Below are 63,902 nucleotides of genomic sequence, written 5' to 3'. Positions count from 1 at the left end.
TGCTAGAGTTTCTTGTTACCATAAACAACTATAAAATGAGTATACGGCAAGTAAATGAGTTTGAAATGACTCAGCATCATAATGGATAAGATATTCTGTTCAAGTTTCATTTGTCATTTTAATAATTAATTCGCGTTAGAAACATATTTTTGGGAAATATTTTTGGAAGAAGGAGAAAATTTTAGACTTTGGATCCTCTTTTTCCTTTGTTTTTTCTCCTTCACACAAAACAATCGTGAGATAAAAGAGAATGAATAAAAAAATATAAATTAAAGAAATGGTATGCAATATAAAAGATAGATAAAGAGAAATTAATGAAGAAGAGAGTTGAAGAAAAAGAGAGAAAGAGAGGGTCAAATCCAGTATTTTATAATATCAATTAGAATATTTTTTTAATTTATTTTCTATTTTTTGTTTATCTTAGTTTAATAATATTTTTTTAATATATGTGAGTTTGTTTGAATATCGTGTATATCTTTTGTTTAGTTTTTAAAAAGAGTCAAAAGCAATTTTAGAAATGGTTCTAAAATTGATTCTAGAATGAGGTGTTTGATTTTTTTAAAGTAAAATTGATTCTGACTTTATAATAGATTCTAATTGAAGCTACAATTTGAAGGTTTTAAGTTTAAATGTGATTTTTAAACTTAAATTTGTTTTAAACTCATTTTTACATATATGTATTCAAACAACTCACTTTATATAAATATATTAAAATATAAATCACTTTACATCCAACTCACTTTTAATTAGGATTAATTTAAAAAAATCAATTCATTAAGAATCAATTATCATAATAGTAGAACCAAAATACACTATTAACATGTTTAATTTGACTTTTGAAATAGTCAAAAACAATTCTAAAAATGTAGAATTGATTTTTTGAGTGACTTTGAAATGTTTGATTCATTTAAAGTATAATTGATTTTGTCCTTACAATTGATTCTACGTTTTTTTTCTCTTGCATAAACAAATTTAACTCATATCATTTAACAATCGATATTCAATACAAGAAGGAATCAAATTAACAATACTACGCCTAGTCTAAGAATTGATCGTTTTTGCTAACATATGAGTGTCGCGGGTCAAAAAAATCATCGCCACGAATTTGTATCGAACAGAGTCGCCACCAAATTTTATTTATTCCAATGGGAAAGGGAAAATATTGATAAAACCCACAAATGAAATGAAATGGACAAAGATGGTCTTCGCAACCAAATTTGGGTTCGGGAGTCGGTTAAGCAAGGGGAAGGTATTAGCACCCCTTGCCTCCATCGTACTCGATGGGACCCATTTAGTCGTTTCGCAATCGAGTGTTAGCTTAAGTCTATGTTTATTTAATCAAGAGAAAGAACATGTTTTTTTTTCTGGTTTTTAATTGTGGAGGAAAAAGATAAGATTTTTTATTATTATGCTCGCCAAGACATTTGTGTCTTGTGCCTACGTATTCCCAATGGGGAAAGTCAGAGCAATCGTAGTTCGGGAGAACTATGAGATTATTGATTGATTTTAGGATGGATGTTTAGTGAACAGTTTGAGCATAGGTGTTCACCTAGCGCGTTATTCACCTTGTTAAAAGAGGATATCGACAGACGTTTAGTAAAGTATTTGAGCAAGGTGTTCACCTAGCACATCCTTTAACCAAGGTATTCAACAGGAGCGAGTCCCATTGTCACTTGTTGTCCAAGTTTGCATTAATGTATTTTGATTCAAGGGATCAAGGTATTCAAGAGGTGTTCACCCCTCGTCACTTGATCTCTTGGTTTGAAAAAAAAGAACTTTTAATTCTTGATTCAAAGGATCGAAGGTATTCAAGAGGTGTTCACCCCTTGTCACTTAATCACTTTGATTTAATTTAGAAAGAATTTTTAATGTTTAATTCAAAGGATCGAAGGTATTCAAGAGGTGTTCACCCCTTGTCACTTAATCACTTTGATTTAATTAAGAAAGAAATTTTAATGTTTGATTCAAAGGATCGAAGGTATTCAAGGGGTGTTCACCCCTTGTCACTTAATCACTTTAATTAAGAAAGAACTTTTAATGTTTGATTCAAAGGATCGAAGGTATTCAAGAGATGTTCACCCCTTGTCACTTAATCACTTTGATTTAATTAAGAAAGAATTTTTTATATTTGATTCAAAGGATCAAAGGTATTCAAGAGGTGTTCACCCCTTGTCACTTAATCACTTTGATTTAATTAAGAAAGAATTTTTTATATTTGATTCAAAGGATCAAAGGTATTCAAGAGGTGTTCACCCCTTGTCACTTAATCACTTTGATTTAATTAAGAAAGAATTTTTTTATGTTAAGAACTTGACGTTGGATCAAGCGGCTTAGGGTTTATGAAATGGGTCTAATCGCACTTGGGCAGAAAAGACAATTTTTGAAATGAAACTCGTTCTTAGGAGAGATTTGCACTTGGGCAAAAATGAAATAAAGAGTTTAAATTGTTTTTTGAAGTTTTTATGATAATGTTTGAAGTGGCCTCGACATTGGATCGAGAAGTTTTATTTGAATGAAAATGTTTGTGAAAATAGATTATTATTGTGGTAGAGCTTAATTAATCAATTAAAATATATTTAGTTAATTAATTAAATTAATCGAAGATCAACTAACATCATTAATTAATTAACGATATAGTAGAAGTTTAATTAAAACAATTAATTAATTAACCAAAGAATAAAGTGATGTAGGTTTTTTATGTAGAAAAACAAGTTATTGGGCCAGAAGGAGGGTGTAATAACTAAAATGGAGAGTAAAGCCCATGAAAGGAGGCTGCAAAACAAATGAAGAAATATATGTACTGGGCCGAATCGGGTCAGTGGACCCGGACCCTCTTTCAAAAAAACGGGTTGAAAGAACCCTAGACACAAAAGCTCCTTTTCACATGGTACATTCCTCATCTCTTTCAGTTACGATAATGCAAAAACAAGAAAAGAACGCTCTCTCAGTCTCGCTATCGTTCATGTTCTTACGCAAACAATCGCGACAACAACCTCACTGATCTCTCGATCTCTCTTTCGGCTCTCTCGCTGATTTCTCTCAATCGCTATTCGTTATGTTCAAACATCAACCAAACAAAAATCACGACAATATAGAATCAAACCCGCAGAATAAATACCCTTATCCCTTTCAGAACCCTAAATGCCCCCAAAGTATATGCTCAGAGATTTACATGGTGATTACAAGTTAGAGTTACAAGTATAAACTAACAAATGAATAAAGGGAAAGAAAACAGGGCGAATTCGAATAAAGGTCTACCTCAAGGTAAACACGTTCTTCCTTTCTCTTCTCCGATTCCGCTCCGTCTCTTTCTGCTTCCGCTACTTCAGTTTGTTTTGATTGTACTGAGCTATGATTTGATTCGTTGCGTGTGATTCTGTTGTTGTGTGTCTCTGTGAGTGTGAATATGGTGAGGTTGTTCAGGTTAATTCGGTGAATGTGAGGGTGTTGAGTTTATGTTGCGGTTGTGGTGAGTTGATGGGTAACTATGGTGGATTCGAGTGGTTTTGAAGGTGGAGTGTTTGATTGAATGTTTTGGTTTTGGTTATGAGGGTGTTTGAGGGAAATTTCTGTAGAAGTTGGGTAAGAAAATTGTTGGTCGCCCCCTTTCTGTGTGAATGGATGGCTGTTTATATAGAGGGGAGATTAGGGTTTTGATGAGAATTTTGGGGGGAAAATTGGGATCAATTTGAACAAATCTGATGCTCTGTTTGTTATGCTTTTCTTGATGCAGGTTTGTTTTGGTTATTTGAGTGTAAAGTTTGGACTGGTTTGGTCAGCATTTTTACAGGTTTTGGACAAGGCTTTGGCATAGTGTAGCAGGGTGGTGAAGAGGTGGAGCAGAACAACTCTTTTTTTTGTTGTTTTGTACAGGTTGGTGGTGGTGATGCCCTGCGGTTCAGGAAGAAACAACAACAACAACAACTTCTCTTTTTTTTGGTTGTTGTTTGTCTTAATAGGCCAATGGTTGGACTTATTTTCCTTTTTTTGTAACGGACCTCATGGACTTTGTAGCAATGCTATAAAAAGAATTTAGTGCATATAATACAATATGAATCTTATAATTTCTATTTTAATTTTAATCTAAATTGATAATAACTAAATAATAATTTAATTATTTAATCAATCTAAATAAAATTTCAAAAGGAAAAATGCCAGATTTAATTTATTAATAGGTGAATAGAAATGCAAATGATAAAATTGAACTCAAGATGAAAAATTTAATGAAAATATGCAAAACTTAAAATGATTTACTAATTGGAATGATGAGAAACTAATTGCAAATTTCATGCTGATTTGAAATGTAATGTGCGGAGTCGAAACTTATTTTGGATGTAGACGAATCGATCGATGCTAATGCAAAAGAATCAGATGAAAAAGTTTATGTCAAAATTTAGGGTGTGACAATGAGCAACCAAATTCCTTTGGCGCTTAATAAACTTAATCTCAAAGTTAGAAAAATGAAGTAACAAACTCTTCTTAATAGACAAAACGATTTAACTAAATTCATAACTACCATTATAATTAGAATGAATAGCTTGAAGAACCTTTTGAGAATTACTTTCGAAAATCACATTATTGAGCTGCATTCCGATAGTTGTTTGTATTGCCTCCTTTAAAGCCATGATTTCTACTTCTATGATAGAGAGAATACTAAAGACTTAAACTATCCCAACAATAATAAAACTACCAAAATGATCTCTAATACACCAGCTCCTATTTGTTGTTCCCTTTTGATTATGGAACCCTGCATCAACATTACATTTCACCCACCCCTTCACTCGATAGCATATAAGTTGTTTGAAGATTTTGGGCATACTTTCTATCATTTTTATCTTGAAATGTATACCAATCTTGTCAATTATAATAAGCTTGCATACCCAACTTTATTCTCTCATCCTCCCCGTCGTCCTCCTATCATTAACCCAGATCACAAAATCCTTGATCATGCTATGCATGCATGCTTTGTGCGGATGTATGTCAATACCAGTGTTAATGCATGGTATGTTTTGGGTCAATGCGTGATATGCATAAAATGATGCATGCGTTATGGGTTAATGGATGATTTGATTGGTAGATGAGAATTATACCTTACAATTGATTCTACATAAAATTAAAATTTATAATTTCTGACTTAAAAATATAAATATAATATTAAAATTTGTTATTCAATCACTTTTACATAAATATATTTATATACAAATTAATTATGATAAATTTAATTTTATTAAATTAAATTCTATCAATTTTAATTATGTCAAAATTAATTTTATTTGTAGTAAATCCAAACGCACACTATACGGATCAGGTTGATGTGCATAAGGTATATCCTTATGCACAGTACATAAGTCTCGTACGAGTAATATTTAAATTGTTTCGAGTAACATTTTAGTTAGAAACGAGTAATAATATCATAATCCATGAATAATATATGCATTATTTGTACACACCTATTAATTATGAGTAATTATTAATTGTGAGTAATGAATACACTATTCTGAGTAATATTTACACAATTCTGAGTAATATCTAATTTTAACTAAAGTGCTTTGAAGTTCTTCTACACCCTAGAAAATCTTTGCAAATGCTTGAGATTATTTGGAGCCCTCCCCCCTCAGGATGGATTAAGGTGAATGTGGATGGGCTGGCCAGAGGATCTCCCCAGTTGGTTGCTTGTGGTGGTATTTTTCGTGATGAGGCGACCTCGCATATGGGAAGTTATTGTGATTTCATGGGAGAAAGAGATTCTGCTATGGCTGAGCTGGTTGCAGCCATGGTTGCTATTGAAAAGGCTAAAGATTTGGATTTTAAAAAGTTGTGGATAAAGACCGACTACTTACTTGTTGTTAAAGCTTTCTCAAATTCGTGCTTGGTTCCTTGAAAGATTTGATCTTGTTGGCTTCGTTACATTGCTTATACTCGTTCGATTGAGTTTTTGATATCACATGTTTATAGGGCAACCAAATTTTGTGCGGATCTCCTTGTGAACTTAGGTTTATACATGGGTAGATTTTGTTGGTTTCAGTTTGTGCATTCTGTATCTGTGCGGGATTACCTTTTAGACAAGATTGGTACCCCTAGACTTAGACTCTGCTCCTAAGGAGTCTTGGCTTGGGCCCCACTTGTGTAACTTGTTTTCCTTTTTATTTATGATATTTTCGGTTTAAAAAAAAGTGTAATATATTCATTATTCTGACTAATATTTATACTAGTTGAGTAATCTGTATATTATTTTGAATAATAAATATAATACTTTGAGTAATATAAATAATATTTGAATATTTATGCACTGTGTATAAGAATATATCTTATGTACAAGACATCCCCACACTATACTATAATAATTGAATAATAATTAATAAATATATAATAAGATAGGACAAGAATGTTGAGCTTTTTAAGTTTCCACGTCACTTAATTGGAAGCTTTCAACGAGGACACATAGATGAAAAGCAAATAAGTGCATCGGATAAGTATAAAAGCAAAAAAAGAAAAGAATGAAGGATCCGAATTTTGGACGAACACGAACTACAAATCACAAATAGTAATTTCTCTTCACCTTCATTCTTTAACTCATTCTAACAACTTTTCATTTTATTTTATTTTTAACACTCTCTTCTCTCTCTCTTCTCTCTCTTTCATCTATATATCTATCTCTAATATAAGCTTCGCTTTTAGGATTTGAGTATTTTGGAATTGAAAATGGAGTCTGGGAAACTGATCGGATTCGTTGGATTGGATGAAATTGGATTACAGATCGCGTCATCGCTTCTTCGCCATGGTTACGCTGTTCAAGCTTTCGAGGTTTCTTCTTCTTTCTCTATACGCTCTTTCTAATTGCAAATCAGAATATATTTTCATTCCCAGTTTTTATTCATTTCATTTTGTTAAATTGATTTAAAATTACAAATGCAGCAACTTGCTTTTCTTTTATACTTCTGCTCTCAATAATTTTTACGTTATTTGACTGTGTTAGATATCAAACGTGTTAGATATCTAAAGATCTTTAATGCAAAAACGGTCTCGACAAAACGCGATGAGAAGATACCAATATCGATACTAAAAATTGTGATTAATTCATACTACAACGATAATTACGATCAAAGTCAATGTTGCGACATTTGTATCCACGGAGCACTGTCAGAAAAACTTTTATTGAATTTAATTGTTAAGTGAATCACTGCTGTTAATTTATTAGAAGTTTTTAATTTTTATTTTAATTTTTTAAAAAATAATATATATTTTTTTAATAATTGATAAATAAATTGATAATTAGTGAGTACAGCCGTATCGATCGCGATCGTTAGGTAATGAACATTCACGATATACACGGAAAATCTTTTGTTTTGTGATATCACTATTTTATTTTTTTAATAATACTTGGTTAAAAAAAAACTTGGTTAAATTTTTTTTTTTTTTTAATTTTTTTTTTTGAAATAAAGACTTTTGATTAATTTCAAAAAATCGGTAATTACAAAGGATCAAAACTAAATAATCAAAAAGACTAGCAAAACAAAGGATCAAAACTATCATCCTTCAATCGTAAGGATAACTATGTATTTCCTCAATTTCCTATTATTCCAACCTCTATAAACTATATACCGCCAAATTTTTTTATTTTATTTTTAATAATTGATAAATAAAATGATTAATTTATTTGCATAGTGTGTAATTTTGTTTACATGCCATACGATGATACGAATGACGCTTTTCCACATCATTTGATAAAATATCTCTAGTCATATGTTTTTACGTAGTTTATTTAATTTTATGATTATTTTGAATTATTTTTATTAAATTAATGTGACTATATATATCAAATTCAAAGTAGCAAAGACTTATCACTAGTTATTATCAGAGGTGTTCATGGGTTGGGTAAACCCAATAAACTCAGTAAAACCCACCCAAATCGATCCAAAAAAGTGGGTTGGGTCGTGTTATTGGGTGAATATGGTTTTCAAAAATGAAAACTCATTCAAAATAATTGGGTTACGGATAAACCCACACCCAACCCATAAAACCCATGAGTTATTGAGTGACTATATTTTTTTTTTTTTTTTTTTTTGTAATTTGACAAGTGATGACTTTGATGTTTTTAGTTTTGCTTGTTTCAATTTCAAATTTTTGAACATCTTTTATTAGTAAGTAATGATTTTAACTTATTTAGGATGCCACATTTTGATTATTTTGATGCCAATTCTAATAAATTGCAAGTATTTTATGCAATTCTAAGTTTTACTGTAATGTAACTTTGCTTTTTACAAATATATGTTTATGCTAAATTTCATTATACATTTTGACATTTGATGTTTAAAAAAACAACAATAATATATTAAACTATTCATTAAGAAAAAATGTAATATATCATTAATAATTATATAAGGAAAAATATTATTGGGTAACCCATTACCCAACCCAATCCAACCCACACATTTGTGGTTTTACCCAAACCAACCCAATGGTATTGTGGGTGATTATTTTTCCTCACCCAAACCAGTGTACCATGTACGGGTTGAGTTATGGTTTTGGCTAAATTCAACCCAAACCAACCCATGAACACCCCTAGTTATTATGAAACAACATATTTGAATTATAAGTTAATTAAATAAAATTTAATAAATTTATTATATGTTATTTTTATTTTGAATTTAATTGAAATACTTAATGAGTATAAAATATTTGATTTTTATTTTAAATTTTTTTAATGTAATACAATTGAATGTTCATGATGCATGTAAAATCTTTTATATTGACTGTGTGTATCAATTACACTATTTTATTTTGAGAAAAAAGGGTATACACTGACACAGTGTAAAATAATTTTATATTGTCAATCAATTACTACTACGTTAAATGTCAAATTACACTGTTATTTTTATTTTTAAAAAAGTCACGTGACATAGCTTATTGATGAATTTCAATTAGATGAAAATTTAGAATTATTTTACAATCAGTGCAGTATCTTTAACTTCTTTTTTTTTTTTAATTCTTTTAATATTAATTTAAATTTTTTAACATTTTTCCATTTTGAAATAAATAATATAATATGTTGAAAATTTTAAAAAATGGTAATTAAGGGGAGCGTAAATAATTTTCTTTCTAAAATATCAATAATAAAAAAAATATAGTTCGCAATCACATCTCAGATGACAAAAGACCAAAAATATATTTAATTAAATATTACAGAGCATATTCGAAAATGCAATACACTCTTTTCACATTAAGTGTGAATTTTGCTACTAAACTCTGGAACATAATCAAAGTAGAAAAGTTTAGGTAACTTCATGGCATACATAATGCGTGTTCAATTTAAACTTCATAAAAATATGCGTAACTTCATTGCTTTTATCATGTACTATTATTTCCATATTTTATGTATACCATTAAATTGAAAATTCAATAAAAAAAAATCATAAATCATAATATCATATTTATAAGCTCAAAAATTGACATACACACACTGGGGCTCACACATCCAACTTGATAATAATTTTTGAGATGCTACTTCAAGAAGTTTAGCAAAGTAGTTTATAGAATTTTATTTGTTCTCTCCATTTTGATTTTTTATTTTAGTTTATTTATTCTTCATCCATTTTGATTACTTGAAATAAATTTCAAAAGAACTGGATAATGCTTGAAATATTCTTTATCCTTTCTTAATAGTTTCCCTAAATATCTGGGCACAGTCTCTTAACTGAAATAAATTTTTCTGTAGATAAGTGATCCCATCATAAAAGAACTTGTAAAGATTGGAGGAATTAAATGTGCAAGCCCTTCAGAAGCAGGGAAAGGTAATTGTTATATCAGCTATATTGTTTAACTTTTTCATAGAACAAAGTTATGTTTGACAACCTTTGTCCTGGTTCGTTGCATTAGGCCATTTAAATTGAGTTAAAAAAAGTTGTAAAATAAGATATTATCCATATTTAATAACTTAGGTGCTTTTAAAATCAAATGCTGGATATGAACTTGAACTACATAAATATCATTTGAGGGATCAGAAGAGCTTGCGTAATTTGTAAGCCAACATTTTTCTAACGTAGAAGGAATCTTTGTTTTATGCGCGACCATGACATAACTGCTAAAATGTATTTTGATTTTGCAAAATGAATCCTATAGAAAGCTTGTCTCTCAAGTCTCAAGTTCTATTGAGCTACAAAGCTAAGACAAAGAATACAAACTTTTGAAATGTTTGGCAGGTTGGAAATTACTATATGAAAGAAAAGATAACCAAGTTTTGAACTTTTTACGGGCGGAACATCTGTTTTTGAAACAATCTGCTTTGCCATATTTCATGTATCTTGCAGCTCAGACTTTTATTACTTAGCGTATGTTTGGAAACCAGTTGAAATACCGCTGCCGCACGTTCAGTGTTGTTTTCACCATGATTTTGAAAAGCTACTAAGTGTAGCTTCTGGTCACCGTGGCCTCAAACGTGATTTTTCACCGTGAAAAAAAAAAATTCCAAACATAGGCTTAATCTGACTTTGCATCTAATAAACATCTTCTGGAGTGGAGATATAAATTTTTTCGATTAACTATTGCTGTTATTATTGGGGTTGTCATCATCTCCAAAAACAAATAGAATATTGTTTTGTCATTATCACCAATCAATAATGCATATTTTTTTCTCACTTGCAGGGGTAGCAGCTTTAGTTGTCCTTATATCTCACACAGATCAGATTCATGATCTGATTTTCGGGGACGAGGGTGCTTTAAAAGGTTTATATGGAGCCTTGTGACTTTAGACATTATTTATTTTTAAGGATCTTGATTCATTTAAAAAAAAAATCATTTTTTGAATATGCAGGTCTAAACCCAGATACAGTTCTTATTATTTGTTCAACCATACTACCATCAGCTCTCCATAAACTGGAGAAAGATTTGCAAGGTAACATGCGCCTTCTATGTTTTTTGGCTAATTAAAATGCTTGGTTCTTTGTAAAAGGAGTTCCTAACAAGTGATGCTTATTCCTCTGCATTCAGAATGCATAATTAGCCCTTTGATCATTTTAGCAGCTCTCATGTTAGTTGAATATTTGAGGATATGGTATGAAGCTATTGGAATTTTTTGGGTCAATGACTCAATGTGATACATCTGTTAATACTGCTTTATGTTTCTTACTGCTTAAGTCAAACAACATCAAGGTCTACAACTGAAAGCCCAAATTTTCAGGGCCTGCTTTAGAGTAATCTTAGGCTGAAAATAGGAAAAGAGGGAATAGTTAGTTTCAAAGAGAGCCTATGATGAAGGTGGGTTACTTCTCAAAAGTAACCATGTTTGTTTATCCTGTAGAATTTCAGAAGATTGCCTATGTTGTTGATGCATATGCCTCTTATGGGAGGTCTGATGCATTGAAGGGAAAAGTCACTGTAAGTTATTGTCTTATATTTATTATATGTTGCAAGTCTTTTCAACTAAAAATAAAGTCCTTGATTTTGATCAATTACTTAATCATCCTATCTTGCATCGGTTATTGCTGCTTGTACTACTTAGATTGTATCATCTGGAAGATCAGATGCCATTGCAAAAGTACGGCCTCTTCTTTCAGGTAAAGTTTTGAGACCTGTTTGGATATACAATAGACAAATATGATATGCCATAAAAATAAGTATCTTTTTTCCCCATCACACTAGTTAATATTTACTTTTTTATTGACAGCAATGTGTGAAAAGCTGTTCACATTTGAGGGTGAAATTGGTGGTGGCAGGTGCACATTCCTTCCTGCCCTTGCTAAGCCTAATTTTTTCATTATGTAAAATCTTTGAATGCCCCAGTTCTGTATATCCAAGCCTTGCAGATCCCCCCGCCCGTAAAACAAAAATTGCAAAATAACATGCCTCATGATTTACTTGGATAGTAATCCTACGATACTACAAAAGAAGTTAACAGTTTACTATATTGTGTTCTATTCGGTGTTTTTAGTTTAAAAATATTTACTACTCTTTTTCATTGCAGTAAGGCTAAAATGGTCTCTGTGATGCTGGAAGGAATTCATTTCATTGCTTCTGTGGAGGCTCTTTCTCTTGGTGTAAAAGCTGGAATTCATCCATGGATAATCTCTGATATAATTTCTAACGCCGCTGGAAATTCATGGTACGTGTTTAGTCAATATGATACTGCTAACTTTACATTAAACAAATTCTTGCATATAGTCGTACGGAATTACAATTGTTGATGTTGTATACTATATTTATTTAAAAAAAATTGTTTATTAGAAACAAGTTTTTTCAAGGCAGGGTGAGTGACTGAAAAATATTGAAAAAGGGGACTTTCCGTTATGACAAATATTGTTTGATGTCTATAAACTAAAATATTCTGGTTTCGGCACAAATAGAGTGCTGATTATTAAAACATGCCATGTACAACTTTGTTCAAATATTCTCTAATTGTAACCCCTCTCAATTATCGGAAGGTGGTGATATTTCATTTATTTTGCAGGGTATTCAAGAATAACGTTCCACTTTTGTTAAAGGGAGAGGTTAAGCATCAAATTCTTAACACTTTGATTAAGGAATTGGTAAGATATTTAGAATCAGAGAAGTAACTCACTTTTGAATTTCTTATTACGTTCCACTTTTGAATTTCTATTCCGCGGTAATGAAATCTCTTATTACTTTTTAGTTGGAAAAGAGTCACATTATTGTATTAATTTGGGTCTTGTTTTCAAAATTAGTGTTATGTTTATTTTACAGCAGCATTTCTTGTTGTTGTCATTCTTTTCTAAACATTTCTCGTCGGTAACTGAATTTGCTTTTATTCCAGGAAACAATTTTGGATATGGCTAAGTCACTTACTTTTCCACTTCCACTTTTGGCGACAACTCACCAGCAACTTATTCATGGTATGAAATCTAGTAAACTATGTAGTACGCATTTGCTGTCAAGTTTACGAAAAACAACCCATCTGCAGCAGACATAGTTTAGCAAATTCATTTTTTCAGGGATTTCACATATTTCTTCTGAGGATAATGGTGACACAACATTAATTAAGGTTAATTTCATATTCATCATTTTGAGTATTTCAATCAGAAGTTACTGTTTTTTGAGGCTATAGTGTCTTTTCTTTACTGTTAGAAATAAAGTAAATCGAAACATTATGTGCTGATTTTTTCTTTTATATTATCATGTAATTATTGTAATCCTAATTCTTTGTGATTGTATTTATAATATCATTCGTGTGCTCTTAACACATGATTTCATCCTAAGACTTTTGTTTCTCTTATCTTTCAAAAATTAACATAATTTTTCTTCTATTCATTATCATGACAGATTTGGGACAACGTTTATGGAGTGAAAGTTTCAGATGCGGCAAATGAAGAAGCATATAGCCCTGAGAAGCTTGCATCTGAAGTCATTACTTCTTCCAAAAGTGGGACTCGGGTTGGTTTTATTGGTCTTGGAGCAATGGGATTTGGCATGGCAACTCATTTGGTCAGATCAAACTTCAGTGTTTACGGTTATGATGTAATTTCTCTCTTTGGGATCTTAATCTCTATTGCATTAATTAAGTTTTAAATTTTCTGTAAAAGTTGATAATGGTGTCATAATAGTGAGTTGGTAACTGTATCCATCAATGATGCAAACTTTTGTCCACTTTACCAATAGCATTGGTATTTAAAAAGAAATTTCCCGTTGGAATGAATACTATAAGTATCTTTTCAAATCCTTATTTTTATTTTTGCTTTTAGGTGTATGAACCAACTCGAATCAGATTTTCAGATGCTGGTGGCTTTATTGGAAATTCTCCCGCGGAAGTCAGTAAAGGTAAATTGATACATACCATACTATGTAGTATATACCCAAAAAAATTTGTTGTTACATATAGACCTAGAAATGATCTGGTAATGTAATGAATAATAAGAATAAAAGTGACTTTTCTTTCTTGTGCAAGACTACAAAGGCCTGAAATATTGGCCCTGACACTAGGAATTGTTTTTCAACCGTATAGCATGTAAATATGAATGAAGTCAAACTTTACCATATTTTGTTCTAAGTGCATGATGTTTTCTGTAGTGGGCACTATTAACAAAATACTCATTCTGTGATGAATTTCAAAACTGATGATTTGGTGAGAAGTTCTTAACTCTTGATATGCTAGTTCACTAGTCATATTGTTGCTGACGATACCAGTTGTTATTCTTCTGGTTATGTAGAGTTTACTAAGAGAAACTTTATAGCATCCATCAATCAAGTGACTTATTGAGAGCTTCAATAAATCAATCTATCTAATAGTTTATTATCATTTCATTGTGTGCTAATGTTACCACAAAAAGTAGGCCGGTGAACTATTCAATTATTTACTCATTTGTTGCTCATAGGTCATAACTTTGATTTTTGTATCATTTTCGTAGTTGGTGTTTCTTAAACTGAGAGTACAGCTGTACGGATTAGTACAGCCTGTTTTAATTGGATTCTAATTATTTTTTGCATCAAAAGTATTCTCCAGGGTTCTTGTACTATATGTTCTTGGTTTTGTATTTGTCCATTTCGTGTATTATAGTTATTAGGGTGATATTCTCAATTAGTTTTTAATATTATTGATAGAATTACAAGCTCTTCCGCTAAAAAATTGAAACAAGCATATTCTGCATTTCATATAATGAAGAAACAGATCGGGAATATTATAAAATGCTAGTAAAACTTAAATGGTTTAGCTATTAGAACCAAGATCTTCTATGTAAGCTGTTAGAGTGCAGATTGATCTTTGGTGGTAATTAGCTTTGTGCATGATCACAAAACAAATGAGTTGCCTTTGACAAATATTGATCCCGTTTATTTCCTTTTGCTAAATGGTATTTTTCATGTAAATGAATTTGCTAGATTTCTACAAATAAAAATATCTCTATCACATTTCAAGTCCTCTACATCAATCCATTATTCGTATATTATTGCTTCCAGATGTTGATGTTCTCATTATCATGGTCGCAAATGAAGTTCAAGCAGAGAGTGTTTTGTATGGAGAAAATGGTGCTATTTCAGGTGTGCATATGTATCTTAATTGCCCTTATTATTATTATTATTATTATTATTATTATTATTATTATTATTATTATTATTATTATTATTATTATTATTATTTATTATTATTATTATTATTATTATTATTATTATTATTATTATTATTAATCCTTTTAACTGTACTTGATCCTTCTTTCTGCACTATGTAGTTCTTCCTTCGGGTGCATCTATCATTCTCTCTTCTACAGTTTCTCCGGCATACGTGAGTCAGCTAGAACGTAGATTGCAAAGTATGTTACTACTCCTTCCTTTGTGATGATTATCTAATGTGTATTATGATTCTGAAGTAATTTTTTCATTTCCATTTTTATGCAAGAGAAAATTGAATTTTGGGTTTGTCAACTCCCAAATGTTATAACGGGCTTGAGTTTTTATGATTATTTTTACGCGACAAGCAAGTAGAAGAAAAACTAAATTTAAAATTTTATTAGCCTAGTTGTAAATTGTTTGAATATATAATAATAAAGTAGGAGGCAAAACTAGTATAATTCAATAATCGGTTTAAGGTTTCTGGCCAAGTATGAGGCATGAAGGCATGCTATGTTTTTGAAAATCTTCAAGATTAATCTTAGCTTCAGCTTTATAGGTGTCGTGCAAAATGGATAAGTATACCATCCTGCCAGCTTGTATTTTCAATTAACAACAAGTGTGAAGTGTCCCTCGCACTTGCAAATACCCTGAAGAACCGTGCAAGTTAAAATTGGACAGAAATAGACTGTTTTCAGTTATTATCCCAGTGACACTGAAGTTTTTACTGTTACAAATCGTTGATTAAAATTTCTGGACATTGAACACTCCTTATCTCTGAAACGAGGTTTATTGTAGCTATATACAGTGTCTATATCTTGATTTGATGTACTTGGCTAGAAGTTTAATGGTGATGCTTAAAGCTTTTAGGGAAATTTCTCTATGTTTGTTTTCTCCCCATCAAATATATATCAAATTCTTAAAAAGATGTGTGATAATACTAGTCTAAATGTGCAGAATCCTCTTCTATTTTAGGACCATGTTTTTATGATCGAATAGAAAAAATTGCTTGTATAAATGTTTGTAGATGATTATTTTTTGTGAGTTTAATTACTGTGCCCTGACAATTCAACATGATATAGTAGATACATAAATGCAATTTGTGGATTTTTTTTATTTGAACCTTAGTCATGGACCATGGTTGCCTGTATGATATTCACAAGGAATATAATTTCTTTATCCTGACTGCTTTTCAGAGGTCATTTTATAGCATGTTTTTATTCCTTCAATGAAGAAATTAGTTGTCTAATTATTAATTTTTAACATGAAAATAACACAGATGGAGGAAAAAGTTTAAAGTTGGTGGATGCCCCTGTTTCTGGTGGTGTTCAGAGGGCATCATTGGGAACACTTACGGTATTAAATACATCTTTGGTTTTTAGTTAAATTGCTCTTTTGATTTTGTGGACTGAGCCACTGAAGTCATGTATATTTCTCAGATAATGGCTTCAGGGACTAATGAAGCTCTCACAAGTGTCGGTAATGTCTTAGGAGGTAAGAAGTACTTAGCATAGAAGTATATAATGTTAATACAGTATCTGGGTTAACAGATTTCTGAAATAGTTTTCTGGCTAATTCACTTTGATTCTTTTTAACCAGCCTTGAGCGAAAAGCTTTATATTATCAAAGGTGTTTGTGGTTCTGGAAGGTATTGTTCAATTTTATAAGTCAATCGTTCTTTATCCATTTTAGATTTTTAGTCCTATGTCGCATACTAGTGCTACTTTCTATATGCATGAAACATGTAATTCAATGCCGAATCTGTTAGAAGGTGACAGTAAAGTTGAGTTCAAACTAATGTATAACATCATTTTGGTCTATTTTGTTCTCCAGTGGTATAAAGATGGTTAACCAATTGCTAGCTGGAGTTCATATTGCATCAGCTGCTGAGGCAATGGCATTTGCAGCAAGATTGGGTTTGAATACCAGATTATTGTTTGATTTTATTACAACTAGTGGGGGAACATCCTGGTATGTCTCTTCCATGAAGTGATCACTTTCTCCTCCCTTCTCTTCCCCTGGCCAAATACGAAAAATTAGGAACAAAATCAAAGTCATTCAAATATTTTCATAACCATCTTTCGAGGTCATGAGTGTGTTCATGGCTTCTCTTCCATACTCTGCTAATGGCTATTTCAAAGGATAGTCACTGATCACCGTTTATTTCCAACTCTTAATTTGGAGGACTTCTTATACCTCTCCCCAGTTGTCTAACCCCCCACCACCAGCCCCAAACAACTGTTATAGATATGAATAGAAAGTGTTACTGTTATGCTTAAGAGATGTCTCCTGTTTCAGGATGTTTGAAAATCGCGTTCCACACATGCTAGATAATGATTACACACCTTATTCAGCACTTGATATCTTCGTGAAGGATATGGTAAGAAAGAGTCTATTTTTCTCTCTATGTTTAGTAGGGTCACTGGGAGACACATGATATGAATAACATTTTAAGATTTCTTTATTGAATATCTTTTCACATTCAGGGAATCGTTACTCGTGAATCCGCTTCCTTAAAAGTTCCACTTCAACTATCAACTATAGTTCACCAACTGTATTTGTCAGGTGCTGAATATTACTTATGATTTTATGACGTGTTTTTCACTTCAATTTGGTTGTTCCGATTTCAAATTTTGTTTGTTAATTTTTTAATAAAGCATAATCCTTCGGGGCAGGGGATAGGAAGCCTTATTTCAAATCACATTAAACTAAAGGAAGAAAAAGAAGAGGATTGAGATGAACTTGTCCATATGATGGATGAAGGGTGATGCATTTAGGATCTATTTATCCATGCTCTTATTTAAAATGAACCTCATCCTTTTATATGGAGTGGCATTGAGATACTGCAGAATACGACACCTGTCTATATACATCCTAGTTAGTTAGTTTCCATCTAAGGATCAATCACATTTTCTTTGAGAAATGAAAATGCCTTGTTTTGAGTGGATTCACTTCAACCTCTAGGAAATACTTGAATTTCCCAAAGACTTTCATCTCAAGTTCTGGCGCTAACTTCTTCGTGAGCATGCATTTACCTCTCAATCGGATCATCTCCTTTGATAATAGATGAGTGACATATACAAAAGTACAATTAGTTTACCTCCTGTGTAGTTTACCTCCTCTAATATGGATGACTTCTGCTAGTAAATAAGAAAAAAAAAAAAAAAGAAGGAAATACAATGTATGCTAATAGTTATAGATACAATATTACTTACAACAATAATCAAACTATTGATTCCTACCTTGCAGGTGCATCTCAATATGCTTAAGGATACATCTATTCTGATATATACATACTAAGCCAATTGGAAAAGGCTATTCGTAACGGCTGAATTGTTTCAATAAGATCTTAAGTTTGAATGCTCATTATTTGGTAACCAAACAGAAAACATGTAAAAGTAAAAGTCAGTTACATAGTTTTTAGAAGAAAACAACTACAGAAGTATTTTTCCATAAGTTGCGGTCGGTATCAAATAGCAAATTCTTAATGTCCTATTGTGAATCTCGTCTAAATAGTTTTCAACAAATAATGCAAATTAGAAAGAAAAAAAAAAGAGGCGAAAATGACTGTTAGAAATTGTAAGTACTTGCTCAAACTTGTAACATTGTTGTATAGGTTCTGCTGCTGGCTGGGGAAGAAAAGATGATGCTGGTGTGGTCAAGGTATGAGCATCTAATGACAATTGCACATTTACATTGCTAATAATTACATAATATGCGCCTATGACAATAATTGCACATTTACAGCAGTACTTAATGTTCTTTTCCTTCTCCTTTGACCCCCCACCTAAAAGCAAATCATCGGCAATGACAACATCACAATCATTAGATATAGTTGTGTTTATTCTTCAGCCATTAAAATGCTAAGAAGATTTTGTTAAGAGAATATTAAACATTAGGTAAGAAAACACCTTGATTAGAATAATCAGAAGGCTGTGTTAACTTTTTATACAGTTTTATGAGACACTTACTGGTGTTAGAGTTGAAGGGAAACTTGAGTCTCCCAGGAAAGATGCTGTGTTGAATTCTCTTCCACCTGAGTGGCCTCAAGATCATGTTCTTGACATTCAAAAATTAAAAGAAAGCAATTCAAAGATTTTGGTCGTTCTGGATGATGATCCAACAGGAACACAAACTGTTCATGATATTGAAGTATTAACAGAATGGTAAGTGTTGTTCAGTTTGTTTTGTCATTTCTCAGTGCTTGGCAGGATTCATTCTACTTTTAATATTATAATACTGTCTCAAACCAAACTGCCAAAACCACCACTATTTTTATATGAGCTAATTTTAGTCATTTTTTATAATTAGTGATAGTTTAATCATGATATTTGAACGAAATGCAAGATGGTCTTTTAGAAGTATTAGAATTAGAGTTTGGCCTAACTCAGCCATACAAAATTAGAATTAGAGTTTAGGTTCTATGTCTAACAAATGTGGGACTTGAGATTTTCTCATTACTGTGCAGGACTGTTGATTCACTGACTGATCAGTTTAGAAGACGTCCAAAATGTTTTTTCATTTTGACAAATTCTAGGGCGCTGAGTTCTGACAAGGTAAAGAGCTTAGTCAACATGTACCAATAAATCCATAACTTTTATTTAGGTATTAAATACAAAAGCTATATGCTCATCTGTTCTCAATTATGGGCACAGGTAAAAATTTAGAATACTATAAAAACAAAAATAGACCACATATTTATGGGTTACAAAGCATAATACCGTATTCTATTGTTTCCCTATAACTGGAAAAGCATGCTATTAGAAGTACAACTAAAAAGTGTTTGTATCTTCACTTCAATATTGACATGTAAGGTTTGAGCTGAACAATGTCTTTAGCTGTAATAGTTGCAGCACTGAGGTATCTCGGTTCTATCCAATAAAAGTACTAAGCTACCTGAGCCATGCAATAGTTGCAGTACTGAGGTACATAGGGGCCATCGGATAAACATACCTCTAAATCTATGTAAGCTATGTGATAGTTGCATTGCAGCACTTATGCATCTAAATGACATAGCATCAAATTCTTCAAAAAAAACCTGATGCATGGGCCGTTCTCCAAACCAGAGTCAAGCTATTAGATATTTCAATAATAAGTAATCGTGAGTGTTATGAAATTCATAATAACTTGCATTTAATCTTTGACAGGCCACTATATTGATAAAGGAGATTTGCAAAAATCTAGACACTGCAGCAAAATCAGTTAACAACATTGATTTTACGGTGGTTTTGAGGGGAGATTCAACTTTGCGCGGTCATTTTCCAGAGGCAAGGATGACATGTTTTAGCTCAGTAGTTATTGTAAACTATGATAATGAGAATTATGCTTCAATTTGGAAAATGACACGGCTGTTGTTTACAGGAACCAGATGCTGTTACTTCAGTATTGGGTGAAATGGATGCATGGATTATTTGTCCATTTTTCCTTCAGGGAGGCCGTTACACTATTAACGATACACATTTTGTTGCTGATTCCGAACTGTATGTCTTTCCATTCATAACTAAGTATAGGGATTATAAATAAATTGATACAAAGTTATAATCCAACTTAATTTTTCCCGCAGGCTTATTCCTGCAGGGGAAACAGAGTTTGCCAAAGATGCTTCCTTTGGCTACAAATCTTCTAACCTACGTGATGTAAAAGTTTTTGTCCCTCTCATTTATTTGATCTATGTAATTTATATTTTCTTATTAATGTTTAGGAAAATAATAGTTTGAGTTTTTTAATCCAAATATAGTGGGTAGAGGAGAAGACAAATGGGCGCATACTTGCAAGTAGCGTTGTATCTATTTCTATCCATCTTTTGAGGAATGGGGGGCCAGATGCAGTTTGTCAGCATCTAAGCAATTTGAAGAAGGTATGCAAAATTAGAAATATATCTGATTTCCTTTAATTTCTAAGAACACGTTGATTTGTTTTTTTGCCTAAGCAAGATATTATGTTTAAATAGAGAGGTATTCAATTCACTTACTGAGATTAGTATATTGTATTAAGCAGGGGTCAGTATGCATAGTTAATGCAGCCAGTGAAAGAGACATGACTGTATTTGCACTTGGAATGATCAAGGTAATACTTCTTTCGCCTCCTATGTGTTTTCCCCCCCTTTCTGCGTGTTTTGTTACTGATGAAAATGTTCTTCTATTGTTCTGTCTTGTTAACAGGCAGAGTTGTTAGGGAAACGTTTCTTGTGTCGCACTGCTGCTAGCTTTGTATCTGCCTGCATTGGAATCATCTCTAAGCCTCCGGTGTTGCCAAAGGATATAGGAATATCTAGAGAAAGGAATGGAGGTTTGATAATTGTGGGATCTTATGTTCCAAAAACGACAAAGCAGGTGAAAAATTAAATCAAGTTATTGATATCAAATTTCCCAAGCAAGCCCATTTTCTCATTTTTTTTTCTCATGCTTATGATCCCAGGTTGAGCAGCTTAAATTACAGTGTGGTCAGTTCTTAAGAAATATCGAGGTGAGCGATACCCTAATTTTCTTTTCATCATTTGTTGTTAATTTAAATCCTCTCATGTAAGGAACTATAATGAAAATCTGTTTAGTGGAAGCATTCATTTTTATGTTTAGTACACTCTTTCTTTTTAAATTTTATATGCTGGTCTAGTTAAGATTTTTTTTTTTGTAATAGGTTTCTGTTGAAAAACTTGCCATGGGGTCTATTGAGGAGAGGGAGGATGAAATCAGTAGAGCAGCTGAATTAGCGGATGTATATCTTAAATCTCATAAAGACACACTGATAATGACCAGCCGAAATCTCATAACTGGGAAATGTTTGTCTCCATTTTTTTTAAATTTCTTCTTTCCACTTCTTTCTTGCCAAGATTTTATAATTTTTTTAGCATTCAAGGTCATCTCTATGACAGCTTCTCTATTCATGTTATGACCATACAAAAACTGCTAGTGCATTTAAATTTGGGAACCAATTTTTATGCCCCTCGTTTTAATCTTCTAGTTTATTTTCAAATTTGCAGCTGCCTCTGAGAGTTTGGACATTAACTATAAAGTGAGTTCTGCTCTGGTGGAAATATTGAAAAGAATAACGATAAAACCTCGTTACATAATTGCAAAGGTACTCTATGTTTAAATAAATTAGTGAACATGCATTTTGTCGTTTAATTTGTTACATGTTTGTATTAAGAGCTAATATTTAAATGTTATTGATTATGTATAGAAGATTTTGTTGCTTATCCATCTCACCTTCTCCTTTTTATAAGTTAATAAAACGTTCATGTTTGATGGTTGATCAGATAATATCCAATGACATATCATTTTTATGGATATGTCTCAAGTTTTGATCTAACACTGACAGATAGTACTTTTTCTAGGGTGGTATTACCTCTTCAGACCTTGCTACAAAAGCCCTTGGTGCAAAATGTGCCAAGATTGTTGGACAAGCACTCGCTGGTATTCCCTTGTGGCAACTAGGCCCTGAAAGTAGACATCCTGGAGTTCCTTACATTGTTTTCCCAGGTAAGTTTTTTTAGTTGTAATTTTATATTTTTCTAAGGCACATTTTCTAACTAAGTCTGAGTATCTGGTACTGTAAAATCGATATCTTCATTCTAGATCTCGTCGTAATTAGCTAAACTAATCTGTCTTTGGTAGGTAATGTTGGTGACAGCGGAGCATTGGCAGAAGTCGTGAAGTCCTGGACTTGTCCAACGACATTTTCATCAACAAAAGAGATTCTTAACGTAAGGATAATCTGGTTCAAGGTTTCACAGCAAGTATTGGTGAATGTTGACTTTTGTTCTTTTTGTCATAAAGAATGCAGAAAAGGGTGGATATGCTGTTGGAGCTTTTAACGTCTATAATTTGGAAGGAGTTGACGCTGTTGTTTCTGCTGCAGAGGAAGAGCAAAGTCCTGCAATATTACAGGTCAGAAGCACACTTCACCCCCAAAGGGATCTTGAATGAGTATATTTTTTAAATATATAACCATTTCTATCCTTTTCACGTACCAACCTAGGATAGTTTATTCATTGAAAATTTGCTAAAATGAATGAAATCTCTGTAGTGGAAATTCTAAAATTTCTAAGAATAACAGCTTAATAAATATAACTTCATGATCCTCGATTCTTTTCAATTTCCATCCTAGAAAATTGCATTATTATAGCTTGGTGATCAAATTCGTTTGAGGAAATAATAGAAATATTATAACCTGCAGAGTTTTGGATTAATTTTGAAGCAATTTATAATTAACGTTATTGCATTGTTGATTGATTGTTTCATATTAGTGATTGTTAGAATATAAGATATTTAAAAGATATTATAAGATATTATGATATATTATATTAGAATAACTGAAGTTATTTCCAATTTCCATCTTACAAGCTGGTTTTGTAAAGTTGAGTTAAAATTGATTTATTTATTTATTTTTTAATTGGTGTTTCTTAAGTAATTTTGTATAACCTATTATATTCAGATTCATCCCGGTTCTTGGAAGCAAGGAGGAATTCCCTTGGTTGCTTGTTGCATTTCTGCTGCAGAGCGTGCTAGTGTAAGTGGCAATGATTGTTTGAATTATTTTATTTCATTTAATTTTTTCTTTCTTCATTTTTTAATAAGAATGCAAAAATTATTTGAAGTGAATAGACATCTAAGTAGTACTACTATGTAAGAAAAGTTATTTGTCAAGATGAAACAAGGGGCGCCTGATAAAATAAAACTAAAAAATTTGTCTCACCATTTTCCATCATATCTTTATCACAGTTAAGCTTTCAGTTAAGCATTACATGAGTTTTTCATCTCCGTGTTAGCAATTTATAAGAAAAAAAAAATTAAAGAACTGGAAATGTTTTCAGAAAGTAAACGGAGACTAGTGTTTCATATTCTTTGGATGACTCAAAAGAAACTAGTATCAATTAACAAAATAAATGAGGATGTTACTCAATATCTGATTTCCAGTGATCTTATGCCGATGAGGAGAGCACGGAGATCTTTACTTAGACTTGGATAAATATTAGTTTGTGTATTGTTATATTTCACTATCAATATTTCTAGCAGGTGCCCATCGGTGTTCACTTTGATCATGGAACTTCAAAGCAAGATCTTATGGAAGCTCTTGAACTGGTAATTTTCTTTTTTACTTGCATAAGCTCATACTACAGCACAAATTCAATGTCAAAGATGATGTGGCATGCATTAATGGTCATTTGTTGCTTTATCATCTCGATACTTTTCTAAAGTATTATATGTTTGAATGAAACAATTCCAGGGATTCAGTTCTATGATGGTGGATGGTTCACATCTTTTGTTTGATGAAAATGTTGCATACACAAAATTCATATCATTATTGGCTCACTCAAAAGATATGTTTGTTGAAGCTGAGTTGGGAAGATTGTCGGGGACAGAGGATGGCTTGACTGTCGAAGAGTATGAAGCCAAGCTAACAGATGTTAATATGGTCATAATCTCCTCTATAACATAAGATCTCAAATTATTCTTCGTTGCTCGACATTGCTACTTTTATTAATGTCGGTCTCATTAATTTCAGGCTGAAAAATTCATTGATGAGACTGGCATAGATGCTTTGGCAGTATGTATTGGTAATGTGCATGGAAAGTACCCGGCAAGTGGACCAAAGCTCAGATTAGATTTGCTTAAGGTGATAATATACTTTTGCTTGTAATGTCCATCGAAACCATACTTTTGCTTAAGGTGATAATATACTTTTGACATTCTACGATATTTAGGAGCTGCATGCTTTGAGCTCGAAGAAAGGAGTTATTCTAGTGCTTCACGGTGCATCGGGTTTGGGCGAAGAACTTGTTAAGGTACAGTGTAGTAATAAGTAACATTTATTTGTGAGAGCAGTTTAGATTTGAAAGTTCATATTGCTAACCTTGTAAGCTCTTCTTGATTCCTGACAGGAATGCATAAAACTAGGCGTTAGAAAGTTCAATGTGAACACTGAAGTAAGACAAGCATACATGGACTCTCTCGGTACGCCCCAAAAAGATCTTGTTCATGTTATGGCTTCTGCAAAGGAAGCCATGAAAGGTGTGGTTGCGGAAAAGATGCGTCTGTTTGGTTCAGCGAAAAAAGCATGATCTACAAGATTTATTTGCTAGGATTAATGGTGACTATCAACTGCATGTTAGTTTGCTATTATGCAGTTTTCTAATAAAGAATATTACAGCATCATTGATTCATTATTATTTATCAACATCTTCAATTCAATAAATGATTGCATTTCTCAATTACTTGTCTAACACTTGTACTTTTTCTTTTGAGGGTTTTCACAATTTTAGTTGCAAAACTTTGAGAAAGCAAGATAGCTTGTTTATCCTTAAAATTTGATTAGGCATTAAAAGGGATTTTGGCTTATTAAATGAAAGACGATTCAACCAATCTCTCTGATGATAGAGCCAAACATTTCTTACGTAAAAAGGTTTTGAAATTTTCTTAATTTTTATTTAAATTTAAAATTTGTTTAAGAGAAAAGAAAAACATAAAATTGAGGAATATAAACATAATAAAAATAGTAAAATAAAAGTAAAAATAAGAATAATATAAAAAAAGCTTAAATACACTTTTGGTCTCTCTGTTTTGTTTTGATGTTTTTTTAACTTGCTTCTGTAATTAGTGACAAAATTCAATTCTCTCACAAATTTGTGAGATATTTCATATCCCTCATTAATTTTATTAAAATACTACATAAATATTTATTGAATTTATTTATTGATTTATGTGCTATCTATACATGAACAAATTGATACTTTATATCATGACTAAAATATAAAAACAATATGTTGTACCGATTGATATACAAATTCCTTGTTAATCGACTTAAAAAAAATTTTAGACAAGTGTATCTTTGATAACCAACTAACTTTTGTATCAGGGAGATCTATTATTAACAATGTTATGAAAACTATTGAAGTGGTTCACTAAATGAAGTAAATAACAAGAGATAAAGTTGGTGAGGTAGATCTTAAACTTGACATCAACAATTCTTATGACAAAATTGTTTCGGACTATCTTAGACCACCTCCAGCGGTGGTTCTTCACATGGGTTTGCCAGCATGGCAAACATTTGAAGATAATTTTTTCATGGCATCATAATTCCACCTGGCCATCGCATTACAATTATACAACGGTTCTTTTAATATTTTAAAGTTTTAATAATAAAAGTAGCCGTTGTTAACGGTTAGTTACTTTTTTTAAGCTATTTTTTTGTTATAAATATAGTTTTGTGAAAAAAATTAACCAACACAAATTTTACCAACACTTTTATTTTCTCTTCAATTTCAAATTTCTCTCTCACAATTTCATCATTTTAACTCAAATTTTCATTTTTTTTTACTTCAAATTACAATTGTTTAGGTCAAATGGATCCTAATCATTTTCATTATCAACAAGCTATGTTCAATTTCATGCAAAATTATCAAAATCCTAATCCTCAAAATTCTCAAATTCCACCGATGCCACCATTTTCTACTCAAGTTCCACCATTTTTTACTCAAGTTGGCACTGAAAAAGAAGAAAGGGTTGTTGTTAAAAAAAAATCTCGAGAGCACTTTACAAGGGATAAGGATATACTACTTATCCAATCATGCCTCAATGTTTCAAAGGATCCAATTGTGGGAGTTGATCAAAAGACTGAGAGTTTTTGGGTAAGAGTCGCTGCCAATTATAACGAGTATCGTGGGCAATCGCGGGAAAAGTTAAAGGAACAATTAAAATGTCGATTGCATCGAATAAATAGCTTGGTTCAAAAATTTGTTGGGTGTTACAAACAAGCTGTTAATGGAAAGAAAAGTGGGACATCGGAGAACGATATCATGGCCGTTGCAAATGCATTTTTTGCTCAGGATCAAGGTACAACATTCAATCTTGAGTACGCATGGCGATTGTTAAAAGATGAACCTAAATGGATGGGAGAATCGATTGGAAGTTCTTCAAAAATAACAAAGACTTATGCTAGTGAGGCATCATCGGAGAACCCAGATACACCTTCAAGTTATGAGTTTAACTCATCATCATCAATGGAGCGTCCAATGGGACAAAAAGCAGCAAAACGGAAGGGTAAGGCAAAGGAAATTTCAAATGCAACGCAAGATGCAAGGAATAAAAGAGTAGTGTCAATGGAAAGACTAGCGCAAAGTAAGGAGGACGAGATAGAATTAAAGGTAGTGCAACTAATGATGAAAGACACTTCTACTATGAGCGATAGTCAACGAGATATTCATGAAAAATATTGTAATAATATGAAAAAAAATATGGAATGTAGTTAGTATCACTTATGTAAAATGGTCATTAGTACTACTTTAATTTATCAACACCTATGTAACATGGTCATTAGTACCACTTTAATTTATCAACACCTATGTAACATGGTCATTAGTACCACTTTAATTTATCAACACCTATGTAACATGATCATTAGTACCACTTTAAATTATAATAAATATTATGTTATTCAAACTAGCCGTTATCCAAACTAGCCGTTATTCAAACCATTATATATACTACCACTTATGTAATTGTTTTCCCATTCTCATCTTATTCTTCTCTCATTATTTACTAAAATGGATTCAGACGATTCAGATAATTACGATCAAGAATTTTGGGAGTGGTTGAAGAAGAATTTATGGACGACAGTGATGAAGAACAAGAGGTTCAAAATGAACTTCAATCTGGAAGTTCCTCTAGGCCAAAGAGAAGAACAATGATAGATCGAGGTCGTGAAGAAGGGCATAATCGATTGTTCAATGACTACTTCTTAGAAAATCCAGTATACACAGATGTTCAATTCCGAAGAAGGTTCAGAATGCATAGGCATGTATTTCTTCGAATTGTAGATGCCCTTGGAAATCATGATGAATATTTCCAAATGAGGGTCGATGCAACTGGTAAAATGGGTCTTTCACCATTGCAGAAATGTACATTTGCTATTCGTATGTTGGCGTATGGGTCTGCTGCTGACATTGTAGACGAATATGTTCGAATCGGTGAAAGCACTTCAATTGAGTGCTAACAAAGATTCAGTCAGGGCGTGAATTCTGTATTTGGGGCTGAGTATTTGAGAAAGCCTAACAACACTGATGTTGAACATCTTTTGCAAATGGGAGAGTCACGTGGCTTTCCAGGTATGTTGGGTTCCATTGATTGTATGCATTGGGAATGAAAAAATTGTCCTGTTGCATGGAAAGGACAGTTTTGTCGAGGTGATCATGGTAAGCCCACAATCATGCTTGAAGCAGTGGCATCACAAGACTTATGGATTTGGCATGTTTTTTTTGGTATTGCAGGTTCAAACAATGACATTAATGTGCTAAACCAATCCAACGTGTTTAACGATATTTTGGAAGGACATGCTCCCAATGTGCAATATACAATCAATGGGATACCATATAATATGGGGTATTATTTAGCAGATGGTATATATCCCGAGTGGGCTACATTTGTCAAGACCATTTCAATGCCACAGGGAGAAAAGAAAAAGTTATTTGCTCAACATCAAGAATCAGCTAGAAAAGATGTGGAGCGGGCATTTGGAGTGCTTCAATCTCGATTTGCAATTATACATGGCCCAGCACGTGCCTGGCACATGGACACCCTTAAGCATACCATATATGCATGCATCATATTACACAACATGATTGTTGAAGACGAACGACATACATATGGAGGTAATTTTGATTACTCTTATGATAAAGTGGATGACAACAACTCAACAACCGAAACATTTAGCGGTCCTCATCCGAATCTTGCAACAAGACTACAAAGAAGAGCAAGTATTCGAGAAAAACAAGTTCATCGTCAACTTCAAGGAGATTTAGTCGAGTATATTTGGGAATGTTTTAGACATGTAGATGATGAAATTTAAGTTTAATCTATTATGTGATGTTATTTGTTTTTATTATTTTTAATTATATGTCATGTATTTGAGATTAATATTAATTATCATTTAAAATTATAAGTTTAATTTGAATTTTATTTATTTTATATCAATTTTAATTTAAGTAATTGAAATTATTATTTTAATTGCTATGAAATTTAATATGAATAAAATATTATTAAATAAAGTAAAATTGTGGGACCCAATATGGGTTCTTAAGAGTTGCACCATTGGAGCGAAAAATTAATTGAGTTGCTTGCTGATGTGACTTAATAGGTCCCACAAGGAACCCAAAAATAGGTTCACTGTTGGAGATGCTCTTAGGGATGTACTCGTAACAATGGGTTTGTCATAAATGAATATGAAAGATAATGCTTTGTGTGGAAAACCATGAATTATAATATGAAAATGACTATAATATGAATTATAATATGAATATGAAAGTTTTTGGTGCATGAAAGTATTCTGGCCGACTGTTCATGATCGGTATAAGTTGAAAACAAACCCTCAAACTTATAAAAGAAAGAGTCTCGAAATCATTTTTTTGAGTAGTAAGTGTCTTTCTCAAGCAAAAAGAGAGGTGCTTATTAACTCCATTCTTCAATCTATTTCTTCCTATATCATGAGCATTCTTCAAAAATTTAATTGCTTTCAAATATTCTAAGTTTGGTAAACAAACTTGAAAGTTCATAAAAAGTTTATGTAACTTGATCACACGTCTTTTCAAAGTTAAGTATTTTCATAGGTGTGATTTTCTCGACTAAGTTATTGGGCACAACCCTAGTCATGCGCGGCAAAATATTTGGAGTTAAAAGTTTATTGTGTCTGGTGGATATCTGTGGAGCATTGATGAGAAATATTATTTTTATTTGGATCATAACTGGTTGTATGATACTCCCTCCGGTCTCAATTATAAGCAAACATTTAATTTTTAGATTCATTCAACAATCAATGTATTTAGTCTAATAATAGACTAAATACATTGATTGTTGAATGAATCTAAAAATTAAATTTTTGCTTATAAATGAAACCAGAGGGAGTAATGAGGTGTGCTAGGTTGACACCCAATTATCTTACACAATATTTTACACGTAATTTTTTCTAAGCATAAACCTTGTGACACAAATACCAAGGCAAAAGAAAATTATTAAAAGAAACAAATGTATAGCTAACCGTATCATTATACGGTGTTGTTGTAAGTTTTGGTGTTAATATAGTATCATTTCTCTATGATAATACATGGTTGGTAAACTCATAGCCAACCATCTCGATAGAAGACAATATGAAAATTTCTGATTTGATGGTTAGCAATGAAAATAAATGAAATACTAAATTGATTCACTCTTTTGCTAAAAGTGTAATGAATAATATAAAGTCAAAAGTCAATTTTGCCACAATTTAGCGAGATTATCAATGAATCATAGCCCTTAAAATTGAAACACATTGATAATGTAAAAAAGTTTTACATCGTCAATAAATCATAGTTGTTATAATTTTATAAGTATTTGAATATTTTTTTAAGGACAAAACTTAGGTACAATTCTTTAGGTGTGGTTCTTACTTTTTTCCAACGAAAATATGACAAATATACTTAAATATTATTTAGTGAGTGAAAATAGGAGAAATTTTCATACTTATAAGAGAAAATTATACACTTGTTATATTTTTATTGGAAAATAGTAAGAACCACATCTAAAAAATTATACTTAAGTTTTGTTCTTTCTTTAATTACATATAAAGTGTACTTGTGAATGATTGAGATGCACTGTGTAGTTTTACACAGACGGTGCATAATAATTAATCTCATAAATAATATTATGTGATTAAATAAAAAATCAAACATATATAAAAATTTAACTGTTATAATTCACTGATCGTGTAAAAATGTATTCCTTCTAGCCATAATAATAAGCAAATATTTTTTTTTAAATTCATTAAATAATGAATGTATCTAGTATACTTAAAAGATCCGATACATTCATTATTCAATAAAATTTATAAAAAAAATATTTGCTTATAATTATGGTTAGGTGGAGTATTAAATCATAAATTTTATAAAAAATACTAAAATTTTTAATAAATTATTAAATTTATAAGGGTGTCAGTGTTAGTTTTACTAGATAGTTTTATTTTATCATATAAATCTTGAAAGAGTGTCGGTGTCAGTGTTAGTTATTAAATTTTAATAAATTATTAAATTTAAAAGAGTGTCAGTGTTAAGAAAAGAAATTCATCTAGATTCATAGAAGGAGTAAGATTCTACGGATGAGGTCAGCAACACTCCTATTTTCAAGGCAAAAATACGCATATTTTATTATTTTATGTTATTTGAACGAGAAATATGCCTATATTATCTATAACAAAAATTAATTTTGACGATATGATCCAAAAAAATTAAACTTTATTTTCTAATATAACTGACACAAAAAATATAAACTGCAGTTAAGTAGAACAAGGACAACCTCGTAACGCCAACACATAATAAAAACATTCTTAATCCATTCAAACAATCTGATCATCACTGACTCAGCAAACTCTCATTCACTTCAATTTCCAATAAACGCATCTCTCTCTCTCTCTCTCTCTCTCTCTCTCTCTCTCTCTCTCTCTTCAATGGCGGATCACAACCAAAAAGCTGAGATCTTTGAACTCAACAATGGAACCGTGCAGCTTCTCATCACCAATCTCGGTTGCACAATCACCTCCTTCTCCGTACCCAACAAAGATGGTTCTTTTCTCTTCTCTTTCTCTCTCTTAATTTTCATAATTTTTTATGATCTAATGCTGATTGTTTTGTCTCTATCATGAAGGGGTGTTATCCGATGTTGTTCTTGGTCTCGACTCTGTTGAATCCTATCAGGTTTGAATTTACCAAAAAGCCCTCTTTTTTAGCTTTTATTTGTAATTGGGTTGTTTAGTTTTCACTTGGATCTGTCTTTGTCATTGATGTGTATTATGTTTCCCTTTTCAAAATTCTGTCTTTCATGCTTCAACATTGATAATCCTATGAGAAATTAGAATTTAATCATGGTCCCCTCAAGTCGGTGTGGATGTCTGACACCGACACAAACACGAACACACTTTTTTTCAGAGGTGTCGGTACAGGTTAAAACTGCATCTAAGACTTTTATGTGCGACGATGCGATTGCGATTGTGGACGACAATTTAAAACTACATGCAAAACATATATGTGTGATTTTTTGATTTTTTTTTTATGTTGTTTGTTCCAAGCAGAAAGGTCTTGCTCCTTATTTTGGCTGCATTGTGGGTCGGGTTGCGAACCGGATTAAGGATGGAAAGTTTAAACTTGATGGGGTTGAGTACTCTTTGCCTCTCAACAAACCCCCAAACAGTCTTCATGGTATATATCAATTCTATGAATGCGTAATCTTTAATTCTTTTTGAGCTCGATTATGAAATGTTAACATTCGATAACATTCGTCTGGTTTGAAGTCGAGTTTACAACAATTTATGATTTCTGCTTGCTGATTTTCTGATCTCTGTTCAAATTTTAGGTGGAAATGTTGGGTTTGATAAGAAGGTATGGGAGGTGATTGAATATAAAAAAGGCGAAACTCCTTCGATCACGTTTAAGTATGAAAGTCATGATGGAGAGGAAGGTAGTGCTTATTTCCTCTTTCCACCTCGCTTTTAAGTATTGTATCTATGGAGCACTTGCATTTTAGATTAAAGGTGTGTCTGACTCACCGACATGTAGCACGCACTGGCACTTTAGATTGAAGACGTGTCTGAGTGTCTGACACACCGACACGACACAACACTGACACTTGTGATCATGTAAAATCATTTTTATTTCTCAAATTATTACCAGTGTTGTATCTGTGTGTCACGCTTCATTGTATTACATTCATTATGAATTTCCATTCCATTTATCTTATTTTGTTTTTATCGTACAAGGTTATCCTGGAGACGTGACTGTTACCGCAACTTACACACTCACCTCAAGCACGACTCTGAGACTCGACATGGAAGGAGTGCCTAAGAACAAGCCCACAATCATTAACTTAGCTCAGCATACCTATTGGAACTTAGCTGGCCATAGCTCAGGCCATATACTTGATCATTCAATCAAGATACCGGCTAACCATGTAACTCCTGTAGATCAGAACACAGTGCCAACCGGCGAAATCATGCCAGTGAAGGGTACACCTTTTGATTTCACGTCCGAAAGGAGAATAGGGGACACCATTAATCAGGTTGGACTAGGATATGACCATAACTACGTCCTCGATTGTGGCGAAGAGAAAGCTGGTTTGAAGCATGCTGCAAAAGTTAGAGATCCATCGAGTTCAAGAGTACTTAACTTGTGGACGAATGCACCCGGTATGCAATTTTACACAGCAAATTACGTCAACAACGTAACTGGAAAAGGAGGCGCTGTATATGGAAAGCATGCTGGATTATGTCTCGAGACACAAGGATTCCCTGATGCGGTAAACCAGTCGCATTTCCCGTCTGTTGTGGTTCGACCGGGCGAGAAGTATCAACATTCTATGTTGTATGAGTTTTCAATTGAATGAATATTGTTGGAGAGTTTGAGTGAGTAATAAAATAAATAAGGTAGACTTTGTTCTGCTTACTATTATGGTTTAGAAACCGAACTTTGGTTGCTCATAAAACTTTTACTTGTGTTTAAATAATTGTCTGAATTGTTTGAGAGACTCAGTTTTAAGAGCAAATCATGAATTGTTTCATTTTAATAATTCATAAATGTAGACATTAAAGTTGTCTCAAATTTTTGAGAGACCTCGGTAAGAAGTTGAAGTTAGCTTGAGTTAAATCGTGAATTTTTTAAGGGGTTTTATTTAATCATAAATTAACCTTGGAATATGTGTATGGAGACTAGAGTTATTAATCACAAATAGCAGACTTAATCAGAAGACTTTAAAAATGGGATAGCGGATAGTGGACTAACTGTTATTTGACTATTTTTTGGACTAATTATATGCATTATCTATATTACACGGATAGTGGACTAACTGTTATTTGACTATTTTTTGGACTAATTATATGCATTATCTATATTACACGTGTTTAATATAAAACTAAACAAATAACCCAACACGCATATAAGATTTATAAATTCAAATATCAAACAACAAAGATTTATAAAATAAAATATCAAAGAACAAGATCAAGTTAAATCATCATTTTTATGCTCTATTCTTTAACCGGTGGAGTGGTGCTAATTAAAATTGTATTTATTTAGCCTAGAGATTGTAATTCACAATTAAAATTGTATTTATTTAGCCTAGAGATTGTAATTCACTCTTTAAAGGTAAACAAGTTTGATGTTCCAGGCGTGCCTCTGCATTTAATATTTTTGCACAATTAACAATCGAGTTGGTGGCTTAACGAAACAAAGTGGTGTTGACATTCACTGTTTAAAGGTGAACAAGTGAGAATATCGTGGGTTTGAAACCTCGCCTCAGCACTAATGTTCATGCACAGCTAACGGAAGTGGGATACCGCGAGTTTGAATCCGCTCCAGATGTTTGAAACCCGTGATATCCTTGGGTGCAATTGATAAATCTGATGGAGACACTTTTTGCCATAGCTCATTCATGAAAAAGTGTGTGAACTTGTACACATAAAAATCAGAAGACATCCTATTTAACATCAAAAATTTGACAGCAGTTACATCCCTTGAAAAAGTGAAACACCTATAAAATAACAGTGCTTCCAATGTTGAACTATTAATATTGATTACACTTTTTGACCTGAAATTCCATATAGCCAATACCCTCAACTAAAATATTGCATTGGTAAGTTATAACCATCCATATTTTCAAGTCATGTCCTATTCTAATAAACCATACATCAATCATGCATTTACATTGTGCGAACCAATTCGAGCGGTAATGTTTCCATTGCAAGCTGAAAATTCAGATTAAGAGAATTATTAAATTATCCTTCACAGTGAAGATTGATTAGTGATACGAATGAGGATAAAATATAAATGTACTTACCCAGAGTCTTGGAGTTCTTGAGTCAGACTTCTTTTGCAATTTAGATAGCTCTGATTGAAAGCTTATAACAATTGCAACTTTGAACTCAATTGAAAAGGGACTGCACCAAAATACAAACAAAAAACTAACAGAATGAGTCCTTAAGATTCAGTATGCACCATCTCCATGCTATGAACCATGAACACCTCTGAGATTAGACAATAATTATCACGAATGAGACGACACACATACCCAGCGAAGATTGTTGGACAGGTCAAAAGTCGAGGAAGTATTACATAGATAGGCATTGTCAAATTGCGACACACGTTACCATCTGCTATCTGCTCAATAAAAAAGAGAATAAAAAACTTGTTGTAAAGGGTGACATGTTCTTATACAAATCCAGCATCACTTGCCTGAGTTGTTTGAATCAGTGAGGTTTCATTCACAATTTTCTCCCCAATAAGAATAGATTCAACGCGAAATAACTGGATGTCGATCGAATGAATTGGAACTGCTGATGCTTCGACAGTTAGTTCGCCATTAATAGGACTGGACAAAGAACACTGAGTACAGATTTTTCCTGTCACCCGAAATCCACCTATTCAATAATAACTTTGCATGAGCCACAAACTTTTCTCATTGACGCTTTCGAAGAAACAGAATTCTTTTCTTTTATATATTTTATAACCAGATTAAGAGAACATGCGCACCGGACTTTAATTCAGGAAGAAGAGGATGTCTTTGAGTGTCTTGTGTAATATAAAAGATGACCGTCTCTGGAGATATTGGTCTTTGTAGAAGATCACCTGAAATTTTCCACACACAGAAGAGACACCGGTGACTATGGTTATCAGTACCTTACTATACATGTGAGTTGAATCTCGATTTGATACAAAATTGATTTATAATAATACAGTTCCGAAAATAGTTTGTCTGATTCACAATATAAATCTTGATTCGATAACCATGATTATAACATTCACAGATACATAAAAATAAAGAATAGGAGATAATGGATTTATACCTTTATCACTTTCAATAATGAACTCCGTCGTTGCTGATAAAGATTTATACAAGTATCCGCGAGAAATATCTACAGTCGCTAAATACTATAGAGGCTATCAATCACCAACCAGCTAAATTATGTGAAACTTAAAAAGACAAAAACTAAAGAAATAAGTTTACATAATTGCCTATGAACTTTTGTGTTCAATGAAAGATTAACTAAAGTTTTGCAATGAAATTATATCAAATTTAGACTTTTTTTTAATGAAATAAAAGAGATAAAAACAAACAATAGTTGGAAAATTAATAAGTTCATCATAACCATCAGTTGCACAACATGAACATAGCATTTTCAAACAACATTTTACCATTTTACCTGGATACTAATATCTGTCCCATGGAAAGTCTCATAAAACTTTTCTAAATTCTCTTCCTGTCTAAGGTTCAATGAAAATGGTATCTGCTAGAAATACCAGAAAAAATATTCTTAAGCAATCACACCATATTAAAATGCTTTAAACAGATACAGCCATTGACTATTGATATATTACCTCTGTCGTGCCCGAACCGATCTTTCCGGAAGGCTTAATCTCAACGGTCCTCTTCCTGTTTAGAAGATGATCATAAGACATTCTTCAATGATTAACTCATCTAAAAAGACTATTTAGAGTCAATTGAATATGATAGAAAACATTGTTAATTATTTAGATATGGCCTAGCTAATTTTGAAATGAAAGAAAACCAATAACAGAAGTGAGTTGTTTAAGTAGCTGAAGAAATAGGATCTTAAAGATCGCAATACTGTCTTGATATGGTTTTTATGAGGCAACATTACATAATTACTGGATGATTAAAAATCTAAGACAATCACTAATCAATTGGTGATCGAATTAAAATGTAGTTCTTCATAATGTAAACAAATTTTACGAAGACTTCTAATAACATTTTTCCATCTTACCACATCATAATAATACTACTTAAGATTTGTTTGTAAGATGATGGATTTGACTCTTCTAAAGTAAGGAGATAGCAAAGTGAGGAAAAAAAGGGTAAATATTTCGATATCCAGCTCCTATAAAGTACATTGAGCAACTCAAATAAGAATACTTCATGTGCATCATAACAAATCATGGGCTTGGCTTCTTGAAGTAACAATCCTGATTTACTCACTTTAGTGGAGCCAAACTCAAAATTTCAACATGTCCACGATTTCTCATACATGTTTATGCAATATCAACTATTGATGAATGTTCAATCGAAGGTAAATATCATACACTTCAGATTCTTAAGTAAATTGCTCACTTTTGAGAAGCCTGATCCTAGATTTCTACTTAGAATTTGCTTATACTATTCATGTTAACTTAGTGTGTATTTAGTTCTTTGGGGAATAAAATTGATTTTAAGTGAATTGATTGTGTAAAATTTATCATGCCTAAAAGTGAGTTGAAAGTAAAGTGATTTATATTTAGATAAATTCTTGCAAAATTGAATTAAACAAATAGCATGTTTGGTTTGGATTTTGGAAGAGCCAAAAACTTTTTTATAGGTGTAGAATTGATTCTGGAGTGATTTTGAGGTGTTTGGTTCTTCTACCTCAAGAATTGATTCTACTTGAAGCTAGAATTTATAGCTTATGAATTTAAACTTGATTTTTACATTGAAATTTGTTGCTCAACTCACTTTTATATAAATGTATCCAAACATAAATCAATTCTATTAAACTCAATTATGTTAAAATCAATTTTACCAAACTCAATTCTGTCAAAACCCGTTAATAGAAACACACAAAATATTCTAGAGTGAAAATCCATTCCTCACATTCAAAATCAATTCTAAGTATTCCGAACTAGAAACCAAATATATACTTATTGAGTATACAAGAAACGATTATTTAGAGAAGTGATTAGTTGACTTACAGAATTGGAATAGGCTTAATAACACCATAGAATGACTCAACAACCCCAGCTGATCCTCCACGAACCTTCAATTATTTCAAACCCAATAATCTCACAAAAATCAGCCAAACAAAATTCCAAATTCAAAACCCAAACTCATAGCAACTTAACATTCACCCATTATTAAAACAAAATTCAAATACCCTTTTGTTCAAATTGAACAACTTTTTGCAAAAGGGAATAATTTCTGCAACACAGAAAGAGTGGTACCTGCAAATTGACGGATCCTTTGATAGTGATACGAATTCCATAGTGTGAAATTGAAGACTGTGTTTCTACAATTATGTTTCCTTTCAGAAGCTCCTGAAAATTCAAATCGGCAAAAACTGATTCAATATGCATACAAATAATTGTGTCTGTAGAGAGAGAGAGAGATAGAGAAGTGGAAATTACGGAAGGGCGATAGATACGATTTGAATGAGAGAGTTTGAGGTGAACGGACATGGCAACAGAGAGAGAGAGAGAGTTACTACTGAGTTTTAAGCTTTGTATCTGTTATCAATGGCATGAAACTATCATTCGTTGAAAAGGGCATCTTTGCAAAGGAGAAAAAACCACAATTTTAAATGTATCTTTGCTCCATAAATGTCATTTTTACTTTTAATTGTGATTTTTACTTTATTTATTTATATTAAGGTTTTCGATGCAAGAAAGTGTTATTAAAAGGTCGTCGAAAAAAAGACTAATCGTTAGTTAGTTCAGTGGTGATTAACGTTGAATATAACAGAAAGAACCATGATTTGATCCTTTCAACTACGATCGAGTACTCAAGTGAAGAATCCCGATGGTCGCACGTCTATGTCTACGTGTACCTAATATTTATGGGTGGTAATCCTATCTCACGAATCTCTAAGAAGAAACAGACAGTAGCTCGTTCATCCACATAAGCAGAATATCGTGTGGTAGCTACAACTACCACTGAAATCGTGTGGATCATCAATCTTATTTCAGAATTGCACATTATGTTATCTTAACCACCTAAGCATTTATGTGATATTGATGTGATAATGTCAGAGCCACGTATGTTTATTCTAATCCAATTCTACATTCAAGAATGAAACATATATACATGAACTATCATTTTGTTCGAGTACATTTTCAGGCCAGAAAAATTTCAGTTAGTCATGTGTCACCAAAGGATTGAATTGCTGATCTTCTCATAAAGCCATTACCAATACCACAATTTCAAGAACTTACGAGAAAGATGAAGGTCATTGACGATACCTTCATCTTGAGGGGGCGTATTGGACCATAACTAAATCATAAGGATTCTTAATGTGTTGCAATCACATCTTGTACATTATATGCATATCTTTAACTTGTATTGATTTTATTTATTATAATTATTATTATATTAATTTGCATCAATTATTCTCTTTGATAGGCACATACTTTTGCTCTATATATGTAAAGGCATTTCGGTCAAATAGAATAAGCTTTTGAATAACAATATCACTATCTTATAATCCGGACCCGACCTGAACCCATTTGGACGAGTTTAGGGTTCAATTTTTCATCTTCGACGGAGCAGGCGGATAACGAGTAATTAGTAGGAATTCAAGTTTAGGTTTAAGGAAGGTAAAATTGTCTCCACCCCGCCCTATTGCCACGACTAGCCACCACCCCATCCACCAACTGCCCTACCATTGATAAAAGCATATTATTTAGAAGCAATTAAATTTCCAATCACCTTTGCCAACCTAGCAGTCATAACTTTGGCTACTAGCTTGTACAAAGATCCCATAAGAGATATAGTAACAAAGAAAGAAGACAAACTCCTATGAATAGGCTAACCTCGAGCATTGTACGACACCTAAAGAGCTTTCCTAAATCTTGAGAAGCTCGAGTCTTATCTGCCAACTCCTCCAAATTCAGACCCTCCACCACATCTTTTATATCCCAATAATTAATTTCATCAACACACCTGTAAATTTTAAACTCCAAAGAATCCCACTCCTCTCTGTTCCACACCTTAAGCCAAACTTTAAGAGCTTTAAGCTTATCCTTAAAGATACACGCCATCCACTATTAACTTGGGGGACCAACCTAAGAGCCCCTAACCCCTCCACAAAACTAGCGTTACCCAATAAAAAATTACTGAACAGAAACGAATTCATCGACATCCTATTTGAATGGTACCATCTGAACCATATCTCCCCGGCATGGGCAAATCCAACAACATCATGTCATCCATAAATGCCTCGAACTCAAGATTATCAGCCATCCCAAACACATGAGGCCTTAGGCTAACCCCTTCCTCTCTCTAAAGTTAAGCATCGAGTTAAATTCACCAAAAACACACCAGGTTGGCACCTTAAACCAGTTTTTATCATGAACCAACCTGACCCACATAACTCTTTTATCAGTTAAGGAACACTTAGAAGCTTGGAATACTCATTAACAACTAAGCACGACCTGTAATGGACTCCCCAATCTAGACAGACTCCCAGATACCCAGGGTCGGAGAACAAAAATCGGGCTTTACCTTTCACACCACATAGAAAGCAAGCCCCCACTATTCCCAATAGATGGGCTAAAACTCCAACAACAGAAAGTATTACCCCAAAGAGAATGACATAAACTATCCTCATTCTCCCCCAACTTAACCTCTCTAATAGGAAAAACGTCTCGATGATTACCTTGAATAAGCTCCATCACCTTTATTTTTTACTACTCCCCATAAATCATTCTATAATCGTCGAACTCCCCATAAATCATTCTATAATCGTCAAAAACCCTATTGAACATTTGTTCTTAAAACATCTGAAGAACCATCGAAATAAAAAAAAAAAGCCTAATGTATCAATAAATATAAAAGAGAATGCATAATTTGTTATATAAATGGACCTAATGTATTAATAAATATAAAAGAGGATGCATAATGTATTATATAAATGGATGTTTTTACATAGGGTTTTTAGTACATTACCTATGTATTAGAGGACAAGCTGATTATCAACTCAAAAAAAATTATTCAACATCACATTTACTTCCATGTAGAAGAGGATGTACAAAAAGCTATCCAAGCCAAAAGCTCAACAATTATTAGTAGAAAGTTTTTCACACTTAACTAAATATAATATTCATTCATTACATGACATGAAATAAACATAACATAAGAAGAAAAAAAAACATCATATTTTCTTGGCAATGAACAAGCCCCATATCTGCTCACCAGCCACACCTCTCATCTGCTTAGCCTTCCATCTTTTAACAATTTCATTGTAATCATCCTAAACATATAAATTTCAATAACTAATTAATGCTTTAAAACCCATGAGTTAATTATCATATATAAAACTGAAAAATGAATTCAAAGTATTCATGTCCAAAGTATATTATAACAAGTTCACCTCTGAGAAATCATCAATGAAATCAAGTTTATTATTCTCAAGGCCATTTAACTCCATTTGAAGAGTTTTCAAAAACTAAAACAAAACAAAAAATTTGTTAGAAAATTAAAATGTAAATGTCAAGAAAATTAATTCATATTGTGTTACATACCAAATTGGTTTGATCCTCAGCAATGACATCATCAAATCCAGCATTCTCAAGCATCTGTCATGGAATTTTTTTTAAAAAATATAAATAATTTTTTTTATAAAAATTCATTTCTAAATTATTTAATATCAAAATTCAATATACTATCATACCTTAAAATATGCATTCATGTCATGGATATAATATCCTCTCTTTTTGATATAATCTGCATATTCCAATGAAAGACTTCCAACACTTTTGCAATAGTCACTAATTAAAAGTGTACCTCCAGGCTTCAACCATTTATAAAATGATCTAAACAATGTTGGTTTATCCTATATGAAATACATAAAATAATTTTAATAATTAAATTTTCCAAAAAAATATTTTTTCAAATATATCAAATAAAAATTTTCCTTACTTTGATGTGTATCAAGGTGTCGCGAGTGTAGATTACATCGAATGTGTTTTCAGGATATGTTTTTTTAGTACAATCAACACATTCGAATTCTACCGCATATTTGAGACCGATGACGCGTTCGATGGCTAGAGAAATCATGTTTATGGAAAGGTCAATGGCAACCACCTCAACATCAAAATTTTCAGCCATGTAAAAGGCACCTCCTCCTATGCCACAACCAACATCTAGTACTTTTTGACCTGGCTTTAGGTCTAACTTTGCCACAATTTCTCTAGTTGTTTCTGCTCAAAGAATAAGCACTTTTTTTAGGTTAGAAATATTTGAAATCTACAAGTATGCGGATTGATTGAAACAAAATACAAATGGCATCTTTGACATTTTGCGGGGTTGATAATATGGACATGTCCCGTCTTTTTTTAGGCGGATCAAGTTTTTAAGTTCGCATTTTATAATATGCTCATTCTTCTTTTACAGGCTTTAACAAGAATTGTTTTTCAAATTTTAACATTTAAGCGTGCAAGATCTGCATGTATATTCTATCTTCATTTTTTAGGTCAGTGTTCTCAACTATGTCTGTTTCGTCCCACCCTATTTTTTATTTGTTTTTGCGAAACATATTTACATGAGGGGCAGTCCCATTTGCCACCTTTATTTCAAAATTCTTACCAAGTCCTCCGGTGCTAACAAAACCTTGACCATAAACATGTTGATAGAGTAAGATGTCCTTATGATTATACTCAACACTATCTAAGAATCTTTGAAACCCTCTGTCATCTTGAGATTTAACTTTTTGCCAAATCCAACAAATCTGCATCACAAAAATTACTAGTAATTAATTAATTAATCATTTTTATTGCATGAAGAAAAAATATATTATATAATAGTTTTTTTTTTTTAAATTTCACATCACCTGATTTTGATTCTTCTTATGCCTAACATAGGCTCCAATGCATTTGCAACCAACAAGTGAAAGCTCAAAGGAATTCCCATTTTCATCACTTATTTGACACTCTTTAAATACCTATACATAAAATGGGGAAGGATAATAATTAAAATCAAACTCTTCAATAGTATGAATAATGACACTTATAGAACAAACCTTAGTGTAAAATCTTGGTTCCCTATAGTGAGTTGGATTGTATTTTCTCTTTGAATCTCCAGATCTGTGGAAACAAGATTCTCTAAAGAATATATATCCATCAACTTTTAACCATTTCACCATTCTTTCAGCTAAATTTTTAACCTGAAATTAATTCATCAAGAGAAAAATAAAAGTCATAACGGGTTAATATTTTAATTTTATCAAATTAAAATTTAAATATAAATTTGAAATACGAACCATTTGATTTTGATCAGACGGTTGAGATTTGTTGATTGGAGAGTATTTTGATTTGGTCTAATTTAAATTTGAAAATTCTATGCCTTAATATAGAAAAATAAAAAGGAACTCACTTCTTGATCTGAAAGATACATGAGTAACCAATTTGAGAATATTAAATCAACTGATCCTTCAGAAATATGCAAGTTTGGAGATGTCACATCAGCACACATGAACTTCACATTCTTGTGGTGCCCATTAGTATTTTCATTCTGCAAAATTTATATGACATTAAAGGAAATAAATTTTTAAGTATAATAATTTTACAATAACTGAATTTTGAAAATTATTAACCATAAATATTTAGATATAAGCACAAAGATATATCAAATACAATACTAACATTATTATGTTAAGAAAATGATATGATTAAATATATATACATATATATATATATATATATATATATATATATATATATATATATATATATATATATATATATATATTTACATATGTCGAACAACAACACATTTCAAACACCAGACACATCTTTACTATGCAGTGTTAGACTCAAATGTATATATAATTAGTTAGAGTGATAATTAAGTGATTTACTTTCTTTATTGCAGTTTCAATGAAATCCACAGCAAGCAATTGTCCAGCTTTCTGAGCCAATTCAGATGTAAATCTTCCAATACCTGCTCCAAGCTCTATAACTGATTTTCCTTCATATGCTGGTAATAGGGATAGTACCTATATAATTTAAAATAAATTAGTAAAAAAATAACATTTGCACTAATTTAATAAATTAACTTATATATATATATATATATATATATATATATATATATATATATATATATATATATATATATATATATATATATATATATATATATATATATATATATATATATATATATATATATATATATATATATATATATATATATATATATATATATATATATATATATATATATATATATATATATATATATATATATATATAAAAAGATACTGATATATATGTTGTCGATTTTAAATATAAAATTATGAGATCAGAACCAAAATTATTTAAATTTAAAATAAAAAATTATTAAAATAGAGATAAAAATTATGAATGACTTAAAATAGAATAACCAAAATATTAATTAAATTTATTTTAAAAATCCTTAAACTTTTATTTACAACACTAGTAGTGGGGAAAGATATTATTAAAGTGGGGACAAAATTAAGATTCCAATAATTAACATCACAAAAGGAAATTGTGGGGGCAGCCGAGTCAATTTAAGATTCCCTAGTCCCTACTGTTTGTTTTGCAATAATTTTATTTGTATGAAAAATTACTTATGTATTTTTAAACCAATTATTTTCACAAAATATTTTTGCTAAATATTTAGAAAAATTCTGAATAAATAAAATTTTTAAATTAAAATTCAAAAAACATAATATTTCCATCAAAATATAATGGTGCAATGCAAAATCATCCATATTAAATATTGGTTTAGATTCTAAAAGTTTCAGCTCAAATTTTAATTATTTTACACCAACCACATGTAACAATTAAATTCTATATAAATAAATAAAGTATATTGAAAATAGAAAAGAAAATATTAATATTAGAGTTAGTTAGTTATTTATAGAAATAAGAATGAGTTGTACATACTTCTGGTCTCTCTTCTTTGTCGAGATGAGATGCGTTAGAATCGAGCATCATTGACTCAACTGACAAATCTGCACAATGTTCTTTCCAATAACTTCTCTGTACTTGACGTTCATCTTCTTTAACTTCTTCTTCTACCATAACATAACCTCAAAAATATTAATTATAATAATAATAATTTCTATATATATGTATAATTATATAATAATTAAAAACAAACAACAGAATTCACCTTGTTTCATTATTGCTTCTGAATTAGCCATGTTGTAGAATGGAGAAGAAAAATGAATGTGTGAGAGAGAATGAAAGGAAGAAAAAAAAAGTACTCAATGGCAGATGTGTTGTAATTGCTTAAATAAGCTATATGGCTCTTCACACTTGCCCTTCCTGTTTCTTACACCAAACAGAAATTCACAATCAAGACTATGCAATAGGTGAAACTTTTTATTTTTTTACACTAAATGGTATCCACTCATTTCATTTTAATTGATGGGTTTTAGAAAAAAAATGTTATTTATAATTTAAGTGTCCTTTTCAAATTTTAAAGTTACACTAATTAATATTTTTCAACAATTATATATATATATATATATATATATATATATATATATATATATATATATATATATATATATATATATATATATATATATATATATCTATATATCTATATATATATATATATATATATATATATATATATATATATAACAAAATATTTAATTCACATCATTAACTAGAAATTGTTGGTATATTAATAAAATTGGAAAAACTATAAGAGGTTGAGTCATTTGTGTCTAAGTATAAACAGTCTTATTAGCTTGCCTCTGACAAACTTAACACGAGAGTTCATAAAATAAAGAGTTAATAAACGTTGACACTTATCGATGACATTTCTAGATTCTCCAAAATATGGCTGAAAATAATGCTAGACGGTCTTAATTTAATCTCTACAAAAAGAAAAAAAAATTGTTACCAAAAAGGTATTGTCACTTAAAACCTGTTGTATAATAGCCATGATTCTGCTTTTTCCCCGCACTCAATACTTTTAGGGAAGTACTAGAAAAATATGTTTATCGTCTACCATTCCCCTACCATATACACCACAAAAAATCAGACACTAAACGCCTTTATGTATCAAACACTTTCTTGTTGGCACAAAATTTGTATACAATCGCCAAAGGAAAATTTTTATCCATGGAGGGGTCTATATTTTCTAGAGAACCTGCCAATTCAACGAACCTTTAGATAAGTTGTATCAAGAATATCTTCTATGCAATATCGATAACCACTACAAACTTAAAACATGTTATTCTTTTCAAACTTCCACACAATTTTATCAACCTAAACAAGTTCAAACGAGAGTTTCAATAACTTTTGTCACTTTTCCTTCTTCAACGAAACTGTGAATCAATTTAGTATTCCATTGTTTTCCATTATTAACCATGAAGTCATAAATTGTCGGATTGCTACTAATTGGATGGTTGGCCATGGATTTACCAACAATGTTTCTTCATTCAACCAATTTTGACCCTAAACTAAAATAGTCTCTACCAAGTCGATGCTCTACTTTGACCCACTTTGTAGAACGGATTTAAATTCTAAATACTTCGCCATACATAACTTGGATTGTGACTAATAGATGAGTCAAGAAAATCACATAGGAAAATACTTAGATATGAAAAGATGTGTGATCATGTTATTTGGATTTGATATGAATTTTCAAAATTGTTTACCAAGCATAGCATATTGAAAGCACTTTTTTTTATCATTCTTATGGAGAGTCGTCTTAAACTTTAGAGAGGTCATGTGTAATAAGATAAAGTTAGCTTCAGTTGAGTCATTACTTTTTTTAAAGAGCCTTATTTAATTGTAAATTGGTCGTGGAATATGTGTATGAAGGTCCTTCTTGCCATAATTTAATCATGAAAAAGTGTGAGGCCTTATGTTGAAGGTCGTCTTGCATACTCTCAAACACAACCATGTTCTTATGCACAAACAAACGGTCCCAAAAAACTCAATAAATGCCTATAGTCTGATCTCGATTATATAAAGAAGTCAACTAGCTAAGATATCTTACTTAAGTAACATGAGACTAAGAAATTTTTTCAACTATCACATAATATGAGAGTTGAATTAAGAAACTTTTTCAAATTCATCAATATAATAAAATGTTGACATAATGTTGCAACAAAATATCCAAAAGATAAGATCAAATTAAATATTAAGGTTCTAATAGATTCTATCACAATTATAAAATATTTTTATTTAGGATTCCACTTTTCATATGAATTTTCATAAAGTTTTATTTATATTGCAAAAGAATCTTGAAAAAGCCGACAAATTGGCAATCTCCATCAGAATCCAAAGTGGTATCTGATATTGTGGTTGAGAATTAAGGAGGATAATGGACGATTATGAGCATCACATGCATTAGTCTCATATGAAACCAATAATAATGGAGAGTAGGGCATAAATAATTGAGAGGTAACATCAAAAAAATAGTAATTGCCCCATGGGAAAAAGGTTTACCTTATGCAAGATATAGTATTGCATAAAAGGAAAAAGAAGCAAAACAACATAGTATCAACAATAAGAGCTATGCTATTTTAAACAAGGTTCTTTTAAGTTTTAATACCATATACTACACCTAATTTGTTAATAAGTAAACAATGCCGACAAGAATCAAGATGAGTTAGAAAATTATTTTAAAAGAAATATGTATCTTTTATATTATATAAAACTTAGAGACGATAGAAAGATCAATCCGCTCTTTTTCGATCCGCCCCGTTACTAATCCTTCTAAGAAGGAATTGACTAATTAAAAGTGTTTGATTAAGTTAGTTACTTCAATAATGATTGTCACTAGATTTAGTAGAGAAGATCACGGTTCAATTCTCTGCAAATACGATTCAAAGTGGCTGAAAGCACTTGATATCAAAATTTACCCCTGAACCGGATTAATCAGTCTAGTAAATCAGGTACTAGTAGTAAAAATCAAAATAAAAGGGTAGAATTAAAAACTTTACCATGCTAATTTCATCAATATTTTTCTTAAATATATGAATTGTATTATTCTAAAAATAATATAAAATTAAAATATGAGACTAATAACTTTATCAAAGATAATAAAAAATTATTATTCATATATCCATATTTATCTACTTAAATTTATTTAATAAGTCAACAATTTAATTAAAAAATCCATGAGTTTGTCAAATTTATCAACCCTCCGAACAACCTCGAGGAATGGTGGTATGTTTGTAACAATAACAGTTCTAGGCAATGTATCCTTGTCCTGAAGGCCGATATCATATATATATCTTATATTTTATTTGGGAAGCGCGAAACTAGATCAGATTCAGGAATATCTCTACCTCTTAAAAACATCATTCATAAAATTCAGCAGCTTTTGATTCTCATGGGACGTAAAACCACAACCACATCTTGTTCTTCCATGGAGGATTTTTGAATCATAAAAGCTTTCAATATTCGTATTAATCTCTTCAAAACTCCTAGAATCATTGAAGTCCTATGACATCCTTAATTCTGCCGGTTGCTGGAGGATTTTTTGAACTGTCAATGTGTTTTCTCCTGGCCTTCGTAGATCATGTGTTGTGGCATTCTTCTTCCTTAGCAGAGTTCACTGCAGTCACTAAAGCTATGGAAATTGCGATAGATAAGGGTTGGAATAAGTTATAGATTGAATCAGGTTCTCTCAATGTCGTCCAAGCTTTCCACAAGTCTTCTTTGGTGTCTTGGCAAATTCATATCAGATAGGATGCTTGTGTTTATTTCTCTGTGAATATAAGCATTTATGTCTCTCATATTTTTAGAAAAGGGAACTTTTGTGCTTACTTTTTGGTGACTTTTTGGCTAATATCGGTTTAACTCGTAACTACCTAACTATTTTTTAATCTATATCTATGGACATTAGGAAGCATTTTGTACAATACAGATTAGGAATGTATTTCTATATATTTTCTAATTTTTCTTAGGTTGATTTTTAAAGCCTTTTAGAGAGGGTCTTGGTCTAGTCCTCCTTTCGTTTTTTAGTTTCATTTATTTTATTTTTTTAATATAAACCTCATTAATAAAAATTATAAAAAATTTGAAACTAAATTTATGAAACGAAAAATAAGTATATTTATTAACTTTTTCTCTAATCTTGTTTTAAAATTTTAAAAAAATTGTAGTTATAAAAAAAAAAGAACTTAACCTATGCATTTGACGTCTAATTCATAGCTTCTATAAAAAGAAATTGTCAAGAGCATTAAAATGACTATTATGCAAATCAAATTGGGGATGTAGTTGTCTTCTTACAAAATTTAATTAAAATAATTGAGTTTACTATTTAGAGAACTAATTTGTTTTTGTCTAAATGAAAATGGGTATGACACCCAAATAGTGGAGAGAGATGATTGGTAACGTGACTATCCTTCTTTTTCTTTTTTCTTTTTTCAAAGTATAGTATATTAATAATTGATTACTCTTTTTCTCATGATGATATTTCTCACACTACAACATTTTTGGCTTTAGGCAACGGAACAATAGCCAACAGCTTAAAAACCGTTGCTTAAAAGGTAATAGACTGCGGTTTTTATGCATTGTTAAATTTCTAGATATTTTGTTGAAAAGCGTAGTATATTCACCTTAAACTACGGGTTTGAAAGTGTGGATAAATCAAACCGTCGCTTATGTACTTTAAGCTACAGTTTTGAGCGGTGGTCATTTGTTGTTTCAAAAGGCAACAATTGCCAAGCGCCACCTAATAGTAATCACTACGGTTTGCATAAAAAAATCTCGCGAATTTAAATAAAAGGCTTTATAAAAGGTTCACACAAGAAGACTCGAACCGTGTAAGTAGCCACTAGTATCTCTCTTATATTTTAATGATTTTTTTATTTATCTTGTATATTTGTAATATTACTGCTATTATTATTTTATTTGTTTTATAATACATTAATTGTTACTTATATTTCCAGAAAAAAAACTTTCCACTGTTACACATCACAATTATTCTATTGTTTAAGTTTGAATTTGTTTGAAATCAAATGAAAAAAAAAGTTTGAATTTGTTTATGATAAATCAAATATATTTAAAAAAATTATTGTTTGTGATTGTTTAAAAGTATAAAAAATCAACTTTTTAATTTTAAAAAATTTATTAAACAAAAATTATTAGAAATTTGTTCTCAAATAAATAAAAATCGAATAGAGAAAACTTTTGTCCTATCTTTTTAAAATAAACAAAAATTATGATTAAATAATAATTTCTTGTGAAATCGATAAATTTTATAAATAATATCTAAGATATCTTTTTATATGCTCATAAATATAAAAAAGTTGCACAAAAATAAAATAAAATGAAAAATTAGAGATTTTGTTCAATGAGATATATTTTATATCTTTTCAAAAGATGTGTTTTAAATTTACCTAAATAAAAGTTATACTCAGTTCAGAATGCTAATAAAAAAATTATATTATAAATTTTTTCTTAAATAAATAAAAATTGAAAATAGAGAAAAAATCATTTTATAATAATATCTATAATAACGTTTAAAAATAAATAAATCTTATAGCTAAATAAAAATTTGTTGTAAAATTGATAATTTTGTAAATACTAATATTCGTAATATCTTAAATATTCTTAATAAAAAAATCTGAAATATTTAAATGGTTTTGATTTGAATATATATAGCAACTGATAATATTTTATTTAATATAATTAAAAATTAGTTTTAAATTTTTTTTCATAACCGTGTAATATACTGTTTTTTTTCCAATTATTTTTCTCTTGTAAGCTCATTAACGACCCTTTCCTGTCAAACCAAGTTCTTCATCTTCTATCTCTTCGCACGGCCAAACCCTAAATTTCAAATTGCTTTTTTCTAACATACGGGCAACAAAGATTAAAGTTAATCGAATGGTGGTTCCTCTTGTTTCTGTCTCCGACTCCCATCTATTGCACAATTTGGTCAATCTATCATACGCTCTAATGAAGATTGAAAGGCAAACAAAGGGTGGATCCTCTCGTTTAAATTGAAGGGTAGTTTCCTCCCTCTTCAATTAAAGGTATTTTTCATTTTCAACTTATCTTTTCAAAGCTTTCGATTTTAATTTTTTGGTCTTTTCATGTTCCCCATTCTGAATAAATTATCTCTCTATTCATAGATTTCAAAGTTGTAGAAATTTCTGAAACTAAATAGGTTTGTGGAATTAAAGAGGAAATTTTTTTTTGATGTTGTTTGCTTCACTGCTCAGTGGCTTTGTTGCTCTTTTATTACAATGGCTGCTCGTCTATTATTCCCCAAATTTTCAAGAAACTTGGCACTCCAAATGGAACAATTGATCCAGCTTCTTGAAATTTCCCAAATTAAAGTTCAATTTTTTCCAGGCTTCCAACTTACGGTGGTTTAGGTATGACTATCTGGCCTCCTTGGTGACTTGTCCACAAATTTTATTATTTCTATTAACAACCAAAATGTTCCTTTCAGGTATAATCTTTTGTGCGAGAAGTTTCGGTCACATCATTCACCGGATCTCTAGTTCATTCTGCTTCTGTATTAATTTGTTGAACAAGAGGAAGTGTAATATTTGTTAGTCTCATAACTTGTTTTTTTGTCATGTTTATTTGTCTTGAAACTAATCTTATTAATGTGTTTTTCTGGACAGGGAGGGGGGAGTCAAATGAATGATAAGGAAATTAAATTGTGCTCTTTCTATAAGTTATGACAGGTACTTCAAACAAAATTGTGTTTGAATATGGAAATTTTAACTCAATTATATTTTAAAAATATTGAAAATGTTCTTTTAATATGTGAAGTTTTATGTATGGTTATCAATATCCTATTGAGTATGCAAATTGTATCTTCATTCAATACAAAAATAAACAACCTTGAGATGGATCTCTAGTGTGTAACTATTTATCTATTTTATACATGAATCTTATATTGAGTCTCAATTCATTTTAATGAATTATTATCAAGGTTTTTGATGTAGTCTCACTGATGTCTATTTCTAGTACTCATTGGGTGTTGTCCCACTTGTAAGGTTTGATCGAGAAATCGAGAAATTAAATAAGTGTTATCGTATTGTTGACTAATGGTATTGTTATCTTCATTACTTCTAATATTGTGTTGAAATTTTAATTGCAGGGACAATTTCTACTTTCTCTATTGTTGGATCAATTGAAAATAAGGCTTGTATTCTGTACTCAAATGAAACTGAGGACTAGCTCCAATAACAAAGCATTTTTAATTTTTATATTTTTTCTTATAATTCCAAGTTGAAAAAAAATATTCTATTTTTTTAGAATTCTAAATGGAAAAAATATTCCATGTCATATTATTTATGTAAAAGAAAATAACTAGACCAAGTGTATATGGAAATACAACAAATTTTTAGCTTTATATTCTATATATTTTTTTGTAATGGAATTTTTTAATATAAATAATAAAGTTGAATTTGATCATTAAATTGTAAGTCATAATCTAAACAAATAATTTCTGGTTTTAAAAAATTAAAGGCATTAAAAAATGTAGTATTAAAAGTAGGCAACACTTTAAAAGTATGGCCTAAAAAAAACCGTGGACTAAAACTGGGGAAGAAAATAATCTAATAAATAGGCTGCGGTTTAAAGGTGTAGCTTAATCAAACCGCGGTCTAAAGCTATCTCAAGAACCGCAGCATATTCACACACTATAGGCGACGCTTTTTGGTATTTGTGGGCGAAAGTGCAAAAACCGTAGCCTATGTGAATAGGCAACGGGCGCATATTCCACGCCTAGATAACCGTAGCCTGAAGTCTTATGCTACGGTTTTTATACATATGGCCGCGGTTTTCGGTCATTGCCTAAACCCATTTTTGTTGTAGTGTCAATAGAAACAAACTGTAGTATCCAACCCTCTTCCTTTACATTTTCTTTAAAACGGGTTGAAATTCACATGCTGTGACCCACATGAGCTTATTCATTCATTCAATCATATAAGAATATTGGAGAACAAGCATTGAAGAATTTGTTAGTACTTTATGGATATTTATTAAACATACTCATTGCTTTTGAGATGAGAAGGAAAATCATATGATCTAATTGTTTTAGTTTTTTATTTGATGATGCAATTGGTTTGATTTATGAAAAAATTTAAATATGATTCAATCATATTTCATATTTGCATACAATTTTAGTCCCTTTAAATATTTTTTTAAAAAAATAGTCTCTTTAAAATTTTTTATTTACACTTTTGGTCCCTCTTGTTTACGTCCGTTAACAGAGCTGATGTGGCACTTACACGTGGCAGTGCCACCTGTCAAATTGCTAACGTGGCATACCACGTGGCCAAAGTCAACATGATAATTGAGTCCATAAAATTTCGTAACAAATCCGTAACTAAAATCGTAGCTAATTTCTAACAAAATTTCTTATTCTAAAAACTACAATTTGTTCATATTGATACTCGGTGCTACATGTAACTCCATTCTTTTCATTTGATCCTTTAATTCCATAACACATTAATGTATGATCTAAATTATTGTATCATATTTATTTCTACTAATATTACTATATCTCACGCATGCAACTAATTTTCATTAAAATGTGTAATTGTTATATGGTCAACATAAAGATAATAATGCTTAAAAATATGATAAAAATATAATTTAATTTATATGCACTAACTGTGTTTCACTTTTGTAAGTTTTCTTTAATGTGAATAAAACTAATTAATGTTACCATAAAGAAACCAAAAGAGAATAAGAAAAGTGTGAAAATTTTCTTTATCAGTATAATAATAATAATGAAGATAAGCTAGTTTGAATGGTAAATGTAGTAATAATAATCCAAGGTTGGTTTTGGACACAACATTTGGCAAATAGAACCTGAACGCTTTTTGAGGTCAGGTTCATTTCAAAAAGTGCCTACATTCATGTTATAGTTAGTACTAACACTAAGAACTGAAAAAACTCTCCACCGTTCCCAATCTCAACCATAGTATAAATATATATATGACACCATATTACATTATAAAATTTATAAATGTACCAATACATTTATCTATTTTTATCTATAAATATATAAATATTTTTCTTTACTAGAGATTTATCCAATGATTTCTGTTGCCAAAGTGGAAGATTTCAAACGAATTGTGAGATTAATGTGTTCTGCACTTAAAGGATCAATGAAAAGAATGGATTTACATGTAGACCAAGTATTAATATGAACGGATTGGATTATTTTTGAATCAAAATTTTTGTTAGAGATTAGCTACGAATTTAGCTGTGGATTAGTTACGAATTTTTATGGGCTCAAGTATTATGTTGACTTTAGCCACGTGGTATACCACGTCAGCAATTTGACAGGTGGCACTGTCACGTGTTAGTGTCACGTCAGCTCTGTTAACAGACGTTAGCACGAGGGATCAAAAGTGTGGATGAAAAATTATAGAGAGACCATTCTTTAAAGGAAATCTTTAGAGATACTAAAAACGAAATATGATATATTTAGAAGAACCAAAAACTTATTTAACCCTGATAACAATAAACTAACTAAAGTAGTTATCATGAACCGTTAATTTTATCTTAATTTTAACTGTCATCCACAAATTGTAGCATGATAAATCTTTATGATGCTAAACTTGGAAATGAAAGAATTGAATACTTTTGGTGGCAATGTCTTTGTAAAAAAGTCAACAAGTTGAGATTTTGTTAATATGAGTATAAATTGAAAATACCTAAAATCTAAAAATGTATTTATTGGTAGCAGGAGATACATTTTCGAATGCACTTAAAATCACATAATTTCTCGTATTTCAGCCAGCCATTTCATTTTTGTCAAAACAATTTCCGGATATGCATCTCCGTATATTTTTTAGGTTGATTCCGAAGATGAATCTTCGCAAAGTCTCATGTACTCATTTATGGTATTTTTATTCACTGAGCTCGTTTATTTAACAACTCTGTGACGATTCTGGAGATGCATATCCGGACATGTCAAACGAGAAATTGAATAAAACACTACCTTGCATGTTCTTGATCTTCATCATGAAACTCAACTTCACTTTCAAAACCTTTTAAAAAAATTTCTTCCATTCTCAATCAACTTTTCAACACCAAAACATCATTATTCTATATTATCACATCAAAAGGAGCAAAAGAAGCATAAATTTAAGGTTAGTTCATTCATTTCTTCCCTTATTCCTTACATTAATCTAGTTTTTGAGTTGAAAAAAAAAACGTTGAGTCCGAAAATGCATCTCCAGGATAAGATTGACTATCTCAATTCTTTTGGAATTGAGGGCTAATGTAGCCATAACGAGTACGATTGGTGAACTGCTTAAACAAATCATTTTGTCCTCTCTCTCTCTCTCTCTCTCTCTCTCTCTCTCTCTCTCTCTCTCATTTACTTTCAATAACAAATTATCAAATTCTGAAATTATGCAATTGATGCGATTAGATTAATTTGTTGTTGTTTCAAAATTGTTTTGTTGTGTTGATTATAATCTTTGTGGTTGTAATTGGATTTAAAATCAACAAAACCTTGAGACAATTCTGGTTAAAATTGACTGCACAATAACTATTTGATAAATTGCTTCATGTAGTTTTATTTAAATCATTTCATTAAAAATTAATTAATTGCATGTTTTAATTCAAACAGATTATGGTGATAGCTATTATATATTGATTCAAATGTCTTATCATTTTCATTGCACGTTTTATAGTTTTTATTGCATATTCGAGTTTTCCAGTAACGGTTCAGATTAAGCGATTTGATTCGGGCGTGTTCCGCTGTCCATAGTTGAAAACGTTTTTAAAATAGTACTTTCACCAAAAATTCTTAAATTGGGGATCTATCCACCCCCTCTAGATAAGTCGCCTTTGTCTAACAACAGGTATCACGAGCTCTGATTAATTTTGTGCTTCAAAAATGATTATTAGATTATGGCTACCGAACCTAAAGGAACGTATAATAGAGCGCCTATTTTCACCGGTGAAAATTATGGTTATTGGAAAGCTTGTATGCGTATCCATATCAACTCGGTTAATAAGGGAGTATGGAACAGTATAATTAAGAAGTTATCATGAATTGTTAATTTTATCTTAATTTTAACTGTTTTCCACAAATTGTAGCATGATAAATGTTTATGACGCTAAACTTGAAAATGAAAGAATTGAATACTTTTGGTGGCAATGTCTTTGTAAAAAAGTCAACAAGTTGAGATTTTATTAATATGAGTATAAATTGAAAATACCTAAAATCCAAAAATGTATTTATTGGTGGCAGGAGATACATTTTCGAATGCACCTAAAATTACATAATTTCTCGTATTTCAGCCAGCCATTTCATTTTTGTCAAAACAATTTCTAGATATGCATCTCCGTATATTTTTTAGGGTGAATCCGAAGATGAATCTTCACAAAGTCTCATGTACTCATTTATGGTATTTTTATTCACTTAGCTGGTTTATTTAGCAACTCTGTGCCGATTCTGGAGATGCATATCCGGACATGTCAAGCGAGAAATTGAATAAAATACCACCTTGCATGTTCTTCATCTTCATCATGAAAATCAACTTCACTTTCAAAACCTTTTAAAAAATTTCTTCCATTCTCAATCAACTTTTCAACACCAAAACATCATTATTCTATTTTATCACATCAAAGAGAGCAAAAGAAGCTGGAATTTAAGGTTAGTTCATTCATTTCTTCCCTTATTCCTTACATTAATCTAGTTTTTGAGTTGAAAAAAGAACGTTGAGTTCGAAAATGCATCTCCGGGCTATGATTGACTATCTCAATTCCTTTTGAATTGAGGACAAACGTAGCCATAACGAGTACGATTGGTGAATTGCCTAAACAAATCATTTTGTCATCTCTCACTCTCATTTACTTTCAATAACAAATTATCAAATTCTGAAATTATGCAATCGATGCAATTAGATTAATTTGTTGTTGTTTCAAAATTGGATTTCAAATCAAGAAAACCTTACGACAATTCTGGTTAAAATTGACTCCACAATAACTATTTGATAAATTGCTTCACGTAGTTTTGTTTAAATCATTTCATTAAAAATTAATTAATTGCGTGTTTTAATTCAAACAGATTATGGTGATAGCTAATATATATTGATTCAAATATCTTATCATTATCATTGCACGTTTTATAGTTTTTAATGCATATCCGAGTTTTCTGGTAATAGTTCGGATTAATCGATTTGATTCGGGCGTGTTCCGCTGTCCATAGTTGAAAACATTTTTAAAGCAGTACTTTCACCAAAAATTCTTTAATTGGGGATCTATCCACCCTCTCTAGATAAGTCGTTTTTGTCTAACAAGTGGTATCACGAGCACCGGTTAATTTTGTGCTTCAAAAACGCTTATTAGATTATGGCTACCGAACCTAAAGGGATGTACAATAGAGCGCTTATTTTCACCGGTGAAAATTATGGTTATTGAAAAGCTTGTATGTGTATCCATATCAACTCAGTTAATAAGGGAGTATGGAACACTATAATCAAGTCCTAGTGAAATTACAAGTACCAACGATAGTGGTGTTGTCGTACCTAAGCCAGAAGCACAATGGGATGAAATGATAAGAAAAAGTGGTCTTATGATTGGAAAGCACAAAATATTCTCATATCCCCATTTGGTGTTGATGAATATTATCGTGTTTCTCATTGTGAAACCGGAAAAATTAAAGTTATGTGTGACACATTACAAGTTGTCCATGAGGGAACAAATGAGGTCAAACAAGCTAGAGTCAATATATTAAATTAAGAGTTTGAAGTATTTCGTATGAAGCATGGTGAAACCATTGTCGAAATGCAAAAGAGGTTCATTCATCTCATAAACCGTTTGAATGCACTTGATAAGCCAGTTTCCAATGAAATTGTTACTAATAAAGTTTTCAGGTGTCTTAATAGGGAATGGCAACAAAAGTTCGTCGCGATCAAGGAAGCTAATGATCTTACGATACTAGACCTCACTACATTGTTTGTGAGCTTGAAGAACATGAGCAATAATTCACTTGCTTAGAAAAACATGAGAAAAAGCACAAGAAGAAACTTAAGAAGTAGAAAGACAAGGATAAGGAGGTATAAATGAAGTATATTGCTCTAAAGGCTTCTAGTTCGTAGTCCTCAACAATTGAGCAAAGTGATAGTGATACTAGTGACGAAGAGAATTTAGATGATGAAGAAACGAGGCTTTTTGTGAAAAGGTACTATAGGTACATCAAAAGAAATGGTGTAAAGCACTCCGACAAAAACCTCATCAAATTTAGAAAACAATCAAACTCCTCAAAGGAAGATGATAATAAGAAAGGAAAATCAAAAGGTTCATGTTACAATTGTGGCAAAGCCGATCATTACAAGCCGAATTGTTTGTTGCTTGACAAAGACAAGGAAAAGGGTCGACACAAGAAATCTAGAAAGTCTAGAAGAGATAATGTTGCTTGGGAAAGTGATAGTGACTCCTCAAGTAATGAAAGCCCAAGTGATAGTGAAGTAGGGGAAAATATATGTCTCTCGGCCCGTCAGGGCCCGTTTGGTGCACAGGATAAAAGACAGGATAAGATATTTATATCATATCCTATCTCAATCCAGTGTTTGTTGACACAATAGGATCTGATAAGTTAATCCTGAAACTTATCCTATCCTGCCTCACTAGTTCAAATTGTTATCCTGAATATGAGCTGGGTTAGAATCCGGCAGGATAGGATAAGAAAATGATTTACTAATTTACCTCTATAAAATATAATTTAAAATAAAAAATTAAATATGACAAAATATAAATAAAAATTAATTTAATATTAAATTAAAAATATTAATAATTAATTTAATAAAATAAAAAAAATTGAATACCTAAAAATAAAAGAATTATTAAAATTTTAAAAATATGAAAACTAATTTTATTTTTTATCAAATTAAATATATGTTCTTGCAAGGATAATTTTGTCATATATATATATATATATATATATATATATATATATATATATATATATATATATATATATATATATATATATATATATATATATATATATATAATTCATGATCTTTTTCAAGAAAAATTTAAATTATTTACTCAATAGTGTCAATGAATTTTTTTAATTATAAAAAATATTTTTTTATTAATTTATAAATTTTGAAATATTTTACAAAATAATTTGTAAAAAATATAATTGTATATATATATATATATATATATATATATATATATATATATATATATATATATATATATATGTACTATCTGGTATCTTGTGTGAACCAAACACATGATAGGATAAGTCTTATCATGTCTTTATCATATCATATCCTTATCCTGCTTGATATCCTATCATGTTTCTATCATATGCTGCGCACCAAACGGGCCCTCAAAGTTAAAAGAAGAAAAATAATGTACGTAATTCTAAATATGAATTTGTTGCTAAATTGTATTATTCTGAGTTACAAATAGCTTTTGAAAATCTACATTGAAAACTGTAGACGCTTTAAAAAAGTTAGCTTCAAACAAAAGGATCGTTTCACTCTTAAAAGCTAAGGTTTTAGAAACCGGAAAGCAAATGGAAGCTCTAAAACAATATTTAGTAGATGTTCAAAAAGTTAAGAATGAAGAACCATCATAGTTCAACTGTGAAACTTGTCACATTCAGCAAAAAGAGGTTAACTCTCCTAAATCAAAATTGGACAAGGCATTACAACCAAAGGTTACATTTTCTATTGATCCCTCAAAGTTTGTTAAAAAAGTCTTTGACTAAACCATGTAAAAATTATAGCTTTGTTAAGAAGGATCCAAATAGGAAAAAATAATCTTCTCGTGATTTGAATTGTCATTATTGTGGCAAGAAAGGCCATACCATTGAAAAATGCGAATTTAAAAGTTTTTAAAAGGTTTCCTAAATGCAACCATGTTTTCACTCACCCTCAAGGATCCAATGAATATTGGATACCTAACATTTCTTGTTGATCTTGTAGAATAAATGTCTTTGCTCCATGAAAAGAATATGGATTCGTTTGTGGATGCTCAAGACATATGACGGGTGACATCTCCCTATCTCATTGACTATGTGGCAATGAAGAAGGGCTATGTGACCTAGAAAGACAACAACAAGTGTTCTTTAATTGGTAAATAATATTTATATGTTTTTATTGGATACTCTCAATCATAGAGTACATAACAAGAGATTACTTACTGTTGAAGAGTCTGTGCACGTCACCTTTGATGAATCTTATCCGAGAAATGTTGGGAAAGGTATTTCTTTTCATGATGCAGGTGTTTCTTCAGAAGACATACTCAAAGATACCTAAGAAGGAAGTGATCAACCTGAAACGATTTAATTGAGAAGGAAGAAGATGACAATTATGAAAAGGAGAAGGATGAGAATCCAACTAAAGTGGATGATCTACCTTTGACCTGAAGGTCTTCACAGAACCATCCAATTGACAACATTATTGGAGACATTACCAAAGATGTAACTACATGCTCTAAGAGATAATGCAGGGAGAGTTTGAAATAAGTTTAATGGGGGGGTTAAATTTTTTTCTCGGACTTCAAATCAAGCAATTCAAAGAAGAGATGTGTGTGTCAAAAAAGTATTGCCAAGAGTTGCTTAAACGCTTCAGAATGGTAGATCCAAAGTCAATTGACACTTCAATGCCCACAAATGGATACATGGACAAAGATAAAAATGGTAAGCATGTTGACTTCAAAAGGTATATAGTTCATGTGAGTGCACTCTCCATTTCTCATCCTATGAGTTAATATCATTTCACTTATCTCTTTTTTCGTAAGTCCTCATATCTTGTGTTTCTTATTTATGTCTCTTGAAACTTGATTGTATGTTCATGTGATAAACTTGATGTATGATAAAATCCCATGAATGTTCACTTCAAAAAATTTGTTGATTAACCTATGAGTGTTTTCAATCCATATGCTTATAGTGACTTCATGTTTTAATCATTTGTATTTCATCATCATATGTTTTTCATGACATAAATTCTGCACATTTGAATATCCTTGATGTTATTTGTCATTATTCCTTGAATGATATGTGTAAGCTTGCTATCTATCAATTCTCGCATGAATTAGTTTAAGCATGTTATAATGTAAATAGAATTCTTGATCAAGTCATGTCACATTTTATGAAAACATCTCATTTTGGTTTTAGTGGTGATTGGAATCTTCTATTTTCACCAAGCTACGAACATGTGGTGCAGCATCTGGAGCATCGTTATGAAAAGATGCATAAACATGATGTTGTCGAAGCAATTCAAGAGTTTTTTTATTGCATTCTATCTATCATCTTTCATGTTATTGTAGTGTTGTTTGAATTGCCATCTTATTTAAGTTTAAGCATTTCAATATTGTGTCATTTCACATATGTGAGTGCACATTCTTTCTTTACAAACGCCTTTGTGTGATATATTGGTTTATGTGTGATATATGATACTTCTCATGACTTGCTTTGTCTCTTTTTGATGTTGTCAAAGGGGAGAACCATATACAAGATGAAGTAGTGGATGCACATACTCAGGGGGGCTTCATGAAGAGATGAAACGCATCGTCGCAAGTTTTTCCATCATAAAAAAATGGAGTATGTGAGTGAATCTTCCTATTAGATGTTTTGCATGATGTCAAAACTAGGATATGTTAGAATTTCTGTATATTGGACGATATCATCTGAGTCTTAATGTGCATCTTAATACTAGGGAACTTAGAATGCATTTTAAAAAGGTTTTATGCTTCAAAAATCACATTTTATGTGAAAAAGAGATTTATGTGTCGACACATAAATGTTATGAGTCAACACATGTAGCTCATTATTAAAGCATGTAGGCTCTAATTGCATGAGTCAGCACATACTGTGACTTTTATTTGCTTGTGTCGATACTTAGAAGACAATTTTCCTCTATTAGTCGACACGTACGACTTATGTGTCAACACATGTACTGTCTTTTTAAAGCCTACATCTTCTGTTTGCATGTGTCTACTCATGAGACTCTTCAGGTCGACACATAGCAGCAAATTTACTATTATGAGTCGACACATGACCTTCATGTGTCGACACATGTGTCAAGACGAGTTAGCACATGAGTTACATTTCTCAACACATGTGTGAATTTTTTTGAAACTTTGCATTCTTTTCTAAACCTCTAGTTTTCTTTTTGCCTCAATCTTTCCAACATATAAATACCTCATACATGCATCATTTCAAAATGATGAAACTATAAACACATACAAAGATTGCTCTTCATCTTCAAACTCATATCTATGCATACACACAAACAAACTACACATAATCATTTTTTGTTTGGGTGCCATCTAGGTGAGGTTGATAACGTCCAATTTAGATTGGTGTGCCGGTAAATTGGGTTGAGAATATTTGAGGGTTCATTGAAAAAACTGTAAGGGTTTATCTTCCAAGATCAAGGTGTTGATTTGGGGGTTTTGAAAATATTTTTGCAATTCGGATTCAATCGAGTGAAAGCTTTCAAGAATGGGAGGTTCTTCCAAAGGAGTAGTGTGATATGACGAATCGATTGGAAATCTTGGGTGGCAACAATTCGCAATTTGGATTTGACTGAGTGAAAGCTTTGAAGAAATGAGGTTTCTTGCAAAGGAGTAGAGCGAGACAATAAATCATATTGGTATTGTTGGGTGACTTGATCAAACTTAAATTAAGGGAAGAGAAATGTTAAGATCAACATCAAACATAGAGATTTTAGGGTTGGATTGCTATTTTCTCTTGTAAACATATTTTGTAAAGTAAGATTGATGATCTCATTTTCTTATAAATTGAGGGGAGACGTAGCCATGGCGAGGAAGATTGATGAACTACCTAAACAAATCCTTGTGTCTCCTCTTTCTCATTTACTTTCAATAGCAACTTATCGAATTCTGAAATTGTGCAATCAATACGGTTAGACTAATTTGTTGTTGTTTCAAAAATGTTTTGTTGTGTTGATTACAATCTTTATGATTGTAATTGGATTTCATATCAACAAAACCTTAAGAAAATTCTGGTTAAAATTGACGGCACGATAACTGTTTGATAAATTGCTTCACTTAGTTTTGTTTAAATAATTTCATTGAAAATTGATTACTTGTGTATTTTAATTCAAACGGATTATGGTGATAGTTGAAATAAATTGATTCAAATATCTTGTCATTATCATTGCTTGTTTTAGAGGTTTTTAATGCATATATGTGTTTTTTGATTACGGTTTAGATTAGACAATTTGATCTTGGTGTGTTCCGCTGTTCATAGTTGAAAACATTTTTAAAATAATACTTTCACCAAAAATTCTTAAATTGGGGATATATTCAACCCTCTCTAGATAAGTTTCCTTCGTCTAACATTATCCTTTGATGTCATAGTTGAAAGGGGTGATAAGATAGTACTCCTTAAAATTCTTAAAGTTATCCATATAAAATTCAAACATTTACTCCCATTCCTAAAGGAAAGTAATTTTTAAACCCGACATGCCTTAGTTGAGGCGTGTTATATGTTAATAAGATGGAAGAAGAGCTTTAAGGTGGGAGAGTTGTTCATGTATTTATACCAATACTAGAAGACCTTTTTGTGTTCCCAACTAACGGGGTGCAACTACAATGGGAAAACCCTAAGTGATTCATGAAGGGGGAAAATCACACCATCAAGACGATTGGATTGTCTCTTACTAGGATCAACATGTAAAACCGCCCTGTTAGAGGACAAAACCTATATCCCAACAGATGTTTTCTATCTGACGTGCCTCGGTAAAGAATAATGTTGTTCCTAAGAGATATTGTTTCAGCCAAGGGAACACATATGGACTAGCATAGAGCTCAAGAGCCTGATGTCCCCTTCATACCATCTTTGTCTCACTGTCAACAAATAAAAAATTACAAGAGTGAGTATTGGAGTGTGATTGCAATTTTATCCACCACTGAACCTCATTATCACTCAGTTCACATTCATTAAGGCTCATAAAGACCTTAATATAAACACAAGCCTTAAAATTTTCCAAGTAAGAATATACAGTCACTGGGTTTGGCATATGGAACTTAGGAAAGAAAAATTACAAGTTACTCCCCTTTCATAAATCCTGAAGGAGGAAGTTTTCCCCTCACCACTCTTACCAATTTCAAGACTTCCTGCCTCCATGGGATTTTACAACTCATAAGCATCCTGGCATGG

At 31.3% G+C, this 63,902-nt stretch overlaps 5 protein-coding genes and 1 long non-coding RNA gene across 7 annotated transcripts; 4 read left to right on the top strand and 2 right to left on the bottom strand.

Moving 5' to 3' along the window:
* The first annotated feature begins 6,408 nt into the window (after positions 1–6,408).
* LOC131594441 (uncharacterized) lies at positions 6,409–25,258 on the top strand. Its single transcript, XM_058866573.1, has 43 exons — positions 6,409–6,544; positions 6,679–6,804; positions 9,716–9,791; positions 10,642–10,722; positions 10,811–10,891; positions 11,297–11,373; positions 11,498–11,552; positions 11,663–11,711; positions 11,960–12,097; positions 12,443–12,521; positions 12,767–12,845; positions 12,945–12,994; positions 13,273–13,467; positions 13,692–13,767; positions 14,902–14,982; positions 15,171–15,251; positions 16,328–16,404; positions 16,488–16,542; positions 16,648–16,696; positions 16,882–17,019; positions 17,347–17,428; positions 17,535–17,613; positions 18,665–18,711; positions 19,003–19,214; positions 19,517–19,604; positions 20,196–20,315; positions 20,410–20,528; positions 20,612–20,684; positions 20,786–20,905; positions 21,046–21,114; positions 21,210–21,380; positions 21,466–21,513; positions 21,685–21,826; positions 22,028–22,125; positions 22,382–22,526; positions 22,662–22,750; positions 22,824–22,934; positions 23,482–23,556; positions 24,063–24,128; positions 24,274–24,462; positions 24,553–24,663; positions 24,752–24,832; positions 24,929–25,258. Exons 2-43 carry the CDS (start codon positions 6,703–6,705, stop codon positions 25,106–25,108), a joined length of 4,134 nt encoding a protein of 1,377 aa, XP_058722556.1. The 5' UTR covers positions 6,409–6,544; positions 6,679–6,702; the 3' UTR covers positions 25,109–25,258.
* Positions 25,259–26,389: 1,131 nt separating this feature from the next.
* Positions 26,390–28,890, top strand: LOC131596753 (uncharacterized). The gene is made up of 4 exons (XM_058869496.1): positions 26,390–27,090; positions 28,129–28,154; positions 28,202–28,386; positions 28,492–28,890. Exons 1-4 carry the CDS (start codon positions 26,390–26,392, stop codon positions 28,888–28,890), a joined length of 1,311 nt encoding a protein of 436 aa, XP_058725479.1.
* Positions 28,891–31,378: 2,488 nt separating this feature from the next.
* On the top strand, positions 31,379–33,502 carry LOC131594439 (uncharacterized). Its single transcript, XM_058866571.1, has 5 exons — positions 31,379–31,630; positions 31,713–31,762; positions 32,137–32,263; positions 32,418–32,522; positions 32,821–33,502. Exons 1-5 carry the CDS (start codon positions 31,516–31,518, stop codon positions 33,441–33,443), a joined length of 1,020 nt encoding a protein of 339 aa, XP_058722554.1. The 5' UTR covers positions 31,379–31,515; the 3' UTR covers positions 33,444–33,502.
* A 1,003-nt stretch (positions 33,503–34,505) lies between these two features.
* LOC131594440 (uncharacterized) lies at positions 34,506–38,385 on the bottom strand. Its single transcript, XM_058866572.1, has 11 exons — positions 38,228–38,385; positions 38,045–38,137; positions 37,796–37,860; positions 36,431–36,485; positions 36,256–36,339; positions 35,899–35,983; positions 35,585–35,680; positions 35,270–35,472; positions 35,124–35,212; positions 34,893–34,992; positions 34,506–34,800 (listed from the first exon to the last, which is right to left on the bottom strand). Exons 1-11 carry the CDS (start codon positions 38,276–38,278, stop codon positions 34,756–34,758), a joined length of 966 nt encoding a protein of 321 aa, XP_058722555.1. The 5' UTR covers positions 38,279–38,385; the 3' UTR covers positions 34,506–34,755.
* A 2,419-nt stretch (positions 38,386–40,804) lies between these two features.
* On the bottom strand, positions 40,805–45,102 carry LOC131598773 (phosphoethanolamine N-methyltransferase-like). The gene is made up of 12 exons (XM_058871344.1): positions 44,955–45,102; positions 44,726–44,856; positions 43,672–43,809; positions 43,188–43,325; positions 42,835–42,978; positions 42,646–42,756; positions 42,402–42,543; positions 41,736–42,016; positions 41,488–41,649; positions 41,339–41,392; positions 41,188–41,262; positions 40,805–41,067 (listed from the first exon to the last, which is right to left on the bottom strand). The coding sequence occupies exons 1-12, from the start codon at positions 44,983–44,985 to the stop codon at positions 40,969–40,971; spliced, it is 1,506 nt and encodes a 501-aa protein (XP_058727327.1). The 5' UTR covers positions 44,986–45,102; the 3' UTR covers positions 40,805–40,968.
* Positions 45,103–50,529: 5,427 nt separating this feature from the next.
* On the top strand, positions 50,530–52,462 carry LOC131598772 (uncharacterized). Of its 2 annotated transcripts, none has more exons than XR_009282387.1 (5): positions 50,530–50,796; positions 50,986–51,141; positions 51,219–51,311; positions 51,397–51,459; positions 51,879–52,462. It is a non-coding gene; the product is annotated as an uncharacterized LOC131598772 (long non-coding RNA). The 2 variants fall into 2 exon arrangements; XR_009282388.1 differs by having other exon boundaries at positions 51,219–51,320.
* Positions 52,463–63,902: the final 11,440 nt, after the last annotated feature.

The sequence above is a fragment of the Vicia villosa genome, linkage group LG4 (assembly GCF_029867415.1).
Source record: "Vicia villosa cultivar HV-30 ecotype Madison, WI linkage group LG4, Vvil1.0, whole genome shotgun sequence".
NCBI lineage: Eukaryota > Viridiplantae > Streptophyta > Magnoliopsida > Fabales > Fabaceae > Vicia > Vicia villosa.
The sequence above is the reverse complement of the archived record's forward strand: the minus strand, read 5'-3'. Positions and strand labels throughout refer to the sequence as shown.

Bases quoted from the DNA above. Each gene is read 5' to 3' on its own strand.
- LOC131594441 (XM_058866573.1), top strand. From the start codon at position 6,703: ATGGAGTCTGGGAAACTGATCGGATTCGTTGGATTGGATGAAATTGGA. The intron at 19,215-19,516 runs GTAAGTGTTGTT...ATTACTGTGCAG, and splicing joins ATTGAAGTATTAACAGAATG to GACTGTTGATTCACTGACTG. The intron at 22,935-23,481 runs GTCAGAAGCACA...TATTATATTCAG, and splicing joins AAAGTCCTGCAATATTACAG to ATTCATCCCGGTTCTTGGAA.
- LOC131596753 (XM_058869496.1), top strand. From the start codon at position 26,390: ATGGATCCTAATCATTTTCATTATCAACAAGCTATGTTCAATTTCATG. The intron at 27,091-28,128 runs GGCAAAGGAAAT...CTTTTGCAAATG, and splicing joins GCAGCAAAACGGAAGGGTAA to GGAGAGTCACGTGGCTTTCC. The intron at 28,387-28,491 runs GTGCAATATACA...TCAATGCCACAG, and splicing joins TGGAAGGACATGCTCCCAAT to GGAGAAAAGAAAAAGTTATT.
- LOC131594439 (XM_058866571.1), top strand. From the start codon at position 31,516: ATGGCGGATCACAACCAAAAAGCTGAGATCTTTGAACTCAACAATGGA. The intron at 32,264-32,417 runs GTATATATCAAT...TTCAAATTTTAG, and splicing joins ACCCCCAAACAGTCTTCATG to GTGGAAATGTTGGGTTTGAT. The intron at 32,523-32,820 runs GTAGTGCTTATT...TTATCGTACAAG, and splicing joins AAGTCATGATGGAGAGGAAG to GTTATCCTGGAGACGTGACT.
- LOC131594440 (XM_058866572.1), bottom strand. From the start codon at position 38,278: ATGTCCGTTCACCTCAAACTCTCTCATTCAAATCGTATCTATCGCCCT. The intron at 35,681-35,898 runs GTATAAATCCAT...GGAAAATTTCAG, and splicing joins CATTATTGAAAGTGATAAAG to GTGATCTTCTACAAAGACCA. The intron at 35,213-35,269 runs GTATAAGAACAT...TTTATTGAGCAG, and splicing joins AGGCAAGTGATGCTGGATTT to ATAGCAGATGGTAACGTGTG.
- LOC131598773 (XM_058871344.1), bottom strand. From the start codon at position 44,985: ATGGCTAATTCAGAAGCAATAATGAAACAAG. The intron at 43,810-44,725 runs GTATGTACAACT...TAAATTATATAG, and splicing joins ACAAAGAAGAGAGACCAGAA to GTACTATCCCTATTACCAGC. The intron at 41,263-41,338 runs GTATGTAACACA...GTTTTGTTTTAG, and splicing joins CTGAGGATCAAACCAATTTG to TTTTTGAAAACTCTTCAAAT.